At 45.6% G+C, this 72,089-nt stretch overlaps 1 protein-coding gene and 1 long non-coding RNA gene across 3 annotated transcripts; one reads left to right on the top strand and one right to left on the bottom strand.

Moving 5' to 3' along the window:
• Positions 1-28,896: 28,896 nt before the first annotated feature.
• Positions 28,897-32,211, top strand: LOC125540338. Its single transcript, XR_007297278.1, has 2 exons — positions 28,897-29,428; positions 32,043-32,211. It is a non-coding gene; the product is annotated as an uncharacterized LOC125540338 (long non-coding RNA).
• Positions 29,870-35,408, bottom strand: LOC125540337. 2 transcript variants are annotated; one of them, XM_048703947.1, is made up of 6 exons: positions 32,280-35,408; positions 31,881-31,971; positions 30,704-31,808; positions 30,475-30,544; positions 30,176-30,358; positions 29,870-30,100 (listed from the first exon to the last, which is right to left on the bottom strand). In XM_048703947.1, exons 2-5 carry the CDS (start codon positions 31,940-31,942, stop codon positions 30,183-30,185), a joined length of 1,413 nt encoding a protein of 470 aa, XP_048559904.1. In that variant the 5' UTR covers positions 31,943-31,971; positions 32,280-35,408; the 3' UTR covers positions 29,870-30,100; positions 30,176-30,182. The 2 variants fall into 2 exon arrangements, with proteins under 2 accessions (XP_048559904.1, XP_048559905.1); XM_048703948.1 differs by having other exon boundaries at positions 34,942-35,403.
• Positions 35,409-72,089: the final 36,681 nt, after the last annotated feature.

Here is a 72,089-nt window from a genome sequence, read left to right as displayed (position 1 = left end):
GCAGTTATGTGGTTGAACAAGTTTGCTTTTGTAATGCTGAACAAGTTAGCTTTTGTTATGTTGAACAAGTTTGCTTTTGTAATGATGAACAAGTTTGCTTTTGTTATGTAGTTATGTGATTGTTATGATGCTGGTGCAGAACACTTATGGTTGTGATGTGATGCAAAATCCTTCAACTTTTGGTGATCATTTAGTTCAAGTTTTGGTCAGATCATACAGAATGTTGCCTAGAAGTTTTTGTGATCATTTAGTAGTTTTTTTATACAGAAGCCTTTCACTATAACTGAAAAAGCTGAAGTTCTCAGCATGAAGAATCACACAACACAGCACCTACATTATGATGATACACTATCAACTGCAGACCTGAATGCATCCAATTCGGCCTTTCCCAAGCAGTGATGGTAACTGAAAGTATAACAACTAAAAACGCAGCTCTACTGTATGTGTCCAATAGTGCCATCATAACAGAACTTTGAAAAGTCCTATATTATACAGTAGCAAGCATCACAAGTTTCAGATGGTTTTCTAGCAAGTATTTTCCAGAAAAGTGGATTGGTGGCACAAAATTGCTACACTCAGTCGATCTACCTAGCATTATCAGCATGGATACCATTGAGACGTGAACAGAAACTGGGGTACCTGCACTGTCCTGTGGTGGTTGAGGAGATGGATCTGGCCGATCCCGTTCGGGGGGCGCGGGGGCGGCGGGGGTGGAGTCACCGACGGCGTGCAGGGGCGGCGGACAGAGGGGGACGAGTGGGGGATCTGGCGATGGAGGGAGGGAGGCCACAATGCGAGGGGAATAGGTGGAGTGGGGGGAGGGTTCTAATGGCCTACTTCGGATGGGCCTAATTCGGATGGGCCGTCTCGTTGTCTGCGCCTGAGGCATGCATGCATGGGAATGGCGGCGACGTGGGTTTGCATGCGCGGGTGGCAGACGTGAACTTTATCTATCCGAAATATGTTATGATTTCTACCCGAAAACAAGCTCGCGTGCGACGCTCTCCCGTGCGACGCACGCCTCTCGCGTGATACGCGATTCCGATGCGACTACGTGCCAAGTTTTATAGATGGAAACTTCTTTAGACACAATGCCATCTCAAAAACAACTCAGAAACAACTGTATGATTGATCATAAAACACATGCATTGTTGTTCAAAGAACAATCTCATGAATAAATTGTACCATAATTGCGAACATAGTGTGAAACAAAAAACAAAATGTTTGTTTGCAACTAAATAATCCTGGTTTGAAGCTTAAACTGGCTGAAAAACAATTGAGCCTACTCCATATTGTCTTCTGCACTGCCAAAATCAAGTGACCTCTTGCGTTGCGTCGTTGGAGATTGCGTCGGGCTTGGCGACGACCCATGTGCTTCAATCTTTTTCTCTTTAACATCAATGTAACCATACAACTTAAGTTGTTCTTGGTCTTTCTCTGCCAACTCTCTAGCAAGACCCTCCATTTCTTGGATTCTCACTTCCTGTAGAAAACCATAGGAATTGTATTAGGAAGAACTCAAAAAAGACGTAGCCATAAACTAGATGCATGTAACATGTAAAATTTGAACCTCGGAATCAATGTCATCCTCGGGAAAACAACCCGTAGTTCTATTGTACACAATGTACAGGTGACATGTCTTGCTGCCATTCAGATCAGAAAGCATTTTTTGTACATCATCTGGTCCTGCAATCAAGAACATTCCTTCTGGCAGCTTCCACGCAGACCCGGGTAAGAAGTAGTACAGTTCTGCTCCCAGTTTGCAACCAAAAGTATCTCTCATTTCACTCATAATGAGATCGTAGGTCAATTTGGCAGGTTCAAAAATTCTGACTTCTACCGGGTGTTCATCAAAGTATCCTCTCGGGACATGTGACATCTCATCATCCCTACTAACAAAAAATTCCATGACCAGCACCTAGTATCTCACATCAGAGTTAATACATTCAATGAGTAAAGGGGCAAACATAATTTTTTATGTGCATAGCAACATTGCGGCGTTGTTACCTGCTTTTGTGGAATGTATCCTTCATGTGGAGTGGCTGGGGATTGTGCCATCTCAAACCTTCTCACCTTATTATGTGGAATGTATCCTTCATGTGGTGTGACTGGGGACTCTGCCATCACAGGTTTCTTATCCTGCGTATGAAACGTCGATAGTGGGTTTACACACAAGTTATGAAAGGTCATACCATATCTTGGGTATGCATCGTTGCGAGGTACTTACAAGGGGAGAATTGACGATATGTTGTTGGGGTGGACTGATGTGGCATTGAACGGGTGACTCTATTGCAATGTCTCGAGTGAATGGCGACTGTGCCGTCTCATGATGCTTAGCCTACATACAATCGCCGACATAAGGTTGCGACAAATTGAAGATGTTTGTATCATAGAATACGTAGGTCCTTAATATATAGAATCGGTGCGAGATACTTACAGGGGGAGAATAATTGAAGACATGTTGTCGGGGTGGCCGTGAGATCGCACGGTCTTCTAACATATGTCCTTCCAAGCAGACCTTCTCCAGCATGGCCTTATAATCCATGTCCGACCGCTCCTGTAGCTGAAAGTGCGTTATATCGACTAGAGGGGGGGTGAATAGGCGATTTTTATGAAAGTCTTCAAAACATGAGAGTTATGAAGACAAACAGTGAAGATTATGCCTATTACTATGCAGCGGAAGTTAGATTACACTAGGCCAGCCATGGTCATGTATTCAATAGAGTGAAAGCGCAATGACAAACAACTTCAGTGTAATAAGGATCAGGTAGGAAGAAGTTATGAAGCCAAACAGATCATACATTCATGTTGTGAAGACAAAAGATAAAGCAAGCATGCAATGGCTTCACAATGAATAACTGTAAGTGAAAGGGAGTGAAGATGAAACCAGTGACACGTTGAAGACAATGATTTGTTGGACCAGTTCCAGTTGCTGTGACAACTGTACGTCTGGTTGGAGCGGCTAGGTATTTAAACCAAAGGACACACAGTCCCGGACACCCAGTCAAGGACACTTAGTCCAAGACACCCAGTCCTCACCGTTTTCTCCTTGAGCTAAGGTCACACAGACCTCGCCCAATCACTCAGGTAAGTCTTCAAGGTAGACTCCCAACCCTTCACAGACTTCGTTCACTGGCAATCCACAATTTCTCTTGGATGCTCAGAACGCGATGCCTAACCGTCCTCAAGTGTAATAAGTCTTCAGATCACACAGACACGAAGACTTAAGTGATGCCTAATTTACTCTGGCTCTGGGTGGTTAGGGCTTTTCTCCTCACTGGGAATTTTTCTTTCCAAGGCTTCGAGGTGGGTTGCTCTCAAACGACAAAAGCCGTGCACTGAAATCTGAGCAGCCAACCGTTTATGGTTGTGGGGGGTGGACTATTTATAGCCACTTGGCAACCCGACCTGATATGTCCAAAATGACCCTGGGTCACTAAGGAACTGACACGTGTACCAACGGTCGAATTTTGAACTCACACGGCAACTTTACTTGGGCTACAAGTAAAGCTGACTTGTCTGACTCTGGACAAGATTTTCTCTCAAAGTCTTCGCTCGAAGACATAGGATTTGAATTAGGCATCACTTCAGTCATTCTGACTGGTTCTCTTGGACCCCACTTAACAGTACGGTGATTCCTATGACACAACATAAATGAAATAAAACTATGAAGGTTCTAAGTCTTCGAGTTCCATAAGCTTCATAGGGAGTCTTCTCATGTCATTGTCTTCAATATGAATATCTTCATAAACCACCATTGTCTTCAGTGTCTTCGTACATTTTTAGGGGTCATCTCTGGTAATAAAACCGAATCAATGAGGGACTTCTACCTGTGTTTTCCTGCAATTCTCACAAACACATTAGTCCCGCAACTAGGTTTGTCGTCAATACTCCAAAACCAACTAGGGGTGGCACTAGATGCACTTACAATCTCCTCCTTTTTGGTGATTGATGACAAACTAGTTGAAGTTTTCAAAGGGAAACATAATTTGTGAAATTGTAAAAGAATTGTCTTCATAAGTTGTAAGGGCTCCCCCTGAAGATGTGCATACAAGTAATTTGCTTCTTGAATGCAAATGCACATGGCAGGTTGTACTTGTGGAGATCCACTTCAACTTATGATGACAATCCACTATGCATGTGAAAGTATATGAAGATAATGACATGCATAATGGAAAATGGACGTCTGCAGTAAGAGATGAGTGCGAATTTATCGTCGCACATGCGGAATTTATCTTCGCATGACGGAGTGACTAAGCAGGTAGCAGACGGCCATCAGGGCTAAGTGTTACAACTCAAAGAAGCAAATGTAGCAAAAACGGGAGTTGTAAGCACGAAGCAAAATGTAGCAAAAATATGAAGGCACCCGCCCAAGTGACCCGCTTGAAGACTACAACCATCATATGCTTCTCCCCCTTTTGTCAGTGAGGACCAAAAAGGTTTGAAGACATAGAGGTTTCTACGCGTTCCCAGGCGCGGCAGGGTCGGTGGAGTTGTTTGGCGGTGGTGCAGATGAGCTTGGTGCAGATTCGACGCGCGTTGAAGCAGGTGGAGATGATGTCGCGTCGTCTTCTTCTTCAATAATCCGGGCAGACACGGTGGCAGCAGAAGAAGAGAACTCTGACTCTTCAAGTGATGGTGTGCTGCGCATCACCGCTCTTCTTGGAGGCGTGGAGTCAAATTTGAAGTGCTCTGTGAAGCCATCCTCATGCAGTTCAGCTTCAGGGCACATCATGGTGAGGCCCTTCCAAGTGCGGCGACAGGTCTCGTGTGTGACAAATGCATTCTTGGTTGCCAGATTTCTGATGCGATTGACTTCTTGCATGATACTTCTCATCTGCCTCTTGAGCCAGTCGTGATGCCTATCTTGCTTTTGGTGAAGAGCCACAAGAAGCTCTCTGTCATTGAGTGTACGAGTGCGCTTCTTGGGTCTCTTTGCAGCTGTGCTGTTGGTGGCTTCAGTTGATGCAGGGGCACGTGTGGTGCCAGCCATTGGATACACTCGGGAGAGAGCTTCAACACCTTCAATATTTTGAGTGAAGCTCTGGTGTTCTGCATTCTGAAGACTTAGTGGTTGCTTGGCCGGCTCTGGATATATTGCTTCAGCAGATGTGTCCACATCTGGCAAAAATATCCTATGATTGCGGCCTGAGGGTTGATAGGAGATTGCAGAGTGAAGCTTGATCAGCCTCATAACCCAAGGAGCGTAAAATTTTAATCCAAACAGTTCTGAAGCAGACGCTGCAAATTGACGGATGAAGAGATCCTGTGTATTGAAGCATTTGCCGTGAAGAATGCAAAAGATGAGAGTCTTCATTGCACCATCAATCGTTGCATATCGAGAGTGTCCCTTGACTGGCCAGAGAGTCCGCCTTATGATGTGATATATTGTTCTGGGCAGGTACTCTAAGTCTTCAACGAAGAACTTTGTTGGATAGGGTGCATTGGGAGGAAATGGCTTCATCATTGAGAGCATCTGACTCATATCTGGCTCAGGACGCTGAAATATGCTCTCAATTGCTTCAGCATGGAGTTGGCACCCTTCTTCAAAGAATTCGCCAGGAGTGGGAAGGCCGGTAAGCTCAATTAGGTCAAAAGCATTGGCTTCATGATGGATATTGCCTGTCATCCACTCCAGGATCCATGTCTTCGGGTCTCTGTTATAGCCTTTGATATGCAAAGTGGCATAGAACTGGAGCAGAAGCTCTTCGTTCCAGTGCTCTTCGTCGGTGATAAATGGCAGCAAACCCACTTGCTTGAAGCAATCCAGTGCTTCTTCCAGACCAGGCAGACCTGCAACAGCTTCAACCTCAAGGCGCTTGTGAGGAAAGATGCGGCCTTGGTTGTAGAGGATGCAAGAATAATAGCTGCGCTGTTGATGGCTCCAGAACCTATCTGATACAATCCATTCCCTTGAATAAGGGTTCTTGGAGCGGTTGAAAAACGTGTTATCTGCCCTGAAGTCGTTGATGTTGAAGGAACCAGGAGCTGATGCAGGACCTGGGAACCTTGGTAGTCGTGGGATCGGCTTCTGGACCTGGGGCCTGTGCGCAATATGATAGTTGAATTGTGGTCCTGCAGCAGACCCAGGCACAGAATGTTCAGGAGCAGTAGCTTCGGTGTCTTCTGAAGCTGTTGTTGGGGAGGGCTCCACATCTGCTTCGGCGTTGTTTGTGGCAGCCTCAACATTTTCAGCTTCAGGCACGTTCTTCTTGAGAACTACTTCTTGTTGGTGCGGGGGAGTTGGAGCTTGTGGTATTTCAGCTTGCTCTTCGGCTGGTGCAGCCGGAATGTCTTCAGCAGCCTGAGCCCTTGGCCCTCTGCGAAGCCTATGGAGTGTAGGCGCTGGTGGAGTTGCAGTGGGTTGGGGCTCATCTTCCTCCTGTGGGCGATCTGCCCACGACGCATTTTGTGTGATTGGCGTCAATGGACGACCAATACTGATCTGTTCGCTTATCTCAAGCTGAGGAAGGGCTGCATCACCTTGCACATTGTCTTGGGGACCAATGTCTTCAGCAGCATTGGGGTTGGCTGCTGGAATGTCTTCAGCGTGCGGAGCCTCTATGTAAGCAGGCTCATGCACTGTCAACTGACGATCTGCGTCAGGATAGCGTACGCAGAGTGGTTCAACTATCAGGGGCTCTGTGGGAGCAGCCCGAGATCTCTTGGTCTTGCGCTTCTTGATGATGGGTTCAGAAGGAGAGGCTTCAGAATGTTTTCTCTTCTTAGCTTTAGCCTCTGCAGTCCGTGTCTTCTTGTGCTGTGAGGCGGTTGATCGACTCTTTGGCTTCGAGCCAGTCGTTGCAGCGGGGAAGACAATCGGAGCATCAGGTTCTGACCTTGGCGCTTCAGGTTCGGGCACAACCGCCTTCTTTTTCTTCTTCGCGGCCATCCTGGGGTCAATGCCGGGACGCCCAAGCGCCTTGCGCTTTTCTGCCTCATTGTAGGCTTGCACGCAGCGATCAGCCAAAGTCTTCATGCGTTCTCGCGAGCCTTGAGCTTCGGCACGTGTCTTCAGGAAGTTTTCTTTCAGCTCGTGCAACATGATCTTAAAGTTTTTCACTTCTTGCACACTGAGCTTGGCCACGTGCTTCTTGAACTGAGCCTTTTCATGATCAATTTTCTGCTTCAGTTCTACAATTCGCTGGGCTATTGCAAGTTCTGAAGCGATTGCACCTTGAAAGGCAACGCTGAGGCCTATGGGTAGCTGCAGATCATTGAAGCTTATGTCTGGTGTGTCAAACCATTCATCGATGAAGTTGTGGATGATGGCGACATCAAACAGAGGCAGATTGTTGAAGATTTCAGCCTCCTCCTTGCTCTTGATGAGCTACTCAAGAGCATCATCTCCAAGATCTTCATCGCTTGAGAGATCAATGGCTTCGCAGCGCAGAATGTCAGCAGCTATGAGCTCTTTGCCTGTGAGTGGCTGAGGCTTCTTGGCTTCTTGGGGCTTGGACACTCGTGATAAGCCTTCTGACTGCACACTGGCTTCAGGAGGTGCAGTTGCTAAAGGCTTCACTCTTGCGATCTTGGGAGAAGCGGCTGGCTTTGAAGCTTTTGGAGCTTTTGGCTTCTTCTGCTTTGGCTTCAGAGCAGCAGGGGCGTCATCTGACTCAGTATCTGCTGGAGGGTCATTCACAGCAGTCCCTTGGACTAGGATGCGAGTGATGAGGCCTGCAAGATTGGCATACGGCCCGATGATATTGGGATCGGCGTTGCGTGTGCCATCTGCCCTTGGTGAGGAGGGACCAGGGTTGAAGTCAAGCCCAAATTTCTTCTTGTTTATCTTCGCTGACTGTTGTGCAAACTTAAAGTTGCGCTTGAAGAGATTATCATCGCGGCACCAGAGAAGTGATGACGGATGTGCCTCAGCTGGCTGTGGTCCTCTCACCATGCATGGATAGAAGCCTTGAGCAATGGCTTCGTCTCTGGACCTGGGTACGAGATTTTTGTATAATACATCTCCCCACGGTCTCTTGATGGCGCACTTCTCCGCATATTCCTGAGTGACGAAGCGGTAGTGGAACCATTGCTCTGCCCAATATCTTCGAATCCATTGGATTCGTGTCTTGCGCTGACCATAGCTTTCTTCAGGATCAGTTTTGTACATCTCTGCCAATTCATCAGGCAGATCTTTGGATGTTTCACCACGTCGCTGTCTGCCTCCCTTCCTTGCTGCTGTTTCTGAAGCCATGAATAACTTGGAAGGCTTCAAGATGTTCAAAGGCTTCAAAGGCTTCCTTTTGCAAGAACTGGCTTCAGGCGAGTTGATGTGATGCTGCAAGTACTCTGCAAATGAATGCAGACTATGAGAACCAAAGGATTCTCCCACGGACATGTACCTGTGACAGCATTAAGGTGCGAGGGAAGGGGAAGAGGTCATATGCATTCTCAGGAGATTTTGAAGATAAATCGGTTTAGAAGACATTGACCTCATTATGCGAAGACATTCACTTGTAGATAAGAAGTTGGTTCCAGATTTGTACGAACCCATAGATCAGTACAAGTGAGGAATCTAACTACTTTATGAAGTACAAGTGAATATACTAGGCATGTTATGAGATGCAGCGAGAGATTTAACTGGTGTGAAGAGAAACTTCTTATGGCAGAAAGTGACTGAACTGTAGGATCAAAAGAAGCAGTAAAAAGAGGTTTTATTTACCACACTTGGAACTGCTAGACGAAGTGAGATTTGAGGCCGAGCAGTTCGATCCTCCATGCCCTAACTTGGCGACGGAAGACACCTACGGCGACGGCGGAGAGAGCGATGTCCGCTGTCGGCGTGAAAACGGCGTCGGAGAGGTTGCGGCAGTGAAGCGCTTCGTCGCCGACGTCGTCGAGTGCTAGCGGTGGCGCTAGGGTTCGTGCGAGGGTGGAAGAAGGAGATAATGACCGCAGTGAATCGTACATTTATAGGGATAGAGGCGGCACTGCGCTATTACGCAGGTGCCCCTGGCGGTTCACATTTGGGGCACGCGTGGCCAGTTAGAGGAAGGTTGGGATTTGTTCCACGTCCCACGCACGCCTAAATTGTCGGACGGTCGTTCCTGCTTCTCCGGATCTTATGTGGAGGAATGAGCATTAAAAACGGACTTTTATGGTTGTCTCAATGTCTTCGGCTGACAAGGACACAGTGAAGACATTCGACAGATTCAACAGAATGCATATGACTTGGAGAGATAGAGTTTGAGATAGAAAGCATGGAGAGGTTAGGGTCCGATCACATTCACTTAGTTCAAAAAGATTCAACCAAGAAGACATAGCTATAAGTGAATGTTGTAGAGGACAGAACATCAGTACATATGTATCCATATAATCAACGCGGTGAAGATAATCATGAAGACATATTGAGAATGAAGCCAAACCAAATGTGAAGACATTGCGTGGTAACGCCATGAGTGAAATACTTCAAAATAGAACGTTTGGTGGTGGCGTTACCCACCGTATAGGAAGTATTAGACCCAGACACGGCGCACAATTATCGTGGCGCTCCGAAGTCAAATTCCACATTAATGTATTCACACTTAGAATGTATGTCTTCATTGATTGAAGATATATGCTACTTCGTGTGTTGCACATCTAAGTCATTAATATGCATAAGTGTTAGGATGTGTGCCTGATCACAGGACATTTGAGGATTCCAAGATATTTAGCTCACACCGTAACTTGCAAAATCTCTTCTCATCCAAGGGATTTGTGAAGATATCTGCCAATTGCTCTTCAGTGTTGACGTGTATGATATCAATGTCTTCCTTCACAACATGATCTCTGAGAAAGTGATGACGGATTTCAATGTGCTTTGTCTTCGAGTGCTGAACTGGGTTGTTGGCAATCTTGATGGCGCTTTCATTGTCGCAGTAAAGTGGCACTTGCTTCAGATGAATGCCATAATCCTTGAGTGTTTGCTTCATCCACAGAAGCTGAGCGCAGCAAGATCCAGCAGCAATGTATTCAGATTCAGCAGTGGAGAGTGATACACAGTTCTGCTTCTTTGAAGACCAACATACAGGTGATCGTCCCAGAAAGTGACATGTGCCTGATGTAGATTTGTGATCAACTTTGTCACCAGCATAATCAGCATCCGAAAATCCAACCAAATCAAACTCTGAGCCCTTTGGATACCATAATCCTAGAGTTGGGGTGTGAGCCAAATATCGAAGAATTCGCTTGACAGCTAAGTGATGCGACTCCTTTGGTGCCGCTTGAAATCGAGCACACATGCAAACACTAAGCATGATATCTGGCCTAGATGCACATAAATAAAGCAAAGACCCAATCATGGAGCGGTATACCTTTTGATCGAACTCTTTACCATTGTCGTCAGAACCCAGATGATGCTTGGCTGGCATTGGTGTTGTGAAGCCTTTGCAGTCTTGCATAGCGAACTTCTTCAGGCACTCTTTAAGATATTTCTCTTGTGATATGAAGATGCCGTTGCGTTGTTGCCGTATTTGAAGACCGAGGAAGAACTTCAGCTCACCCATCATGGACATCTGATATTGCTCTTGCATCATATATCCAAACTCTTCACTATACTTCTGATTGGTGCAGCCGAAGATAATGTCATCCACATATATTTGGCACACAAACAGTTCACCATCATATGTCTTCGTGAAAAGAGTGGGATCCAGGGAACTAGGTATGAAGCCTTTGCTCTTCAGAAAGTACTTGAGTGTATCATACCAGGCCCTGGGGGCTTGTTTGAGGCCATACAGTGCCTTGTTGAGCTTGTATACCATATCAGGATGTTTTGGATTTTCAAAGCCAGGTGGTTGTGCAACATACACTTCTTCTTCAATCTTGCCATTGAGAAAGGCACTTTTCACATCCATTTGATATAGAAGTATGTTATGATGATTTGCATAGGCCAGCAGTATGCGTATGGCTTCAAGCCTAGCCACAGGAGCAAATGTTTCATCGAAGTCAATGCCCTCCACTTGAGTATATCCTTGAGCAACTAAACGAGCTTTGTTTCTGACAACTTGACCATGCTCATCTTGCTTGTTGCGGTATATCCATTTGGTGCCTATTATGTTGTGCTTCCGTGGATCAGGACGCTTAACCAGTTCCCATACATTATTCAGCTCAAACTGGTGAAGCTCTTCTTGCATAGCTTGAATCCATTCAGGTTCCATGAAGGCTTCTTCAACTTTCTTGGGTTCTGATATTGAGACGAATGCGAAATGCCCACAGAAGTTTGTTAGCTGAGTTGCCCTTGAACGAGTGAGTGGACCAGGTGCATTGATGCTGTCCAGTATTTTGTCAATTTGTACTTCATTTGCAACACGAGGGTGTGTGGGGCGAAGACTTTGCTCTTGCTGATCTATGTGGTCATTTGAAGGTATATCTTCAGGCTGAGCATTGTCTTCATGTGGATCAGGTGCTGAGATGATAAGTTCTTCTTCAGGTTGAGCTTCAGAAGGTACAATTTCTCCAGTTCCCATAAGCTTGATTGATTCATTTGCTGGAACTTCATCTAGCACATTTGGCAATTGCTCTCTTTGTGATCCATTGGTTTCATCAAACCGCACATCCACTGTTTCAACCACTTTGTAGTGGAAGAGATTGAAGACTCTGTAGGAGTGCGAATCCTTTCCATATCCAAGCATGAAGCCCTCATGTGCTTTTGGTGCAAACTTTGAGGTGTGGTGTGGGTCCTTGATCCAGCATTTTGCGCTAAATACTCTGAAGTAACTGACATTTGGCTTCTTGCCAGTTAGGAGTTCATAAGATGTCTTGTTCAGGAGCTTGTGAAGATAAACACGATTGATTGTATGGCATGCAGTATCAATGGCTTCAGTCCAGAATTTTCTTGGAGTCTTGTATTCATCTAGCATTGTTCTGGCCATCTCAATGAGTGTTCTGTTCTTGCGTTCGACGACGCCATTCTGCTGTGGCGTGTATGGAGCTGAGAATTCAAGTGTGATGCCCAAGGTGTCCAGATATGTATCAAGACCAGTGTTCTTGAATTCAGTGCCATTGTCACTTCTGATGTGCTTTATCTTGGCGCCAAAATTGTTCATAGCTCGATTTGCGAAGCGTCTGAAGACATCCTGCACTTCAGTTTTGTAAAGGATTATGTGCACCCAAGTATATCTAGAATAATCATCAACGATTACGAAGCCATAGAGGCATGCACAAGTAGTAAAAGTTGAGTAGTGGGTGGGACCGAAAAGATCCATGTGAAGCAGTTCGAAGGGTTGAGTAGTGGTCATGATTGTCTTCGAAGGATGTTTTGCCCTTGTCATCTTCCCTGCTTCACAGGCACCGCATAAGTGATCTTTCTTGAACTTGACGCCTTCGATGCCTATGACGTGCTTTTTCTTCGCAAGGGTGTGGAGGTTCCTCATGCCAGCATGCCCAAGCCTTCGATGCCAAAGCCAGCATTCTGAAGCTTTTGCAAGAAGACATACTGCAAGTTGTGGTCCTGCTGAGAAATCTACCACATACAAATCACCTTTCCTATACCCTTCAAACACTAGAGATTTGTCAGATTCCATTAGCACCAGGCAGCGATATTTGCCAAACATTACAATCATATTCAAATCGCAAAGCATTGAGACAGACATTAAGTTGAAGCCAAGGGATTCAACAAGCATGACTTTATTCATGTGTTGATCCTTTGAGATTGCAACTCTACCTAGACCCAATACCTTACTTTTACCAGTGTCAGCGAATGTAATGTGGCTCTTGTCGGATGGACGTAAAGTTGAGTCCATAAGAAGGCTTCTTCTGCCAGTCATGTGATTTGTACACCCACTGTCAATAATCCATTCTGAAGACTTTGAAGTCGCTGGTATCGTACCCTACAGTGCAGTTAGGGGGATAGGCTTCACGAAGAGTGTTGTGAAGCATAAACATTTGACGAACCAGTGGGTTATGAAAACTTAGATCCAGATTAGGACTAATGGGGAGAGTAGCATGCGATTCAGGAACGAAGTACATAATGATGCCATTTGGGCAGTTTATCTTGCGCCCCACAAGATGTTTATGGTCCCCAGCAATAGCATCAGAAGATTTTGTTTTTGTGCTGGAGACCTTTCCCTGCAAAGGAGAGTTAAGCCTTCTTAACCACCCACATCTTCAAGGGTGGCTTAGAAGCTACAAGTCTAAGTGCAGCATCTGAGAATTTTGGCTTTGAAGCCTTATCAAACAGTCTAGCAGGTGGACAATAATACTCATAGGAATAAGCAGTATAATTTTTGGTCATATGAACATGACAGTTCGATGAACCACTCTCATATTCATATGTCTGAGTATGGTTCCCCTGCAAAACATTTGTGTTAGTGCGACTCAGGTGAGTCCTCTGTCTGTATGAAGCCTTTGGACCGAGGTTTGTCTTCTTCAAGTGAGGTGTCATGAAGACATTCACAGGAAGATTTTCCAGACATGTTTTCGGAACCCAGATCTTCTTCATAGGCGGTCCATTCCTGCAGTTAGTACCAATGTACCTGGCAAACACTTCATCATTCTGATTTTTAAACAGTTTATAGTTTGCATCAAAGGATTCATCAATGATAATTGGGTTAGCACAAGTGAAGCCAGACAGATTGGATGGATCTACTGAGGATTCCTTTGCAGCAACCCATATGGTTTTGGGGTACTGCTCAGGTTTCCAGTAAGAGCCATCTGCATTAATTCTCCTCTCGAACCCAACACCCTCTTTCCTAGGGTTTCGGTTCAGAATCTGCTTCTTAAGGACATCACATAATGTTTGATGCCCTTTCAGACTTTTGTACATCCCTGTTTCAAGCAATGTCTTCAACCTAGCATTCTCATCAGCAATAGCAGTGGTATCCTCAGCAGAGGGGTTAGTTACCACATCAACAGTTGAAGATATTGAAACAGTAGTAGCAGTGGAACATTCAGCAACAAAAGCAGCATTATCACGCTCAATGCATTTAAGACATGGTGGTTCAAATCCTTCCTGAGCGGGACTGATCTGTTCAGCGCGAAGTGACTCATTTTCCTTTTGAAGATCTTCATGAGCCACCCTCAATTTCTCAAGTTCTTGCTTCCTTTGAAGATAATCATAGGAAAGCTTTTCATGAGTTGTTGAGAGAGTATCATGACGATCTTCAAGTTCCTGATACTTAACGTGAAGGTTTTTATGTCTTCAATTAAGGATTCAGATCGAGTCATTTCAGCACCCAACAGATCATCGCTTCTGTCTAACAATTTTTGAATATGTTCCATAGCTTTCTATTGTTCAGTTGCAATTTTAGCAAGTGTTTTGTAGCTAGGTTTTGAATCACATTCAGAGTCATCGTCACTAGATGTTTCATAGCGAGTTGTGCGTGTGTTTACCTTGGCACCGCGTGCCATGAAGCAGTAGGTAGGAGTGGAGTCGTTCTTGTCATTTGCGTCGGTGTCGGTGATGCAGTCATTGTCTTCAGTATTGAAGATGGACTTGGCGACGTATGCTATAGCCAGACTCGCAATGCCAGAATCGGACTCCTCCTCAGACTCCACCTCTGCCTCCTCAAATGTGGACTCCTCCTCTGAATCCATCTCCTTTCCAACAAACGCACGTGCCTTGCCAGATGAGCTCTTCTTGTGTGATGAAGACCTTGATGAAGTTTTGGAAGAAGACTTTGAGTATTTCTTCTTCTTCTTGTCGTCAGAATCATATTCCTTGCTCTTCTTCTTCCTTCTGTTCTCATTGTCCCACTGTGGACACTCAGAGATGAAGTGTCCAGTTTTCTTGCACTTGTGACATGTTTTCTTCTTGTAGTCATGAGCAGAAGCTTCATCATTCCTTGAGCTTGATCGTGAAGATTTTCTGAAGCCTTTCTTCTTGGTGAATTTTTGAAACTTCTTCACTAGCATTGCAAGTTCTCTTCCAATGTCTTCAGGATCATCAGAACTGCAATCAGATTCTTCTTCAGATGAGGAGACAGCTTTTGCCTTCAAGGCACGAGTTCGCCCATAGTTTGGACCGTAGATATCTCTTTTCTCAGAAAGCTGAAACTCATGTGTGTTGAGCCTCTCAAGTATGTCAGACGGATCGAGTGTCTTGAAATCAGGACGTTCTTGAATCATCAGGGCCAGAATGTCAAACGAACTATCAAGTGATCTCAGCAGCGTCTTGACGATTTCATGTTTGGTGATCTCAGTAGCGCCGAGGGCTTGAAGCTCATTTGTGATGTCAATGAGCCGATCAAAGGTGTGCTGGACATTCTCATTGTCATTTCGTTTGAAGCAGTTGAAGAGATTGTGAAGGACACTGATTCTTTGATCTCTCTGGGTTGATATGCCTTCATTAACTTTGGAGAGCCAATCCCAGACCAGTTTGGATGTCTTCAAGGCACTCACACGGCCATACTGTCCTTTGGTCAGATGACCACAGATGATATTCTTGGCAGTAAAGTCCAGTTGAACGAACTTCTTGACATCAGCAGCAGTGACACCTTCTCCAGCCTTGGGAACGCCGTTTTCGACGACATACCATAGGTCGACGTCAATGGCTTCAAGATGCATGCGCATCTTATTCTTCCAGTAGGGATATTCAGTTCCATCGAAGACGGGACAAGCAGCGGAGACTTTGATTATCCCTGCAGTCGACATAGCTAAAACTCCAGGTGGTTAAACCGAATCACACAGAACAAGGGAGCACCTTGCTCTGATACCAATTGAAAGTGCGTTATATCGACTAGAGGGGGGGTGAATAGGCGATTTTTATGAAAGTCTTCAAAACGTGAGAGTTATGAAGACAAACAGTGAAGATTATGCCTATTACTATGCAGCGGAAGTTAGATTACACTAGGCCAGCCATGGTCATGTATTCAATAGAGTGAAAGCGCAATGACAAACAGCTTCAGTGTAATAAGGATCAGGTAGGAAGAAGTTATGAAGTCAAACAGATCATACATTCATGTTGTGAAGACAAAAGATAAAGCAAGCATGCAATGGCTTCACAATGAATAACTGTAAGTGAAAGGGAGTGAAGATGAAACCAGTGACACGTTAAAGACAATGATTTGTTGGACCAGTTCCAGTTGCTGTGACAACTGTACGTCTGGTTGGAGCGGCTAGGTATTTAAACCAAAGGACACACAGTCCCGGACACCCAGTCAAGGACACTTAGTCCAAGACACCCAGTCCTCACCGTTTTCTCCTTGAGCTAAGGTCACACAGACCTCGCCCAATCACTCAGGTAAGTCTTCAAGGTAGACTCCCAACCCTTCACAGACTTCGTTCACTGGCAATCCACAATTTCTCTTGGATGCTCAGAACGCGACGCCTAACCGTCTGGAGGATGCACAGTCCTCAGGTGTAATAAGTCTTCAGATCACACAGACACAAAGACTTAAGTGATGCCCAATTTACTCTGGCTCTGGGTGGTTAGGGATTTTCTCCTCACTGGGAATTTTTCTTTCCAAGGCTTCGAGGTGGGTTGCTCTCAAACGACAAAAGCCGTGCACTGAAATCTGAGCAGCCAACCGTTTATGGCTGTGGGGGGTGGACTATTTATAGCCACTTGGCAACCCGACCTGATATGTCCAAAATGACCCTGGGTCACTAAGGAACTGACACGTGTACCAACGGTCGAATTTTGAACTCACACGGCAACTTTACTTGGGCTGCAAGTAAAGCTGACTTGTCTGACTCTGGACAAGATTTTCTCTCAAAGTCTTCGCTCGAAGACATAGGATTTGAATTAGGCATCACTTCAGTCATTCTGACTGGTTCTCTTGGACCCCACTTAACAGTACGGTGATTCCTATGACACAACATAAATGAAATAAAACTACGAAGGTTCTAAGTCTTCGAGTTCCATAAGCTTCATAGGGAGTCTTCTCATGTCATTGTCTTCAATATGAATATCTTCATAAACCACCATTGTCTTCAATGTCTTCGTACATTTTTAGGGGTCATCTCTGGTAATAAAACCGAATCAATGAGGGACTTCTACCTGTGTTTTCCTGCAATTCTCACAAACACATTAGTCCCTCAACTAGGTTTGTCGTCAATACTCCAAAACCAACAAGGGGTGGCACTAGATGCACTTACAGTAGCAGCTTACTGTCCATATCCGCACGTGCTTGCAACACATAGGCATCCATCCTGACTCGCTCTGTCTGTATAATACTGTCCACAAGCTTCTGGTCCTTCTGCAACGTTTGATGCATTTCCTTGTAGCCTAAGATAAACTTTTTTTCCATGTACTCACAGTCCCTCTTATACTTTTCTTCAATCTCAAGACGCATCTTGGCCATCTTACGAGAAAACTCCTCACGCTCCTCCTTTATCATCATGTCCACGTATGAATGTTCTTTTTTCAGTTTCTTATCTACCTCAGCGCGATCCTTTTGCACCTTCAAGTCGATCTCCCGACGTGCTTCATGCAAAGACTTGTCGTACTCCGCACGGTTGTTATGCGCCTCTGAGACCATGGTCCCTACATTAACACATATACCCATAGTATGAAAACTGTATCCACACCCTCATCCAACTAATTCTAAACAATACGACCATGAAAGAATATTCATAATCAGTTCGTACGATCAACTAGTACAAACTATCAATCAAAAAGCTCTTGCATGACATCTTGTACTCGAATCACACCAGAACTACTCAACTATGGCAAAAGCTGGACTTTCTAATCTCTTCGGAAATTACTTGTTGGTCGAATCAATGGAAAAAATAATCAGCACTGCAATCGAAGATGAGAGAAGCCGTGGAAGAGACCTTTTTAATCCGGCGTCGGCGTGGTCGCTTGAGAAGCAATGGCGCGATCCCGGCGATGGCTATGTGAGGAGAAACAAGGTAGATGGGGGTGGTTAGGATAGGGTAAATATGCAGTAGAATGGGAAGGTATATATCCGTGATTGTAGGGTTAATTAGTTATTTTGAAGTAATGCGCTTCGATGCAAGTTTTTTTTTAACGAGCGCGATCTTTTCGGGGCTTTGAAAACATGTGCACTGACCGCGGGTCGAACCACATATCACACAAGCCCGAGCCATCGCCGTGCCCGTGCCAACCCGCCGCCCACCATTCTAACTTATTGTTCTCTAAAAAAGGAAGAGCAATAAATTCAGTCCAAGAATTTCCAGATATAATTATCAACCCATTTTCGTTCATAATTACGAGATATGTTTGGCCCAATTAGTGGCTAACTGGGTTCTCTTTTTTTGAGGAATAGTGGCAACTTGGTTTGATACATGCCAAATGTTACGTTCAGATTAGTTGCATTATTTCGTTCATTTTTTACCAAAAAAAATCTATACAAAGTGTTAATTGGACAATGTGAACAATGTGGCACGAAGGTTGTCGGCCCAGCCAGTGGATGGAACGGATGGTACATGTACACGCAAGTACGATCTTTGACACGCGCATTTCGGGTCCCTGTACATGTACATGTAAACCCACCCAACATTGATCCGGTTCAGTGGATGCATGCATGCTCTATGTGGCACGAAGTATGTCGGTCGAGCCAGTCGACGGACCAGATCGATGTTACAGGAGGGACTCCATTGTAGACCAACGCTCCATCAATGTCCGGTGTGTGTGCTACGTCCACCGTAAGACAAACATAGTTCCGTCAACCCTAAATCCCTAAAACCCTTAAACCCTAAACCCTGATAACCCTAAACCCCCCCCCCACTAAACCGTAAAAACATTCAAATTTTTGCCCCACATGGAAACCATTATGCATGCATTCTCTATGGGGTCATGGGATGCCATGAAAAAAGTTTGGGATTATACATGCAAGTACGATCTCTGACACGCGCATTTCCGGCCTAGCATGTCAACACCCCGAAAGCACTAGCTGCTTTCCTCACCTGTATGAAACCAACCCAACATTGATCCGGTCCAGTGGATGGATGCATGCTCTATGTGGCACGAAGTTTGTCGGCCGAGCCAGTCAACGGATCGGATCGATGCTACCAGAGGGAATCCATTGTAGACCAACGCTCCACCAATGTCCGGTGTGTGTGCTACGTCCACCGTAAGACAAACATAGTTCCGTCAACCCTAAAACCCTTAAACACTAAACCCTGATAACCCTAAACCCCCCCACCCCTCCCACTAAACCGTAAAAACATTCAAATTTTTGCCCCACATGGAAACCATTATGCATGCATTCTCTATGTGGTCATGGGATGCCATGAAAGATTTTTGGGATTATACACGCAAGTACGATCTTTGACACGCGCATTTCCGGCCTAGCATGTCAACACCCCGAAAGCACTAGCTGGGTTCCTCACCTGTATGAAACCAACCAAACATCGATCCGGTCCAGTGGATGGATGCATGCTCTATGTGGCACGAAGTTTGTCGGCCGAGCCCGTCAACGGACCGGATCGATGGTACCGGAGGGAATTCATTGTAGACCAACGCTCCATCAATGTCCGGTGTGTGTGCTACGTCCACCGTAAGACAAACATAGTTCCGTCAACCCTAAAACCCTTAAACCCTAAACCCTGATAACCCTAACGCCCCCCCCCCACTAAACCATAAAAACATTCAAATTTTTGCCCCACATGGAAACCATTATGCATGCATTCTCTATGGGGTCATGGGATGCCATGAAAAAAGTTTGGGATTATACATGCAAGTACGATCTCTGACAGGCGCATTTCCGGCCTAGCATGTCAACACCCCGAAAGCACTAGCTGCTTCCCTCACCTGTATGAAACCAACCCAACATTGATCCGGTCCAGTGGATGGATGCATGCTCTATGTGGCACGAAGTTTGTCGGCCGAGCCATTCAACGGATCGGATCGATGCTACCAGAGGGAATCCATTGTAGACCAACGCTCCACCAATGTCCGGTGTGTGTGCTACGTCCACCGTAAGACAAACATAGTTCCGTCAACCCTAAAACCCTTAAACCCTAAACCCTGATAACCCTAACCCCCCCCACTAAACCGTAAAAACATTCAAAATTTTGCCCAACATGGAAACCATTATGAATTCATTCTCTATGTGGTCATGGGATGCCATTAAGAAAGTTTGGGATCATTAGTACATATACATGCAAGTACGTTCTCTGACACACGCATTTCCGGGCTTGCATGTAAACACTCAACCCTAACCCCTGATAACCCTAACCCCTGATAACCCTAAACCCCTAAACCCCTAAACCCTAATAACCCTAAACCCCTAAACCCTAAACCCCATAAACCCCACACCGAGTTCACAAGATTTTCTTATTTCTTTATATCATCTATCCAAATCTCACATAACTCACGCGGCCCACCCCTCCCTAAATCCCGCGATTACAGCTCCGCAGTACATGTTGTCATGGAACAGGGATGAAATGACCGATATTTTGAACCAGGTAATTGAATGCCTAATTTAAATTTGTACTTTGTTTAGCTTGAAAGCTATGCTGACGTCAGTGTCGGTTATCCAATATAGGCAAGGATAGATATTTTCAGGTGGAAAATATGTATAGCCTTACTGCATTCAAATTGCAATGCGCTTCGTCTCGAATCATATAAGTTCCCCATAACGGTTAGCGCTACATGAAGAATATATCATTTATTTCCTAACTCTCATGATTAGAACTAACGCAGCACTCTCTCTTATATAGAAGGAGGTGTACGATGCCCAGCAAGCAGTTCTACCTGATGCTTTAGAAGAGGACGTACAATTAGTCAACAATCCCGATGGTTCCAACGAACCTGACACATCCAACTCCCAGAAGGATACCGGTGCACCCAACTCCCCCAAGAATGGTGCACCCAACTCCCCCAAAAGGAAGAGAGCACGTGGACGCCCGAGAAAGCTAGTCGATCCTGAGCAAGCAGCAAAAACAAAGAGTCTTAAAGAACTGAAACTTAAATTTGACAACAAGACCATAGCCAACCAAGTGTCTTCGTTACCATCACGGTCACGCAGAGAGCATAAACCAGCACCAGCTTTATTGAGCCCATTCAAACACAAATAGGTAGCATCAATTGATACATGCTCATGCTCATGCTCTACTTCTAGCATCATTTGATACACGTTTAGTTCTTATCAGAAAGTGGAAATAGGTACTTTTGGCAATCATGAGCATCCTCTACTTATTGCAATATCTAATGCATTGCTACATGCTCATGCTCATGCTCTACTTTTAGCATCATTTGATACACATTTAGTTCTTATCAGAAAGTGGAAATAGGTACTTTTGGCAATCATGAGCATCCTCTACTTATTGCAATATCTAATGCATCATCAGTACAAAGCTTGATTTGGCAATAGGTGGAATCGGCAATCATTTGCATGCTTTCATTTTGTCAAAAATTAATGCATAGTTCAGTTGTAATTGCTCATAGATATGGTAGGAACATGCTGAGTTATACACTAAACATAGTCATGCCAACCTATAACTACCATAGTCATATTATGACAGTTCCTAGCATGCATCACCGTACGACAGAATAACACAGCAACCATAACATAGACCACCGTACGATACTTGAGTTGCTAAGGCCTTGTACAATGCAAGGTGCTTAGGGGAGTTGCTTATAGAAATAAACCAGGCTTTTCTTAAGCACATGTGCTTATTTGTACAGGGTAGACGCATAACTAGGCGTCTCTCCTGTAGAAATAGGCACTGGTGCTTCAGAAATACCCTGTTTATTTTTCTAAGCACCACCCTAAGCATCTAGCATTGTACAAGGCTTAAACATGCATCACCAAAATAGTATTAACAACTAGGAACACTAAACCAGAGTAGCAGAAAACTCTTAACATAAACGGCAGATCAACCACCGCTCAGCATAGGTTCAGACACACCATAGGACATCAGTTTTACACTCCAACAACAAACAAACATACATAACATAACAGGACACGGCGGTCCTAGGGCAGCAGCAGCACTCTAGCAGCACATCACTTCTCTCCCTTCTTCAATGCATGTTGTAGGGCTCATTGACTTTGACAATCTCGAGGAAGCGTGCGTAGGCAGCATGTTTAGCCAGAGTACTGGCTTTATGCTTCTTACCATGTCCATTGCCAGTGTTGAAGGCATGCTGGATCATGCCATCTATGCCGCCACCGATCACCTTGCAACAAAAAGGGCACCCAATCTTGCCAAAGAAACGGTACTTGATCTTCCCAGCAATCAGATGCCTCAGGGTGTACCGGCTCTTGCTGTGCCTGCTGTCCATGCTGTAGTCCACGTCGTCGTCATCCTCCTGTGAATTAGTACACATAGAAGAACTCAGCTAATCTATTATGGTACATTGACTTTAATTACAATGTTTTGAAAGTACACACGTATAACATGGCAACTATCTATTTGCTAGAAACAAGGCGTATGTGCACATACATAATTGAGCCAAAGAAACTGACATGCATAAATATGGACGGTGGAATAGTTGCATTTATAGATTAGTGCACAAGTAGTACATAATTAACACATGAAAGACTTCATGAAGTGGCTTGGTTTAATGATATTTGATACTTGTTACAGGTGTAATTCTTATTGGAATCAGAAAAATGGCTTCATTATACTCCTCCATGTTTCACACAAGGGGGGTTTGTTCTATCTACTGGAATGAAGAAACCATTATTCTTTCTGACAGCGGCAATACTGCTTCTCCAACATTGTTAGACCCTGATAAGTTTCAGAAGGAAATTGGTAAAGGAGCTATGGGGTGTCTCACTGCTCATATTGATGAGAGATGTGGCTGTGATCATCTAGATAACATACTGTGGAAAATTGGCTAGATGAAATGTTTTGATTTTTTGGTATCCAGTGGATATGTACTGTCAGCCCATAATTATTAAGGGAGCGATCACTTCCTTTGCAAAATGGAAAGCTGTATAGAATTTGCAAATGGATCATCTATGAACATGTGTGCAAACTAATCATATATGAACATGTGTGCAAATTAATTCATCTACATAAACTAAAATGAATCAGGAACTGCAGCATTTTGTCACTGTCCTTGGGAAGCCAATGGAGAATCCTGCCATATATCCATTGTTTAACCCACTTTTTCATTAATGTATCCCTGCCATGAACATTTTCTTGTATTTGGGTTCATTACCCCACTTCTTTCATTAATGTATCTCTTGTGAAACTTATGCTCATCTAGTTAACAAGACAAACCCCAATGCCATGAAAAAAACCAGAGTATCTGCTGGAATCAGAATGTGAATCAGATTTAAAAATCCACATCCAACATGAAGATCTATGCTAGATCCCTACAATCCTACATACGTAGAACTAGCACGCCCAAGTGAAATTGATGCTCATCTAGTTTACAAGAAAAACCCCAATGTCATGAAAAAAACAGAGCAAAAAACAGAGTACTACCTCAGATAGCTCGTCGATGGCACCCTCGTCAAAGTCGCTGCCCTTCCTGCTATCTAGGTCGAACTCCTTTATGGCGTTCTCCTCCATGAGCTCTTCGATTTCGTCATGCACCTTGCGCTTACGCCTTCTCATCTCCTCCTCCTCCAGATCTTCCCCGACCTTGTGCTCGCCGACGGGTGCCTCGACGGCTGCGATGGCAGCGGGAGCAGGCACAACGGTCGCTGCACCGCCAGCTTCCGCCGCTACGGCGGACTCAGCCGCTGCACCCACGGCTACAGCCACGGCAGCAGACTGCTGTGCTCCGATGGTTGCCTCCGGCTCGTCCGCCGCATCTTCACGCCCGCGCTTCATCGTCGGTTGAAGATAGGAGGAGGGAGGCATAGGAAGGGAGGAGGGTGGTGAGGAAGGAGGAGAGGGTGGTGAGGTGGTGAGGAAGGAAGAGAGGGTGGGGAGAGGACGAGGGTTTTCTACCCGATTTGGGGAAGAAATGCACTGCTCCTGCCTCTTGGAGTTACCGAGAAGCCGCGGGTGCCGATTTGACTTGACACAACCACCCGGCCGTCCCCATTCCACGTGGGGACGTGGCGGTCGTGCACGCGGTCCTGCACCTCATGCGGTTTGCCATCAATTGCTATCGGTCTCACAAGTGGGTCCCCTTGTCATCCACACAACCGAGCCACCACATGTACCACATTTTTCTTTCTCCCCGTCTCGACCACTCCACATCTTTCTTTCTCCCCTTCTCGACCAGCGCCACCGCCGTCGCCGCCATCTCTCGACGACCCCTCTCTTCGCTGCCGGTGCGCGGCCGCCGCCAACTCCGGCAAGTACGTGAGATCTCCCCTCTTCTTCCCTTCCCCAACCGCGTCTCCCTACGGAGGCGGATTTGAGCCGATTGGTTTGGACTGAAACTTAGTTTTTGGATTGGATCTTGATTTGGTTTCTATGGTTTGAGACCAAATCAATCAATTAGTTTGAGCCACCACTACCACCTACTACTGCTTCAAATCCAAGAGCCGTTGTTGCTGGCCGGAGCTCGTCGCCTCTCTCGAGCTTTGACGCCATGTCTGATCTAGATTCATGACGTGCCCTCGCGTATGGCTTTGTCCACGATTTGAACCTTTGGATTCAATCCAAAAGTTGAAAACGGTTTGGACTGGGTTGGATGACGAGCATGTATAGTTCGGTTTGGTCTGGATTCTAAATGAAAATATCTGGATTGGTTTGGTTTTGATGTGTGCTGTGGATTGGACTGGTTTTAGTTTGGATGCCGAACTATTCTCAGGTTTAGATGAGACGGGCATTGCCATTGTCATTGGCATTGCTTTATTACGTAGATGATAGTAAATAGATTGATTGGCCATTGCCAGTATAGGTTATCACTATGATTTATTATATGTATGATCTTTGTATTGTACTATGTACAATTCAACTTAGAGTTCAACACGTTCTGTGTAGAATGGAGGAAGCACAATGTGGACGCTGCAACTCACGGTGCCGGACCAGCCTTTCTACTGCCACGCTGTTCGGCATCTACTTCCAGCCTTCTTTTGTTTTTGCAGCGGTAACAATTTATATGAACCTTCTGACAGTACATTCTTTTTGTTTTTTTTTGCTATTTCCACTAATGTATTGTGTCTGTTATTTGTTTTTATCTTACTTAGATCGTACCATGCAATGTGAGATTGGCATTCAATGAGCTCGTCGCAGACACCATGACCTTCGATGCTCTTGGGGGCCCATACACTATGCAAGTCGAGAAGGGGCGAAAGATAACCCAGATAGGAGGAGATGATTGGGATCGTTTCATCGCCCGCATGCGTCTTAGTGGGGGTGAATTGATCAGCTTCTCCTTCAGAAAAGATAGGCCCAGGATTTCTGTTATCTATCTAAATTTGATTCCGGATAGTGAGGATGAAGTTCATGAGGAGGAAGATGGTGCTGATTCAGATGATGACGATTCTGATGATGATGAGAATCCACTTGTTGAATACCTGTATGCCCAAGGACTCAGACTAGGCGACGAGGAAATCGGCAACCTCTGGGACATGCTTCCGCTACGTGAAGACTACCTAGGGAAGCCATTCGTGACCCGCCTCACAAGGACGAATGTTAAACGGCATATCATGGTATGTTACTTAGTGTGGTAATTACATGATATACATGCTTAGTTAGTGTAGTAGTTCATATGATATGCATCTTGTAGTACTGTGATGAGAGGCCTAGTTTAGAATTCATTTAGTGAAGAATTTTATGACATGCATGTAGTGTAGTAATATGCGATGATATGCTTAGTGTACGCAGTAATCTAATGATATGCCTAATTACTGTAGTAATTTGATGCTTGGCGTATAGTGTACTGATGTGATGATATATATGCTCAGTGTTGAATCCAATGATATATGTGTCTTGAAGTGTATGCTTTGTTGATAATTGCACGTGACATGATCATATATCATGTCAACTGTTTTGCTATTTCCACTAATGTATATGATCATGTCAACTGTTTTGAAAAATTACCTAAGAGGTTACTTGATAGCTGTGGCATCGACCCGGACGAAGAAGGCATGGCTGCTGGACTACGCCTTACTAGAACGGGCTCCATCACCAGCTGTGCCTATGCAGTGGACACGGACGGTCGCACTGTCTTGAGTAGGGCGGGGTGGAAGAAGTTCCTTCGCGCCAAGAATCTTCGGGTAGGACAGGCCATCCTACTCACTGTTGCGAACACCCGTCGCCATGACTTGAGGATGATGATCACCATCCACCTCATTTAGAACTGCGGTGGGCCATGTATCAATTTGAAATGAACTTGTTATGTTAGCTCTTATTTGCGAGTACTTGTCGTGTATTACCGTACCTATATCTACTATCTAGGTACTATTGCTTGTGATGGATTGCAACTATTATTAACTGGTACCTAATGCTGTACTAGCTATGATTATTCCACTGTGTGATGTTTTATAGGCTGTAGTGTGACATGGTAACTGTTATATATGGTAGAGGCTTGTCACTAAGACCTTGTACAATGCAAGGTGCTTAGGGATGTGCTTCCACTGTGTGATGTTTTGTACGTGCCAGGTTGTAGTATGAAATGCTAACTGTTCTATATGGTAGTGGCTGGTCTCTAATTGGACTGACATGTTGAACTAGTATCAATGGTAGAGGCGTTTCGTTATGCGCCACATCCAACAGTTCACATAATTAATTATCCAAAGATTAAGGTATGAAACCCTTGGTCATACATAGCAACATTTCGTTCCTAAAAATTAAGGTACTTCCACATTCAAACTAACTAATACTACAAATTCGAAGGAACTACTTAATACATTAACAGCACATAGGGAAGTAGCCCTGGTCCAATGGCTTGAGAAATGACGAACAAAAACTGAAAGAATAAGGATCAGCCAGTAGCAGCACCATCAGCCTCCCAGCCTTACAACTTCAGCCAGCCTGGTGAACTCCAGGTTTTTTCCTGCAAAACACACATGTGATGTTGGAGGCAAGAAAATAAATATGCCAGGGGTCTTGTCATGGCACATCTAATCGCACGGAATGCTAGTACAAATGATGGAGAACAAAACATCCAACATGAGCAAATTCATAGGAGTTCTAGATCCATGGATACCATCAAGAAAAAATGCTCAGTTTTAATTCAGACACAAGACTAGGTGAAAACATGCATATTTCATATCAGCAACATTGATATGGCATCTTTGCAAGCTTGGGTCAGTGACTTGTCTTGTGTTTCATGGCATGACAATAATTTTAACAATAAATAGACATGAAATTGACCCAAACTCATGTACAAAGTTAGGCCATATGATGCATCGATTAATTCACACATAAATGACAAAATGCCAACTTTGTATAGAATTTGCAGTACTGAAATATTTCAGTGTGTACCGGTGTGTACTGAAACTGCAGTAGTGAAATAATTCAGTGTGCATCGGTGTGTACTGAAATTGTAGTAATGAAATATTTCAGTGCCTACCGGTGTGTACCGAAATATTTCAGTGTCTACCACTACAACATTACAAATTTTGCCTAGGGCAGTACCGAAATATTTCAATGCCTACCGGTCTGTATCGAAATATTTCAGTGTCCACCACTACAACATTACAAATTTTGCCTAGGGCAGTTCCGAAATATTTCAGTGCCTACCGGTGTGTACCGAAATATTTCAGTATCTACCACTACAACATTACTAATTTTTCCTAGGGTTCATATGATGCCTAGGGTTCACATACATCATAATCCATCCTCCAAATCCATGTACTCAAATGTTCATGCAATTCATTGAGATTAAAATGCCATCTAGCATTCCCTCTCTGAACTATTATGATCAGTATCACCACGATGTAAGCACGAGCAGTAGAAAGATGAGGAGTGGGGAAGCTTACTCTAAACATAGCTACCGCCGCCGTTCAGACGAGGAGAGCAGCGAGGGAAGCATGGAGAACGGCGGGGAAGCGAGGTCGCGACCATTGTCCTCCTCATCTTGCGCTTCGAAGTCTCCGGTGACTCGGTTGGAGGCTGCACAATCTGCAACAGCACCTCGTGCACGGTGGGTTCCTGATCCAGTGGATGCTCTACCCTGGATCTGAACGCCCACCACCTCCGCCTGGTCCACTCGCTGGACGAATTGGCCTGCTCCATCGCCCAGAGGAGGATCTCGATCTTCTGAACGGTTGCGCGGGCTGGGGGAAAAGCTTTGCCCTCTCCTTCTTCGTCAAATTCTTGAGAGTGGCCATTGCCGTCCAGCTCATCTGCCTTGTGTTGTCAAACCAAGAACGGATCTCCCTCAACCTGGCCAACTTGACCTGGTCGCCGCCGGCGATCTGCACGAAGTCGGTGTTCTCGCCGCCGGCCATCAGCTCGATCTGCCGTGGAAGAGGGGGTGGGGGTGGGTGGGGGGGGTTGCCTGAGTGGAGCGAAGTTGCAGCAGCAAGAAGGAGGAGATGACTGCGGTGGACATGGAGGAGAGGGAGGAGATGGCCGCCGATGAGTAATTATGGAATGTGTAGCACCATGGCGGCGGTTATTCATTCGACGAGAGGGGCGGCGCGTGCAAATTTTCCTAGGACTAAACTACCCCTAAATTAAAACGCGTCCCCACCTTGTCACGAGTACCGGCCCCAATCGTTTTAGTACTTTCGCGTACTTTCATCGGAGTACTACCCAGTACTTCATATTTGTCTGCCGTTAGATCGACATCAACGAATGGTTCTAAAAAAGCCCAACCACTCTAAAACTTGTAATATATAATAGTACCTATTCAACCTATACGCAGCCGACTCGGCCACAACTACAAGTCCATGCCGGACTCGATTTCCTAATCGTGATTATCTCTAACAGAGAATTGGGCTACAATAATTGGGCTACATGAGCAGACCCTCGATCTGCTCTTGGACGAGGCACACAAATTGGCCTACCTGATCCAAGTCTTTGAGGAAAGAATTCAGTGTCACCATCCCCTTGGAGAAGACTCAGCTAGATTCACGTTCCTTGTCTCAAAAAAAAAAGAAGCTAGATTCACGTAACCAGTGTCCTTTTTTTCTTGTAAAAACGAAAGAGTACGTCACTCATTCAAATATACTACTCCCTCCGTCCCTAAAACCGGAGGGGAATTTGAGGATTTGCCACGCCTTTAATTATATTTTGAGAATTTGCCCCCGTTTACCCTGTAACTGAGGATTTACCACACATTTGCTGTAATCTTGAGGATTTGCCCTCTGTACACGGTTTGGATCATTTGGCAGATTATAGTATAAATTATGTGACCAAAATGCCCCTGGTCCAAATCAGGATGATTAATCCCAATTGGACATGTACCTTATCTCTTCTTCCTTTTGCCTGTACTCTGTTCGTCTGGATGGCCGCCCTGCAACCTCGCCGTACGTCGTGCGACCTCGCAGCGGCTATACCGGCAAGGGCGTCCTCCCCTGAGCTGCTGCTGTGTGGTGTTGTGCCTCCTTGAGCTTGCGACGCCCTCACTGTGCGCAACCTTCCACGAGCTGCCGCTGCATGCTGCTGTGCGTCCGTGAGATGCAGCGAGGTCTCGCTGTGTGGAACCTTCCCCGAGCTGCTGCTTCCTCCTGCTGACCCTCGCCGAGCTTGCTGCTGCCGCAATGGGCTCTGCCTTCCCCGAGCTGCTGCACAGGTTCGTGCTCTCCCAAATCTAAGGAACTTCAGACTTGTGGTTCTGTGTACTTTCTGAAGTTGTGAGCTTCAGATTTGTCATTCTGGGTACTTCTTAATATTCTAATTTCTGCTCCGCCAAATGATCTCAAATTCTCCCAAAAATTCACGGTTTTCAGTAATTGTTTCAATGTTTCCTGCATAATTTCAATTTTAGGCCAAATTTGACCCAAAAATAGGCTGGAAATGATCTGTTTTTAAGTTTATCTATTTCTGTTTGGCCAAGTGAGCTCAAATTTTCCCAGAATGCTCAATTTAAAACTCTTTATTTTCTGGAATTGTTTCAACCTTTTCTGGGTAGTTTGATTTTTTGGCCAAAAAATTTGTGCATCATCAGGCTACCACTTGGACAGCATTTCTTCACAAATCATGGCAAGTGCAAACATTTGGTTACAATAATAGATAGTCTGACTCTGACATCCATACATAAGAATCAACAAACATAGTTCGACACAAAAGGACACGACATAGCATGTTCAGCCCCCAAAAATGACATGGCATAGCATCTAGTTCACCACATAAGCACGTCACAATCTACGTTCTTTTTCTCTTAGGGGTCAACTTTCTCACACGCGAGGTTGAAGGCATCTCTGTTGGCTCTGATGATTCATCATCTAAGGCCATAGCCAGCATCCTATAAAGAGTGGAATAGTAAACATGAGAGATCAACTTTGGACTGCAATGAAATAATCATTTTACTGTATATTACCTTCTTGTCACTGGCCTAAGACTATCATGGAGACTGGCAGGAATAGTAAGCATTTGCCTATTGGGTGTGCCAAGAGGAGCACCACCAATTTGCCTGTTGGGTGTGCCAATAGGAGCACCACCAATTTGAGGTCCTGGCTCATCATCTTCAGCAGGATATGTTCTTGCTCTCTGTTTTCTCTTCCTGCAACATGATACAAAATGCATATAACTGGAAACAATTCATAACATGATATAGTTCTTTACATCCTATGGTAGGATCATTCTGGAGTATACTCATTGCCTTGGCTTCAACCCAACCTTGTGTTGCCATGGTGGTTTTTACTCTGCTACTCGAAGAACACTTGTGTTTCTTACTCATCTTAGTGACCTGCATCCATACAAAACAAATGGCCTATGAGAAATAGCTTCAATAAAAGAAAATTAATCACTACCTCCGATCCATATTACTCATACTTAAGTTGCGACAAGTAATATGAATTGGAGTACTAGAAACAAAAGTTATTGTTAGCAAGAAAGTTCTTAGTACCCTTATTGTTTTCGCATCAGCCCTTAAACGAGCAGTTATTCTCCATGGACACTTGATGCCTCTGCATAGTCCAAGATATCTTTTTTTGTCTGTTTTATATCCCCATATGTCAATTTCATTGTTAATGGCATATTGTTTTATTGCCATCCTGAACTCTTCCATTGAAGGAAACAAGGCACCTACATACATACGAGGGTTCTCTTTGTCATATGCAATCTCCTCCTCTTGAGCTATCTTGTCATCAACAGGAATAGCAGCCTCAGTTAATAGTTGTTGGTCCTCCTCATCAGTGAGATACGCATCTTCACTAGGTGGCGAAGAAGGTGCTTCATGTGTCTCATCCTCCTCGATACCTAGAAAATCACACATATTCTCCTCTGTAACTGGAACATCCACTTCATCTTCATTTGGAGGAGCAATCTCAATTAGGCTCCAATCAATTGGTGGTTCTATGTCCAACACCACCGAAGACCCGCATTGCTCATTGCTTTCAGCAATGTCAGAAATTGATGGCATATTGGGTTGAACAACATCACATGTTGCAAAGTTAATATCATTGTCAACAAAAGCACTTGTTTGACTCGCCATTGGTTGAACAACCTCAAGTGCTTCCTCATTCGCATTGTCCACAACCACAGATGATGTAGCACTGCATAGTACATCATCCATAGCTGATTTTAGGATTTTAGGTGCCTTCTCAACAGGTGCCTTCTTAGGTTTCTTAGCAGCTGGTTCCTTAGTAGGCTTGTTAGCTCTCTTCGCGGCAGATTTCTTAGCAGGTTTTGTATGCACCTCAACTAGCATCTTCACCTTTTCTTCCTCTCCCCACATATGGTCAAGCAAATGGCTTCTCAATTGCTTGGTGCTAAACAGTCTGCATTCCTCATCAGAATCCTTATCATAGCCAAAGAGATGCACCTCCTGCCATGGGCCCCATGGTATGTATTGGCTCAAGTCGTATGCAAATTTGTTTAAAGTGAGCCCCTTCCATCTAATCTGCATTTCAATATCCTGCCGCTCCATTTGTTCCTCGGCGCCATCAGCAAGCATGGCCCGATATGGAAGAACTCTAACTTTAATGTTAACATGAACAGGCTGCTTCACCCTACAGTGAAATATTCGAAGTTTACGGTTAGGTTGTTCATTGACGGAAATGCGGATATAGTATCATTCTCACCTTTGTGTCTTCAGAGCAATATCCTCAGCACCCATATTAGGGCCATCATCCATAGCATCCATCCTCCACAGATCAACCGTACATGCATGCTCTGCAACAAACTTGTTATTCTCTTTACATGTTTATTCAACAGGTGCCTAATGGCTTTTATTTTATCTTCAGGTTTCTTAACATTAACAATCAAGTGGAAACTAATGGCAGGACTCTGAATTTGCAAAAAATCTGGAGATGATTTTTTTGGAGTTTGTTGATCAACTATGTTTTAGGGATAAATCTGGGAGTTGGTTCAGACTCATACTAAGGCAAAAGGTGGACGTATTGATATGTTGCACTAGAGGAACAACGACCTTGGGGGAGCAGGTGACGGTCGAAGGAATGGCATATAGTGGCACATCTTACCAGGTTGCAGCCGCCGGCGCGGCCGCCGCTGCCGTCGTCGCCGCCGCCATCGTGGTGGAGATCGAGGTCGCCTTCGCCGCACCCACCCAAATCGTATCAGACGAGCGTGATATCTGGGACAGAACGATCGGGGTTGGCTGCCTCTCACGTAGATCAACACGAGGGCTTGTTGGTCATTTTGCTGTGGCCCGTCTCATCGGGGGCAAATCCTCAAGATTACAGCAAATGCGTGGCAAATCCTCAGTTTCAGGGTAAACGGGGGCAAATCCTCAAAGTGTAATTAAAGGCGTGGCAAATCCTCAAATTCCCCAAAACCGGAGGGGCTTTGCGGGCGTTTGAATCACTACCACGCATGCCTCTAACACCTCGGTCTCACCCGCCCTAAGCGGTTGTGGCGGATTCATTTCGCCCAGCGCAACTCAAAATTGGACGTGACTTCACGGTATTAATGCCGGCCAGATCTACGCGACCGGACAAGCAGGTGGGATGCTTCAATGCAGATGGGAGAATCCTACTCCGGCCACTATGCTGCATTGAAGTCGGCTTCCCGTAGCTTCTTGGACTTTCGCCTGGCATGATCGCTCATATTTAAGCCATGCCCTGAAGCCATCCACCCACACGTCCACTGGAAGCCGCCGCTCAGTATCTCTGAAGTCCTCCTGCTCTTCCCTTCCACACCATGCCCAAGTCGTGCTTCTCCGTGCCGGCAGGCAGCGACGGCTCTTGATCTTGTGCCGCCGCCCAGGGCCTTCGGGCTCCATGGCCACCGGATCCTCTGACAAAGACAAGATCGTCAACTCCCCCTGCGACGAGGACAAGGCGCCGCCCCGGCCACAGACGATGAGTTCCTTGGTCAGATCGTCGAGCTGCTGACGGAGCAGTCGCTCCGAAAACGTGATGCGGCGCCCCTTGCCGTCGTGTGCCATCATGAAGGAGGTGTTGCACTCCTTGCCGCGCTACCGCGTCAAGCAGGAGCCAGCGTCATCTCTCCACCGCGTTCAGGTCGAGCCGGCATTGCCTCTCTCCCCTCTCCCTCCCACATGAAACCATGGCGTCCAAATTGGGCGCCGTGTGAAGGAAGAGCTGGCGTCGCGGTCACGCCGCAGTGGACAAAAGCAGGTCGTCAAAGAGGAGCTGCTGTCCGCGATCACATAGGCACGCGGGCGCATTCTCCACTACCTTGATGCCGCGGCAGCGGCAGTGGTTCCTGGTCATTGCGACCCATTTTTTCGGCAGAAGCGAGGTAGGCGCGCCACTCCGCATTCGCCAAGTCGGACAAGACACCAGCCTGGGTCCACAATGACCCCGACCTGGTTGCCTAGGCTCTCGACCAGTCCGTCACCACAGCAGAGACGGCCGCGCGGCGCCACCACCACCTCGACGTGGAGCGGTGGAGGTCACCAAGATTGGCGAGAAATGGTCGCCACACGACACCTTCGTCAATGATGGCAGGAGCAAGGTCGCCCTGATGGCACCACGGTCTGGCTGTGCAACTGCAAGCATAGGAAGCAGAAGGAGGGAAAGGTAAAGGCGTGGACAGCAGCAGGAAACATTCACTACTTCTCACGTCGTAAGGTGTTTCACAAAAGGGCACCACTAGGCGCCGGTCAGCCTCCAGCCGCTCGATTAGCTGCGTCCCACCGTTGGATTTGGATCCCCTCGTGTCGTCTTCTTCCTTCCTCCTCATCTTCTTTAATCCCCCGCGCCGGCGGCCGTCGGCCACGTACGACGCCGCGCTCGCCAGCCACCTCGGCGCCGCCTTGCTCGTCCTCGGCCCCGTCCTTGCCCGGTCACCTGGCGTTGTCGCCGTCGGCCGCCATCACCGCTGCATCTCCTCACCATCCCCTGCTCTTTCTACTCCTCACCACCGCATCTCCTCCTGTCCCGAACACCGCTGTCCTCGCCATCAATCTCCCTTCTCGTTTGACCCCCGGCAGCACCCACCATTGACGGGTCCGAGGTCAGCCATGGCTGCCTGCAGCCCCATCCATTGACAGTGGTAGCTCCGCCATCGCCAATTCTTGCCGTTGTAGCAAAAAATCTCATCGGATGTAACTTTTACGATCGCCGGTGCCAGCAAAAAATAGCACTGGTTCCAGCAAATCATATAAACAGTAGTAGCAAAATTGCAAAAATTGTGTTCTATTTCAGCAAACCAGAAACTCTGGTGGTAGCAAAAAATGAAGCTGGTTCCAGCAAAACTATGGTTTTAAATAGCCCGCTATAGTTCCGCTATAGCACGCTATAGCGTTTAGTAAAGGTCCCGCGCTAAGAGTCTTTTGTTCAAACACTTGAACAAACATTTTAAATACCTTGGCTATAGCACGCTATAGCATTTAGAAGAGGTCCGCCGCTAAGAGGCTTAGCGCGCTATTTAAAACTTTGAGCAAAACAGAACGCTATTTAAAACTTTGAGCAAAACAGAACGCCGGTGGAAGCAAAAATTACAAAATTTACCTTGGCTCCAAATTTCAAACAAACCCAAAACACCGGTGGTAGCAAATAATGATGATGGTTCCAGCAAACTAAAATATGGTGGTAGCAAAAGAGAAAATTGGATTGTTGGTTGCATCAAACCAAACCGTCGGTAGTAGCACAATTGAGTGCTGGTCCCAACATCTCGCAACGCGGTTGTAGCACTCGTCGTCGTGTAGCCGCTCACCGTCGCGTGCCCCTTGTAGCTCCTTTGTCCGCTGCCTGTAGCTCCTCCGGCCGTCGGTTGCAGCTCCCGGCGTTGCCGGTTGCAGATCCTCCGTCCTCCGGCTGCAGCTTCCGACGTGGCCAGTTGCAGCTCCCAGTGTGGGCGGTGGAGCTGCTCCACCGTCCGCCGTCTGTGGTCGATCCCTGGGAGAGAGGGGTCATGGGGAGGAAGGAAGTGGAGGCTGACTCATGGAGCTACGAGGAAAAAATAGGGAATAGGCTTGTTGGAGAGGGGGAAAGAGTAGCAAGGGGGATTCGTCGGAGTGGTGGGCTCGCCGGAGCTAGGATACGGCGGCGCAAGCGAGAGGGAAGGAGGCGAGGCGGGCGAGGCACGAGCGAGATGACGAGACCTGTGTGGATGGGTGGTGCTGGGGATAAGAACGTGATGTGGTGCGTGTGGGATAATGGATGGGGACACGTGGTGTGCGTGCGGCTGTTGCGCGTGTGCACGAGAAGAGCGGCCGGCCTGCCGGCTCCAAACGTTTTCCTTCACAAAAGCCCACGAAACAAACAACTAAGGGCATGTACAATGGTGCTATTTTAAGAGTGCCACGTAGGATAAATGATGAGGTGGAGGAGAGAGAACTCGTAAGAAAAGGCTTGTCTTCTCTTATTTAAGATAAGACAAGAGATGATCTCTTAGCACAATTTGTCTCATCATGTTTTAAGAAATTGCTAGTTATTGAAGATAAGGCTAAGATATAACCCATTGTAGACATACTTTTTTGTCATCTCTAAATTATATGCAAGATTTAAGATAAGATTGTCTTATCAACCATTGTACATGCCCTAAGCACTGATGAGTCCGTGCATTTTTTCATGCAGAGGCATCCACTCAAAAAGGTATCTTCCCTCCTCACGTCGTAAGGTGTTTCAGATTCCATCTCAAAAAAAAAGGTGTTTCAGATTAAGAATGCAAATGGCAGATGTCATGGATTGAGATTAATAAGTTCAATCGAGTGTAAGATTAGTGCTCGTTTCTTTGACAAAGTAAAATAAGGCGAAAGAGCAGTACATGTGATCAGTTACTTGGTGGGACACATCACGTCAAACAATGATGAAGCATAAGAGCATGGATGGGCCTAGCAGGTAATTCCAAGAAGAAGCACCTCCCTCCCACGATCTCTGCCTTCTCTAAAAACCACCTGTAGTGCACCTCACCGCATCAACCAAGACAGAGACACAATGCAATGGACGAGTTAACACATAACACCACGTACATAATAATGAGGAATATGTTCTCTTGGACTGGATGATATAGTATCACCTCAGATTTGCACATGTGCGTCCGGTTCAGTGGAAGGAGATAAATTCCCAGGTCCCTAACGTATGGCAGCACCAGCGCTGCCGCTGTGAACGCGGAGAGCCCTTCATAGCCTCTTCTCATGCCGAAACAGCTGCGGCGCCGACCACTACCACCAGCGTGCTGCCCTCCCTGGAGCCTGCCCGCGCAAGAGCAATTCTCAGTAGCAGCCACAGCTTGGCTGCTGCGCCTCCACCTGCAAGCTCAGGGACGTAAACCCCCACTGCACCGGAGGAGCCCTCGAGCGCTGCCATATCAGTGGGGACGGGCAAGCCGTGCAAGTGTTGCGTGTTGCTAACTGAGAGGCACATCAAGTAACTTGTGGCACTCATCAGTCAGCGCACAAGATGAAGTCGTTATTGTAGCCTAATAAATTTTATTGGTCAACATTGATTAATAAATGATTCAACTATTATAAAGGATGTGAAGCTTGTCAAAAGGTGGTGATATTCAATTAGCTCATGCTACTATGCTAGTACATCATATCATCAAGCTTGTAGTTCAAGGCTGAGGATTGGATTTCATTGGTCAGATTCATTTCCTTTTCTACAAAAACGAATCATTTTGTGGTACGGGATCTCCAACGCCGACCCTCAAACCACCCGTATCCGTCCGGACCCCGGAAGCCATTTAATGCGGTCATGTATCGGTTCGCTGTGCAGTCTGGACAATGATTTTCCAGCAAACCGGAACCAAACGTGGGAAGTTTTGCAGGAGTCCGGACATGAGAAACATCGGACTTTGACCCCCCGCCCCCACCCTCGGCTCACCCAAAAGGAAGGCGGAGCTCGGGATTTTTGTAGCAACCCGCACTATTTTCACGCCAAAGTTCCCCACTCTCTTCTTATATTTCGGTGACAAGCTGCTAGAAACATTTTATTAACTCTAAACTTTATAATTTGCATATACATGTTAAAACCGCTATGAGGATATTATTGAAACTAGACGTTTTAGAGAACTCTACAAAGATATTTAATGATGCACACAAACATATATAACATGATATATTCATGAGAATACAACAAATTAATTCATCATGGCATGAAATTTTTTATTTTCTTATTTTCTTACATATATGGTTAATGTGTTTTGAATATCTCTGCGAGACATTATCTCGGTAATGTGTTTTGAATATCTCTTGTGACAAAAAACTAATTTATTTTCTGTTACAAAGATGGTTGAAATTAAGCAAAGAGCATACAAATTTTCAAGGACCGACATTACAATTGCGTTAACATTATCATCTCGTTGATTATTACAAATAAATTCATTAAAAATGTAATCTATAATTAAGATTTGGTAAAAAAAAATAGTTATAAATAAATGTAAAAATTTACTATAAAGTTGGTTTGTAAAATTGAAATGACTAGAGAAAAGTAATTTGTAGTTTCTGATAAAAAGATATATAAATTTTTGACATTTAAATTATTTATTTTGAAATTACTTAATAAGTAGTATATGCTGCATTTAAGAAAATTATTAAAAAGTTTACATATAGTTGTCAAATAACTTATTGATTAAATTTAGAGTCAGAATCGTAAAGATCAGTCAAGAACCTATCTTTCATAATGGTGTCAAGATCTCCACACATTTCATCCTTTGAAAGGTAAATCCCATGATGTTTCGATGACTTTTGCTCGGATCAAATTGGGAATGATTATGTGCATGACCATGTTGACAAAGACCACATCTGAAGAGAATGACATGTAATTTTCACTATTGTCTAAGATTTGACAATGAGTTTGTGCAAAATTTTCTTGCACTCAAAAGGTTTTAAGAGTGTTCTTAATTGAAATGTTTTTATACTTTATCTCGTCTTCAGTTTTATTTTGCAACGATTTCAAAAATGATGTGAGTAGCTAACTGTGTAGTCAATTTCATTTGTACTAACTATTTGATTATTTTGTTTACCTCATAATAATTTTCTTGATTGCTTTTATTGTTACTTCAAATAAGAGAGAGGATAGCTGATACATGCACCAAAAAAGCCATGTTGATGTTATTCTATGAATATATGAACTAAATAGGTAACATAAATGGATTTTCCCCATCTCTTTATTTTTTCTTTCATAATCAACCGTCCTGGTGTAAGTAGAAACATTGTGAAATGTTTCGTAAAAGGAAATTGTTCCACACACGACAGAGTGTGGGCGATCCATGCATGACCAACTATCCAGTTGATGTTGCACGGCTCTGGATGAGATTCCCTGGCTGGATTTCATCTTCGTGCACCGGTTGTCCATATTTTGTCGTTTGCATAGCACTGCTATTCCTAAAACACTAAATATTTGGCACACTTTTGAACAACATTTACTTAGATGTAGACTCCCATTTTGCTATGTAGAGAAAACAATTACACATTTTGATTCATGCATAGTGCAAGTGCAGATGAACTCAATAATGATGCATATTATGCTTCCTTTTGTTGTTCCATACCACTCCCGCCATCTCAAAATAAGTGTCGTTGAGTATAAAGTCATACTAGATCAACGATAGTTATTTTGGCACAGAGAGAGTATTAGCTAACCTTGATTTCGGGCCACTGATGTTCTTCATGTATGGTTACTCAACTTCGTAATTGGCTTAGCAAATGGCTTTTAAGCTCTTGACTGAGGATGGTGTATGAAAAAATCTCTTGTGCAATAAGTATCTTGGCTTCAAAGCTTTCTCCCATATATATTGCAAACCTGGGGACTCTCACTTATGGGAATGTCTGATAGCGTCAAATACAACACTTCTTTCGCTTACTATGTTTTGCAGCTAGGAATGGCTCACAGATTCATTTCTAGGAGGACAAATGGATTGGCAACACCATGTGTTTGTAACGATATCAATACATGTATCACATTACTTCCGACGAAAGTGATACAATTTCATAAGCCATGAGCAAACCACCTCCTAATGTATGGCCATATGGGAATGTATCAGGCCTTGTGTAATGGCCTTCTCTTTTGGGTGCTCGATCGATCCAATTGACACAAGGTTAGGTTGAATATTGTTGGAGCTAACTTAGATTGGTAGTTTCTTGGTTGACTCGATGTACCGGGCATTAACCCACTCTGAGGTACCAATAGACAATAACAAAATAATTTGGATATCAAAACCACCATTGAAAATCAAAATCTTCTTGGGGTACGTTCACCAATGTGTGATCCTGATAAAGAACAACCTCACTCGATGCAATTGACTTGAAAGTAAATAGTGTTGTGTTTGTCAGAATAATGTGACAATAAAACATATTTTCTTCGATGCAGTTTTGCACGCCATTCAAGTTGCATCTAACTCGTATCCACCATGCAGTGTCATCAACATGTTTGGTCACTAGCTTGATGGTACTCCCGCAAGTTTAACATGCTCATCGGGGTGGGAATGTCAGCCTTAATTTGGTCACCATGGCTATATATAAATTATATGTTTTTAATGTTAAAAACACCTTTACATATGATCTACCAGCTAGTGTACGCATGAGCTCTATTCATGGTCTATTCTTCAACGCCAGGAAGGCCGACAATTATTTACGGCGATGTGTGTGGTTGGAGCAGATGACCAAGGATGCTTTTACCTTGCATGGTTGGCGGCATAGTCTACGGATATACCCTCCCCCCACTCCGCCTTTGGTATCATTTGGGTCTTGTATGACTTTGATAATTTCCAACACGAACTCTTTGGTATGTGTGCGTTTGGTTTTGGATGTGTGAATTTTAGTCCCGCGGAGGCCTGGTGTGCGTTTGTTATACTTGTAACCACCTGATGAGACATTATGAGTCAATGAAAAGCGCATTTACTGAAAAAAAATGGTTAATCAGCTTCCGCGCATCTTGTCTCATCGTCTGACCTGAACATTGGTTTGTCATCATTAGTTGGTTCCTGCTTGTCCTAAGTAACCATGCCATGCCAATTATAGAGTGCAATCTCAATCTCACTCTCATTAGTATCATGGAAAACCTGATGAACCTATAGAAGCTCTACTTTTCACTGTAAGTTGGAACCTGATGTTGCCATCTGCCAAAAGCTGGGACACCACTAAGCGTTGTTATGATCCTATACAGTTCATGTTATCGTAACTACAGTATAGTGCTATCTTGAATTGCTGATCCAGTGAACCGACAGGGCATGCAGCAGCAAGGAATGGATGGACTAGTTTGATGTACAGAGATACCCCTGAAGAGCAGAGCAGAACACAACACAAACAGGGACTTGACCATGAGGAAAAAGATACATTTGGCCAAGGAAAAGGGTGTGCAAGTGATCAGTGGGAGTGATGCATGCATGTCGACCCTGGCGAGCATAATTGCAGATGGAGCACGACATGCCATCACATGCGTTCGAGTGCGTTGTCTCTGACTGAATGAATCATCCTCATTGGTCCTCCATGATCATGATCCGTCACAGCTGAGCCGGACCACCCCCACAGATACGCATGCATGGATGGTGATGGATCGTTTCTTTCTATCATAAATATATCCACGTGGCACTCTCATTGGTCACTGGATAATGCAGCTATATACGGCATGTTCAGAGACAGTTAGGAAGTCGTGCAGTGTGGTGTTATCGGAGTCAAGAGCATAGGCTTGCAGATGCCCGGTTTGAACATGAACAAAGTAAGCAGGAGGCAGGCCGTGTGTCTAAAGCTTGTGCTTCACGCGATGCGTATTGCATCGTGTACCAGCATTAGTGGCACAATGCATATAGTATTGATGTATTTGCGTAATCGATGGAGCGATGCTTTGCTCCTTTTGAGATGGGCGACAGCACGAATACTCCTACCTCGTGCTTCATCCATCCTCTCGTGTATTATTACTACTGAATTGCACGCACTGAAATCCACAGCAGATACAAGTTAAATAGTTAATTAACTGCCAGTGCCATTCGTATGTACTGTATAGTTTGTTTCCTTCAAACAAAGCAAAGAAAGCAAGGAATCCAATCCATCCAGCCAAAGAGCAAAGGGCCTGCATGCATGCATAGGAAGGAGGGAGAGGGAAAGGTAAAGGCGCGCACAGCAGCACGAAGAAAGGTAAAGAAACCCCGTGAAACACAACCCAGCACTGATGAGTGCGTGCATTTTACTGTGGAGGCCTCTATTCGAAAGTAAGGCATCTTCGTCCCTGCAGATTAAGAATACAAAAAGCTTATCACGTGGATGGAGATCCAGCTCCCTCCTCGCTGGCCTGCCAGCCATCAACAAGTTAAATCGATCGTAGGATTAGTGTTGGTGTTTCTGGCAAAATAAGATTCAGCTAATAGCAGTAAATGTGATGAGAATGAAGCAGAGTGTGTTCGGGAAAAAAAAAAGGATGAAGCAGGTTATTCCAATTTCCAAGAGGAAACACCTCCCACAACCATGGCCATAGGCCGATAGGTAGGGAGTATCATTCGCTCTCTGCCATTATCTCTTTTATCCTTGACAGATCATCCGTGGACATTGTACCAGTCAGCCGATCAACCCATTGTCCTTTTTTTCAGATAAATAAAGAGTCGGCCACTCATCCAACGGTTCAACGGAGCATCATACCTGTGTCGTCGCTGTCCTCTCCTCCCAACAAAACCCAGACGGACGGTAGCAACAAAAGTGAACCGATGAATTTAAACTTCACCCTGCTGCTGTTGCGCTGACTACTCTGCATGCTAGTAGCCAAGGGAAGTTGGAATGTGGAGTCGTCACCATCCATGGATGAGTTAGCACTTAGCACCACGTACAAAAATCATGAGGAATATGTTCTCTTGGACTGGATGATCACAGTATCTTCTGCAGATTTAAACAGTATCTTCTGCAGATCATGAGAGATGTGCCTCCGGTTCAGAGCCATGGTCGCTAATTTAAACAGAAATACCAGCAGCTTGCTCGTGGGCTGTTCCATTCTTTAACCAACTGCGAGGAGATGAATTCCCAGGCCCCAAACGTACGGACCCAGTAAACAATTTTCAAGGACCAAACCTGTTTTAGTTCAGATTTCTAAACATGATTATGAAACAATGCCATGCTACAGGCCAGTCATCTTAGGAGTTAGGATTAAGCATGATTATATAGTACTACCTCTACTCTTAAATACTCCCTCCGTACCTGGAGGGAGCATAAGACATTTTTGCAGTTCAACTACAAAAACATTGCATATTTAGGAGCAGAGGTAGTATGACACAGTGCCATGCTAGGTATAGTACCAAGCCGCTGCTAATCCACACATGTAAGAACGAGTAATTATAAGTTGGATCATTAAGTTAGGTTAATTCACTCACCGTCCCCTAGCTGGCTTGATGGGACTGCCACCGATTTATGTACTCGTCTATAGTTATTGGACCCCGATAACGAACTGACGTTTGATATGGGGAGGTGTCATCCCGAACGAATCGTTCGACCCCAACCAGCTGCAATCGAACAAATACCGTGGGCGTGGTCGTTAGCGCTACCGCGTGTTCCGCCCGAACGGACAGCCAGCTGGGCTCGGTAAGCATGTGTCTTCCGAGCTGGGCCTTCCTGGTAAACCTGCAAAAAGTAAACAACAAATACCAGCAGTAAAAATTGCCATGATAAACTACAGAAGATGGTAAAATACCTACAGGAAAAAGCCATGTTGTAGAAAAACGAAATAAAAATACATAAAAATGGACAAAGTATGCCATAAGTGAATCTAAAAACAATCCAACAGGATATTGCCATGTTGAATTACAGAAAAGAAGATCGTGCAGAGCAAAAAAATGTGCATAGTAATTTTTTTTCCATGGTCATCTAAAAATGAAAACGCTGCATGCCAAAAGTTGCATAGTAAGCTAAGAAGAAAATAACTACAAGGAAAAGGTAATGGACACGGTTATAGATGTTGTACAAAATTAAGTACCATGGTCAAACAAAAATTTGCCTGTTGTTACAATTGAAATTTGAAATTGGTCCAAAAATATGTAAATTGTCGTGGTAAAAAATAAAAATTTCCACCTTTTCAATAATTTCCCCCATGATCTATAAACTAAACTTGCTATGCTCCAATAACTTAATTCGACATGACAGTGTAGTTACTTCCACTTTTGTTTGGTACGTTCTAGGTAGGATCTATCATACCGGAGTATATGTACGCATAGTATATAGTATGTACGAATGTTTAGGTAGTATATATGCTATTTTTAGGTACTATGTACTATATTTTGAGCATACTCTTTTTTACGTACAAATATATACGTATTTCACAGATATAACAAAAACTATGGGTTCACACGCAATTATTTCGCATAACTCGTTTTGGAGTATTAAAAATGATAACGTTGTAGAAAATGGTTGTGTACTCCTAAGAGTATGTACTCCCCCTCCTCATATACCACATAGATGAATTTTTTATACCTCGTTATTACTTTTAATATACTTCATTAATAATAATAGATACCCCAAAATGAGTTTCATGAAAAAAAATCATATGTGCCTCATATTTTCGAAGGTTTACATATATACTTATTTGTTTGTACGTGAAAAAGGTATATTAGAAAAAATATGTTGAAAATGATATTTTTTCAACAAAACTCGCGTTGGGGTATCTTAGAATATTTAATGAAGTATATTGAGAATGATAAAGAGATATAATCAATGTGTATATGAGGTATATTGGAGAGCGTATCGTGTACTCCCGAGGATGGAGTACTCCAGCTGCTCCCTGCACAGCACAACCCTTGGATGAAATATGTAGGTACAGGATCTAACCAAAACGCCCTCATCGGTGCAATTTGCATAAGGATCCCCATATAAGGAAATAATAAGCAGTTCCATGACCTAGCGTCCCTCCAAAAGATGTGTTGCCCCCAGTTTTGGAACAGAAACACCACGCACATCATGTACCTATGGTGGCTGGTCGTTTCCTGATGCCTTCAGTTTTCATGTAAACACATATAAAGATGACAAGAGATCTCCGGTACAGATTACCGCAAAAACAAAAAAAATCTATCATATAGACATATCATTTATTTTTCCAGATAATATACAAAAACAAAAATATACTCCATAGGAAGTGCACAACACAAACATTAAGCAAGCTGATTTTACAAGGTAAAAAAAAGCAAGCTGATTTTACAAGGTAAAGCTAACTGAAAGAAAATCCAGAATTGGTAAGTCCATGAACCAAGATACGGATTGATCAAATTTGCACCAGAAATGCAACGTCGGGTGTATTAACCACCTTTGTCCAATTAGAAGGCAATGCATGAACGACAATTGAAATACTTGAAACTTAAATAGGAAAACAGTAGTATTACTTTACACACTTTATGTACAAAATATCATCAATGCTTTGTCAACAGTACTCACGACAACACTTTCAGATCTACCAGGATGCACATAACTAGAGTGCAACCCCAATATTATTTACAACCCAAGGTATAGCAGATACACATATTGCAGCAACAAATTTAGCTTGGTGTACAAGCTATATTAGAAGAATGTAGCTAGGTTGAACCACATGAACAAAGACATCTTTGATCTTTAATCCATTATTTGACACAAAGTATGGTACGGACAAATGTCCACTCCCCTGGATTATGCTGCAAAATATGAAACAAATTCAAGTCAGAGCTGCACCAAATATTCAATATGTTTTAATCGACGAGGAGTACAATGCCACATTTGACTTGGTCAGTATAACAATGTAGTGATCCTAGACCTTTTTGGAAGTTACTTGCTCTGCAAACAACAAGAGATTGAATTACAAAAACCTAAAAACAACACATACTATTTTTAAATTAAGTTTATTTACCCTTTTAGTTTTCTTCATTGCCTCCTCTGAACCCCTCATCAATCTCTTATCACTACCCTTTGTGTTTGCAACATTGTGTGGATAAATTTTGATTACCCAGAGTACAAGAACATACATTTGCCATGTCATCATGGCATTATGTCGTGGACACATAGCACTAAAATGCTAAATCTGTAGGAATGTAATACCACTTTTTTTTACAACTGAATGAGGAAGACCAAAGAGTTAATACAGTTATCTGAACATCTCAGCCATTGGCGGGAATTTCGCCCGCATCCGATCCCCAATTCTTGTTCACCCTTGATGATCATCTTGGGTAAATTGTGACCTCGTACAATCGTATCGGATGAGAAACAGTCGCTTCATCACAGTACTGAGTACTGACTTATGGGCTAACAGGTCACACTTTGGCCAAGTATCCTACAAAGAGACTCTCGAGAGCCATAAGTATTAAAGGAATGGCCATAGCAATGGGCGCATCATAACATCGTAATCTGTCTCGCCCGAAGGAATTAGTTGGTACTCGAAATGTCAGATATAGTATAATTCACTATAAACCAAAATTATTGCGATTTTAGTTCCACGCAAATACTGAACGAATATATAGGGAAGTATCAGAAATTAGTGAAATGGCTCACATTGTATAGGTAGATGAATATTGGTCTTCTACCAACATACACTACATGTTCAGGTGCTTGAACAGGCATTCGTCTCAGTACCAAGCCATGAGTAGCTAAAATCTTACAATCGCTAATTGCTAGAACATCTAGTCAAAGTAGAATATAGCAAGTCTTTTAGGTGAGTAATTTTCCTTGCGCCCGATAAACAGAGAAATCACCACATTTTACCCAAAATATAACAAGATACATCTCAGGAGATCAGCATAAAAGGAACGATGGAATTGCAACCAAAACGCACGATAATATCACAAGGTCGTAAGATGGAGGGGATTTCCATCATGAAGGATAGAATCCAGCACAACATACCTGAAGACTTGAGTTCTCTACTCCGGCTGATGGTGGAGAATGGAAGAGCGGAGATGGGGCTACTGGGCTTCTGGGCGTAGGAGCAGAGTATGTTAGTACCGTCGCAGGCTTAGCCGCCTGATGTGGCAGCGCAACACACAGTGAGGTCCGCCGCCGGAGCCTGACCTAGTCTGGCCGTTCTTATCCAAATTGGGGCACATCTGGAGGTAAGTGATCGGGAGATCACACTTATTTTGTACCAACACAGCGTGCTTTTTGCATATTTTGAATGGTGGATCATTCGAGTTGTATCCTGTGCGTACGTTATTGATCTAATCGTTGTGCTATGCATGGTGCAGCCGGAGTACTCAATTAGCTGGAGCACAGGATATTTTCCCAGGTATATTGAACATGAGAGTACACCCAGGATTATAGAAAATTAGTCATATATTGGTCCCATATTAAAAGAAATTTTGCCATGGTCCAATATCGGTCCAAAAAGGTGTAAATATCTTGCTAAATATAAAAATTGTCATCTTTTCAATAATTTGTCCATGATTCAGAAATAAAAAAATTGTCACTGTCCATATACTAAATTTTCCATGCTCCATTAATTAAATTTGACATGATATGTAGACTAAATTTGCCATGGTCCCATATTTAAAGAAATGTTGCCTTTTTGCGAAAAAAAGAAATTTGTCATAGTCCAGATACGAAATTGGCCATGCCCCATCAACTAAATTTTCCATGATATATGGACTAAATTTTCCATAGTCCAATATTTAAAGAAATGTTGCCATCTTGCAGAAAAAATTGCCATGGTCCGGAAACTAAATTTTCCATGCTCCATTAACTAAATTTTCCATGGTCCAATATTTAAAGAAATTTTGGCATGTTGCAAAAAAATGCCAATATAAATTATATTGACATGTATGTAATAGAAAGTAAAATTTCCATTGCAAATAAAAATAAAAAATTGTAGCAAAAGAAAAGCTAAAAATATGGCCAGGGCGTTACAGGTAAAATTGCCTTGTTAGTAACAGGTAAAATTGCAATGGAAAATTTGAAACTCAAATATTTCATAACAAAAAAAAGGTAAAAATAATTTGCCAATGTGTTATAGGTAAATTGGCCATGGCAAAAAAGTTATGTTTAGAAAATGTCATGACAAAGAAATACAATGAATAGAATGAACATTGCACAAACTGAATTTAGCCCCCTATGTTAAAGCAAATTTGCCATGGCAATGCGAAGTAAAATTGACATGGAAATTATGCCATGGCAATACAAAGAAAATTTATCATGGCAATACAAAGTAAAATTCACATGGCAATACAGAAAATTTTGCCATGGCTTCTAAAAGATAATTTTGCTAAGATAAAAAGTAGATATTTGTGCATCTTCATTGGATCATAATATGACCTGCTACAAAACTAAAAATTCCCATGCTAAAGTACAATTAACATGGTACCATGAGAGCAAACAAAATGCCATGAAAAAGATGAAAGGAAAAAATGCCATCATGGTCTAATTTGGTTCATAAATAAACACATTATTCATAGATTCGGTATTACTCGCATTTTAAATATGGACCAGGCTAGGAGAATTGTTTATGTCAAGAATTTGCTACAGCCATTAACGCAAAATTACTCAATTCGTCTCCAAATTATGCTCAAGTCGATAGATAAGTTGAGTCTAGAAAAAGATGAAAGAAGATTGAAGATAACCCAAGGAGATGGCATAACGGATTCTCCAAGGCTTTATGGGCACATAGAAATTCAAGGCATGGTGCTAGAAAGTTAAATCCATATGAGTTCGTGTATGGACAAGAAGCAGTTTCGCTTGTAGAGGTAAATCTGGATGCTTTAAGATTTTTCGAGCCAAATTATTAATCGGCAGTGCCATTTTGCAATTTGATGGTGCATAATCTTGATGAAGTAAGTGAAAAATATTTCGTTGCTTTGTAAGGCATAGAGAGACATAAGTTGAGGGTAGCGAGATCCTCTCTTGGACAAATGCTCTACAAGTTGTATTGAAGGCCATCTTGGCTCAAGTGATTCTACTTTTCTACCAATTACAGTCACATATATGTACAATGGATTATTGATCCGTTATAACATCTGATACACATTTGACACAAAAATAGAAGGATAACGAGTAGCATGCTTATAATTTTGTGACAAGCTCCTAGAAAGAATTTATGAACTCTAAACTTTTTAAATTTGCATGTACCTAATCTTTAACTAGAAACCACGACGGGGATATTATTGAGACAAGACGTTCTAGAAAACTTAAAAAATGTATTTAATGATGCACACAAACAAATATATAACACACTATATTCATGAAAGTATTACAAATTAATTCATGATAGCATGGCATTTTTATTTTCTTACGCATATGGGGATTTGTTGGAATATCTTTGCAAAATGCATTGTGCAAAAAAAACTAATTTCACTTGTATTAAAACATGGTTCCTATTAAACAGAGTGCATACACATTTTTCAATGATGAACAGTACAATTGTACCATAATGATATAACTTATATTTAACAACATTATCATTTTATTAACTATCACCAAAATATAGTTTATAATTAATATTTTATCAAATGAGTTATAAATAAATATAAAAGTTTAGTATAAATGTTGATTTTTAAACCAAAATGACTAGAGGATAGTTTTCCGCAGGTCCTCATAAAAAGATGGACAAATTTGACATTTAAAATATTTACTTTGAAATTTCTCCTGAGGAAATAAATGTTGGTTGTAAAACTTAAGTAAAAAAATTTCGCATAAAGTGGTGATTTTTTTATAAATACCTTATTGATTAATTTAGAATAAAAATAACAAAGTCGAGTGGAGTTCCTAATAAATTTGATAAATTGTCTGAAGGTCACCACGCGTGCACTAAAAAATTTATGTGGATGTTATGGATGAATATATGAACTAATAGGAAACATAAGTGTATCCCCTACCTATTTATTATTTGGTTTCATAATCAATTGTATTTGTTTTAGTGGGACACTATGAATTGATTCTTAAAAACTCTGTTACTTTCAGGACTCTCATTTTTTCATGTAGAGAAAACAGTTACACATTTTAATTCATGCATAGTACAAGTGCAGATGAGCTTAATAGTGTTGCATATTTCGTTGCCTTTTTTCTTTCATAATATCTAATCTTGATTTTAGGTCACTGATGCTCTACACGTATGATTTCTCAGCTTCGTAATTGGCTTAGAAATACTCCATCCATCCCACAATATAAGATGTTTTTCCAAGTTCCTTTAGCTTGCAAAGATGTCTTATATCATGGGGTGGAGGGGGTATATTTTAAGCTCTTAATTGAGGTTGGTGTTTGCAAAATTCTCTTGTGTAATAAGTATATTTTCTTCAAAGCTTTCTCCCATATATATTGGAAAACTAGGAACTCTCACTTATGGGAATGCCTAATGGCACCAAATAGAACTTCTTTCGCTTAGGATCATATGAAATTAGGAATGGCTCATAGATTTGTTTTTCTAGGAGGACAAATACTTGGGCAACACCATGATCTGGGAATGATATCCATGTATGTATCACATTGCTTCCAACCAAAGTGATATCATTCCGTAAGTCATGAGCAAACCACCTCCTAATGTATCGTTCAGGTGGCATTGTGTTGGGACTCACCATGTGTAATGGCATGCCCTTTTGGGGCGGTTGGGATCAATCTAATTGACACAAGGCTAGGATGAATTTAGCGGGGACGTAACTTAGACTATTTGTTTCTTGGTTGATTAGATGTACCGGGCACTCACCACTCTGAGTTACCAATAGACAGTAACAAAATAATTTGGAAATCAAAACCACCATTGAAAATCAAAATGTTCTTGGGGTACATTACCAAAGGTGTGATACTGAGAAAAGACAACCTCGCTCGATGCAATTGACTTGAAAGCAAATAGTATTGTGTTTGTCACAATTATGAGACAATAAAATATCTTTTCCTCGATGCAGTTTTGCACGTGATTCAAATTGCATCAAACTATCAACCACGCAGTGTTGCCAACATGTTTGGTCATTGGATTGATGGTATTCCCGCAGGTTTAGGATGCTCATGAAGGAAATATGCCCTAGAGGCAATAATAAAGTTATTATTTATTTCCTTATATCATGATAAATGTTTATTATTCATGCTAGAATTGTATTAACCGGAAACATAATACATGTGTGAATACATAGACAAACTTAGTGTCACTAGTATGCCTCTACTTGACTAGCTCGTTAATCAAAGATGGTTATGTTTCCTAACCATGAACAAAGAGTTGTTATTTGATTAACAGGATCACATCATTAGGTGAATTATCTGATTGACATGACCCATTCCATTAGCTTAGCACCCGATCGTTTAGTATGTTGCTATTGCTTTCTTCATGACTTATACATGTTCCTATGACTATGAGATTATGCAAATCCCGTTTGCCGGAGGAACACTTTGTGTGCTACCAAACGTCACAACGTAACTTGGGTGATTATAAAGGAGCTCTACAGGTGTCTCCAAAGGTAGATGTTGGGTTGGCGTATTTCGAGATTAGGATTTGTCACTCCGATTGTCGGAGAGGTATCTCTGGGCCCTCTCGGTAATGCACATCACATAAGCCTTGCAAGCATTGCAACTAATGAGTTAGTTGCGAGATGATGTATTACGGAACGAGTAAAGAGACTTGCCGGTAACGAGATTGAACTAGGTATTGGATACCGACGATCGAATCTCGGGCAAGTAACATACCGATGACAAAGGGAACAACGTATGTTGTTATGCAGTCTGACCGATAAAGATCTTCGTAGAATATGTAGGAGCCAATATGGGCATCCAGGTCCCGCTATTGGTTATTGACCGGAGATATGTCTCAGTCATGTCTACATTGTTCTCGAACCGTAGGGTCCGCACGCTTAACGTTACGATGACAGTTATTATGAGTTTATGCATTTTGATGTACTGAAGTTAGTTCGGAGTCCCGGATGTGATCACGGACATGACGAGGAGTCTTGAAATGGTCGAGACATAAAGATTGATATATTGGATGACTATATTCGGACACCGGAAGCGTCCCGGAGAAGTATCGGATAAAACCGGAGCACCGGGGGGTTACCTGAACCCCCCGGGGGGTTAATGGGCCTCATGGGCCTAATGTGGAGAAGAGGAAGGGGCTGCCAGGGCAGGCCGTGTGCCCCCTCTCCCCCTAGTCCAAATTGGACAAGGAGGGAGGGGCGGCGCCCCCCCCCTTTCCTATTCTCCCTCCACCTCTCCTAGTTGGACAAGGAACGGGAGGGGAGTCCTACTCCCAGTAGGAGTAGGACTCCTCCTGCGCGCCTCCATAGGGCCGGCCGCACCCCCCCTTGGATCCTTTATATACGGGGGCAGGGGGCACCCCTAGACACATAAGTTGATCCACGTGATCGTTCCTTAGCCGTGTGCGGTGCCCCCTGCCACCATATTCCACCTCGATCATATCGTTGTAGTGCTTAGGCGAAGCCCTGCGTCGGTAGAACATCATTATCGTCACCACGCCGTTGTGCTGACGGAACTCATCCCCGAAGCTTTGCTGGATCGGAGCCCGGGGAGCGTCATCGAGCTGTACGTGTGCTAAGAACTCAGAGGTGCCGGAGTAACGGTGCTTGGGTCGGTCGGATCGGGAAGACGTACGACTACTTCCTCTACGTTGCGTCAACGCTTCCGTTGCGGTCTACGAGGGTACGTAGACAACACTCTCCCCTCTCGTTGCTATGCATCACCATGATCTTGCGTGTGCGTAGGAAATTTTTTGAAATTACTGCGTTCCCCAACAGTGGTATCAGAGCCAGGTTTTATGGTTTGATGTTATATGCACGAGTAGAACACAAGTGAGTTGTGGGTGATATAAGTCATACTGCCTACCAGCATGTCATACTTTGGTTCGGCGGTATTGTTGGATGAAGCGGCCCGGACCGACATTACGCGTACGCTTACGCGAGACCGGTTCTCCCGACGTGCTTTGCACATAGGTGGCTTGCGGGTGACTGTTTCTCCAACTTTAGTTGAACCGAGTGTGGCTACGCCCAGTCCTTGCGAAGGTTAAAACGGCATCAACTTGACAAACTATCGTTGTGGTTTTGATGCGTAGGTGAGATTGGTTCTTGCTTAAGCCCGTAGCAGTCACGTAAAACTTGCAACAACAAAGTAGAGGACGTCTAACTTCTTTTTGCAGGGCATGTTGTGATGTGATATGGTCAAGACATGATGCTAAATTTTATTGTATGAGATGATTATGTTTTGTAACCGAGTTATCGGCAAGTGGCAGGAGCCATATGGTTGTCGCTTTATTGTATGCAATGCAATCGTGATGTAATGCTTTACTTTATCACTAAGCGGTAGCGATAGTCGTGGAAGCATGAGATTGGCGAGACGACAACAATGCTACGATGGAGATCAAGGTGTCACGCCGGTGACGATGGTGATCATGACGGTGCTTCGGAGATGGAGATCACAGGCACAAGATGATGATGGCCATATCATATAACTTATATTGTTTGCATGTGATGTTTATCTTTTATGCATCTTATCTTGCTTTGATTGACGGTAGCATTATAAGATGATCTCTCACTAATTATCAAGAAGTGTTCTCCCTGAGTATGCACCGTTGCGAAAGTTCTTCGTGCTGAGACACCACGTGATGATCGGGTGTGATAGGCTCTACGTTCAAATACAACGGGTGCAAAACAGTTGCACACGCGGAATACTCAGGTTATACTTGACGAGCCAAGCATATACAGATATGGCCTCGGAACACGGAGGCCGAAAGGTCGAGCGTGAATCATATAGTAGATATGATCAACATAGTGATGTTCACCAATGAAACTACTCGATCTCACGTGATGATCGGACATGGTTTAGTTGATTTGGATCACGTGATAACTTAGAGGATTAGAGGGATGTCTATCTAAGTGGGAGTTCTTAAGTAATTTGATTAATTGAACTTAAACTTATCATGAACTTAGTACCTGATAAGTATCTTGCTTGTTTATGTTTGATTGTAGATAGATGGCTCGTGCTGTTGTTCCGTTGAATTTTAATGCGTTCCTTGAGAAAGCAAAGTTGAAAGATGATGGTAGCAATTACACGGACTGGGTCCGTAACTTGAGGATTATCCTCATTGCTGCTCAGAAGAATTACGTCCTGGAAGCACCGCTGGGTGCCAGGCCTGCTGCTGGAGCAACACCAGATGTTATGAACGTCTGGCAGAGCAAAGCTGATGACTACTCGATAGTTCAATGTGTCATGCTATACGGCTTAGAATCGGGACTTCAACGACGTTTTGAACGTCATGGAGCATATGAGATGTTCCAGGAGTTGAAGTTAATATTTCAAGAAAATGCCCGGATTGAGAGATATGAAGTCTCCAATAAGTTCTATAGCTGCAAGATGGAGGAGAACAGTTCTGTCAGTGAGCATATACTCAAAATGTCTGGGTATAATAATCACTTGATTCAGATGGGAGTTAATCTTCCAGATGATTGCGTCATTGACAGAATTCTCCAATCACTGCCACCAAGCTACAAGAGCTTCGTGATGAACTATAATATGCAAGGGATGAACAAGACTATTCCCGAGCTCTTCGCAATGCTGAAAGCTGCGGAGGTAGAAATCAAGAAGGAGCATCAAGTGTTGATGGTCAACAAGACCACTAGTTTCAAGAAAAAGGGCAAAGGGAAGAAGAAGGGGAACTTCAAGAAGAACGGCAAGCCAGTTGCTGCTCAAGAGAAGAAAGCCAAGTCTAGACCTAAGCCTGAAACTGAGTGCTTCTACTGCAAGCAGACTGGTCACTGGAAGCGGAACTGCCCCAAGTATTTGGCGGATAAGAAGGATGGCAAGGTGAACAAAACTATATGTGATATACATGTTATTGATGTGTACCTTACTAATGCTCGTAGTAGCACCTGGGTATTTGATACTGGTTCTGTTGCTAATATTTGCAACTCGAAACAGGGACTACGGATTAAGCGAAGATTGGCTAAGGACGAGGTGACGATGCGCGTGGGAAACGGTTCCAAAGTCGATGTGATCGCGGTCGGCACGCTACCTCTACATCTACCTTCGGGATTAGTATTAGACCTAAATAATTGTTATTTGGTGCCAGCATTGAGCATGAACATTATATCTGGATCTTGTTTAATGCGAGACGGTTATTCATTTAAATCAGAGAATAATGGTTGTTCTATTTATATGAGTAATATCTTTTATGGTCATGCACCCTTGAAGAGTGGTCTATTCTTATTGAATCTCGATAGTAGTGATACACATATTCATAATGTTGAAGCCAAAAGATGCAGAGTTGATAATGATAGTGTAACTTATTTGTGGCACTGCCGTTTAGGTCATATCGGTGTAAAGCGCATGAAGAAACTCCATACTGATGGACTTTTGGAACCGCTTGATCATGAATCACTTGGTACTTGCGAACCGTGCCTCATGGGCAAGATGACTAAAACACCATTCTCCGGTACTATGGAGAGAGCAACAGATTTGTTGGAAATCATACATACGGATGTATGTGGTCCGATGAATATTGAGGCTCGTGGCGGATATCGTTATTTTCTCACCTTCACAGATGACTTAAGCAGATATGGGTATATCTACTTAATGAAACATAAGTCTGAAACATTTGAAAAGTTCAAAGAATTTCAGAGTGAAGTTGAAAATCATCGTAACAAGAAAATAAAGTTTCTACGATCTGATCGTGGAGGAGAATATTTGAGTTACGAGTTTGGTGTATATTTGAAAAATTGTGGAATAGTTTCGCAACTCACGTCACCCGGAACACCACAGCGTAATGGTGTGTTCGAACGTCGTAATCGTACTTTACTAGATATGGTGCGATCTATGATGTCTCTTACTAATTTACCGCTATCGTTTTGGGGATACGCTCTAGAGACAGCCGCATTCACGTTAAATAGGGCACCATCAAAATCCATTGAGACGACGCCTTATGAACTGTGGTTTGGCAAGAAACCAAAGTTGTCGTTTCTGAAAGTTTGGGGCTGCGATGCTTATGTGACAAAGCTTCAACCTGATAAGCTCGAACCCAAATCGGAGAAATGTGTCTTCATAGGATATCCAAAGGAAACTATTGGATACACCTTCTATCACAGATCCGAAGGCAAGACTTTTGTTGCTAAATTCGGAAACTTTCTGGAGAAGGAGTTTCTCTCGAAAGAAGTGAGTGGGAGGAAAGTAGAACTTGACGAGGTAACTGTACCTGCTCCCTTATTGGAAAGTAGTACATCACAGAAAACTGTTTCTGCGACACCTACACCAATGAGTGAGGAAGTTAATGATAATGATCATGAAACTTCAGAACAAGATACTACTGAACCTCGTAGATCAACCAGAGTGAGATCCGCGCCAGAGTGGTACGGTAATCCAGTTCTGGAAGTCATGCTACTGGATCATGATGAACATACAAACTATGAAGAAGCGATGGTGAGCCCAGATTCCGCAAAATGGCTTGAATCCAGATTTCACAAGAGAACCAAGCACATCAAGAGACGCTTCAATTCCATCCGGGATCTAGTCCAGGTGGGAGACATAGAGATTTGCAAGATACATACGGATCTGAATGTTGCAGACCCATTGACTAAGCCTCTTCCACGAGCAAAACATGATCAGCACCAAGACTCCATGGGTGTTAGAATCATTACTATGTAATCTAGATTATTGACTCTAGTGCAAGTGGGAGACTGAAAGAAATATGCCCTAGAGGCAATAATAAAGTTATTATTTATTTCCTTATATCATGATAAATGTTTATTATTCATGCTAGAATTGTATTAACCGGAAACATAATACATGTGTGAATACATAGACAAACTTAGTGTCACTAGTATGCCTTTACTTGACTAGCTCGTTAATCAAAGATGGTTATGTTTCCTAACCATGAACAAAGAGTTGTTATTTGATTAACGGGATCACATCATTAGGTGAATGATCTGATTGACATGACCCATTCCATTAGCTTAGCACCCGATCGTTTAGTATGTTGCTATTGCTTTCTTCATGACTTATACATGTTCCTATGACTATGAGATTATGCAAATCCCGTTTGCCGGAGGAACACTTTGTGTGCTACCAAACGTCACAACGTAACTGGGTGATTATAAAGGAGCTCTACAGGTGTCTCCAAAGGTAGATGTTGGGTTGGCGTATTTCGAGAATAGGATTTGTCACTCCGATTGTCGGAGAGGTATCTCTGGGACCTCTCGGTAATGCGCATCACATAAGCCTTGCATGCATTGCAACTAATGAGTTAGTTGCGAGATGATGTATTACGGAACGAGTAAAGAGACTTGCCGGTAACGAGATTGAACTAGGTATTGGATACCGACGATCGAATCTCGGGCAAGTAACATACCGATGACAAAGGGAACAACGTATGTTGTTATGCAGTCTGACCGATAAAGATCTTCGTAGAATATGTAGGAGCCAATATGGGCATCCAGGTCCCGCTATTGGTTATTGACCGGAGATATGTCTCAGTCATGTCTACATTGTTCTCGAACCGTAGGGTCCGCACGCTTAACGTTACGATGACAGTTATTATGAGTTTATGCATTTTGATGTACCGAAGTTAGTTCGGAGTCCCGGATGTGATCACGGACATGACGAGGAGTCTCGAAATGGTCGATACATAAAGATTGATATATTGGATGACTATATTCGGACACCGGAAGCGTTCCGGAGAAGTATCGGATAAAACCGGAGCACCGGGGGGTTACCGGAACCCCCCGGGGGGGTTAATGGGCCTCATGGGCCTAATGTGGAGAAGAGGAAGGGGCTGCCAGGGCAGGCCGCGCGCCCCCTCTCCCCCTAGTCCGAATTGGACAAGGAGGGAGGGGCGGCGCCCCCCCTTTCCTATTCTCCCCTCCACCTCTCCTAGTTGGACAAGGAACGGGAGGGGAGTCCTACTCCCGGTAGGAGTAGGACTCCTCCTGCGCGCCTCCATAGGGCCGGCCGCACCCCCCCTTGGATCCTTTATATACGGGGGCAGGGGGAACCCCTAGACACACAAGTTGATCCACGTGATCGTTCCTTAGCCGTGTGCGGTGCCCCCTGCCACCATATTCCACCTCGATCATATCGTTGTAGTGCTTAGGCGAAGCCCTGCGTCGGTAGAACATCATTATCGTCACCACGCCGTTGTGCTGACGGAACTCATCCCCGAAGCTTTGCTGGATCGGAGCCCGGGGAGCGTCATCGAGCTGTACGTGTGCTAAGAACTCGGAGGTGCCGGAGTAACGGTGCTTGGATCGGTCGGATCGGGAAGACGTACGACTACTTCCTCTACGTTGCGTCAATGCTTCTGTTGCGGTCTACGAGGGTACGTAGACAACACTCTCCCCTCTTGTTGCTATGCATCACCATGATCTTGCGTGTGCGTAGGAATTTTTTTGAAATTACTGCGTTCCCCAACAGCTCATAAGTGTGGGAATGTCAGCCTTTATTTGGTAGCAAGGGTTGTATATACATGATATGTTTTTAATGTTAAAGCCACTACAAGTTATCTACTAGTGTACTAGGAACAGAAACAGCCATTTATAGCAATGCATATGCGGTTGGAACAGATGGCCAATGATGCTTTTACTCTGCGCATGGTTGGCGGCATAGTCTGCGGATATACCCTCCCCCTACTCCGTTTTTGGCATCATTTGGGTCTTATAGTATGACTATGCTATTTACCGACATGAAATCTTTGCATGTTTGCGTTTGGTTTGAATAGATGTGTGCATTTTAGTCCCGCAGAGGCCGGATATGTGTTTCTGATGCTTGTAGCCACCTGATGTGACATGAGTCAGTGAAAAGCGCCATTACAAAAAAATGGTTAATCAGCTTTTGCGCATCTGGTCTCATCGTCTGACCAGAACATTGGTTTGTCATCATTAGTTGGTACCTGCTTGTTCTAAGTAACCAAGCCATGTCAATTATGAAGTGCAATCTCGATCTCACTCGCATTAGTATGATACTACATATCATGGAAAACCTGATGCGCCTAGAGAAGCTCTGCTTCTCCCTTAAGCGGCAACATGGTGTTGTCATTTGCCAAAAGCAGGGACACCTGTCCTGTTCATGTTATCGCAAGTACGGTAGTACTATGGCGAATTGCTCATCCAGTGAACCGACATGCCAGGGCATGCTGCGGCAAGGAAGGCAAATTTAACAATTTTGACCTCGGGACGAAATCAATTCACAGAATGAACTGCCCGTGAAACTATTTCACGGCATTGACCCTTTTGTGTAGCGCCCGCCACGCAGGCGCCACACCCTACGGTGTAACGTCTAGCTCGGGGCGTTGCACGCCAGTCCACCGTGGCGGCCCTGGACCCCGCATCCAGCAGTGCAGCGCCTCCGAGCTAGGCGCCACACACGTAATGTGCAGCGCCTAGCGCTCGGGCACTGCACTGTGACTTAGATCCCGCCGCGGCGGCCCTCTCCTCCCCCACCCACCCTATTGCCAGTTACAGAACAGAACAGCCGCGGCGGCGGCCCTCTCCACTCCCCCTCTCAATCCCCTCTCCCAAATCCATCAGATCTGACGATTTGGTCCGTGGATTCCTTCACCAATCCATCCAAGAAGGTACCCTCCTCCGATCCCCTTCTTTCTATCCATATAATGTATGTTATTTTGAAGATTTTGAGAAACCTTGTTTGATTAGATTAGATTTGAATGTTGCATGTATTATAATATTGCATGTACCTAATTTAGCAACCCTAGTTTAGTATATTTTATTGAAAAGATATGGTTTGGATACAAAGGTTGACATGTTTTTTATATGGAAAAGAGATTTGTATTAAATCTTGCATGAAGTAGGCCTAGCTTAGTTTATTTGTGTTGAAATTATATTTGTGTATTTGTATTGACAAGAATTCTTTGGATACATATGCTTTGAATTATGTATGTACTAGGCGTACTTTAGTTTATTTGTATTCAAAAGATAATCGTGTTGACAAGAAAGCTTTCTTTCAAAATTGTTAGGATGGTTTGGCTTCTTGATGATCACTGGGACAAACAACACCGGTTGTACGCTATGGCGGTGGAGCAGCGGGTAATAATGAAAGTGGCATGTTTTATGAATTTCGTATTTATTTCAAACACAAATGCCCCATATATAATGTTATGAATTGTTTGTTTGTAGGAGCTTGCACCTTTGAAGCTTCGTTCTCACGGGGTCACCCTTGGGTGGATGCGCTATGATGAGCGATACACACCGTATGTAAGGGAGACAGGACTTCTCCCTTTCATTCATATGGTCAGACGGTCGACGCCACCCAACAATGCTCCAGCACTCACCGCGCTTATTGATCATTGGCGGCTGGAGACACATAGTTTCCATCTACGGACCGGGGAGATGCAGTGACGCTCCAGGATATTTCTATGATCACCGGTCTTCCTATCGATGGGAATTCTCTATGTATGAGCACCGATTCCGATGGGTGGCGCGCGCAGATGCATGCCCTTATCGGTATGGCTCCTCCGGAGCCTCCGGAACCAGCAGCAGAAAACAAGAAGAAGGAAAGAGTCGCAGCCGGTGCTACTTTCACGTGGATTACTGAGCACTTTGGTACTTGCCCACTCCCAGTTTTCATTGTTCTCCGCCTCAACCAAAGCAAATGCCAATGGCAACACCTGGTTATTGGCATCACTTGCTATCGCAACCAACAAGGTGCCCTTATATTGTCCGGTCAAGAACGTGCCATCAATGGCGATGACCGGCCTACAGTGTTCGAAAGCCCTCACGCATTGCTCGAACGCCCAAAATGCACGGCCAAATACTCGGACTTTCTTTCCTTCATAAACCGTTGTTTGGTGCCCATGAGGCTCGACAACATGAACCATGCCCAGGTTTGTGGCGGCCATGGCTAACAACAACCTAGGGATTCGGTTGTATGCTTCCTCCCAAGTACCATACAACATCTTAAATGTGGCTTGCTTCGCCTTCCATGCCTTGCCGTACTTCACCTTGTAATGAAAGATGGCTTTCACAAGGTCAATGACATGTTGGACGCTCATTGTTGGAAGTGTGGATATTGAGTTGGAGAGCCTGTAAGCGATGAACTCGGACGTGAGTTGTCTGTGGTCTTGGGACACAATCTTGCCATCCACCCTTTTGCCTCGGCACATGTGAGTTGGCACACAACTCACTACGTGCCAAGCGGGACCTCCTTTCCATGGTCTTGCACGCACAATCCACGGACATATTTCATCTTCACATGCACATGCAACCCTGTAGCGCACATTGACGTCCGAATGCACCACCTTGTGTGGACGATAATGCGTAACCGAGTAGTTGTCGAGCCACATCTTCAATTCCAAGAAGGTTTCGAACTTACACCCTTTAGCAATCCGGTTCTTGTCGTCTCCCAAATCACGGTGAGAACTTGGCCTAACCCCAAGAGATATAGATTTGCCACCATCCACAACGGCTTCATCCGCGAGACTAACATCCTTGAACAATGGTGTCTTGTGATCCCGACCGAATACCTTCTCGAAAGCTTCGGCCTCCTTCACCGTGAACCCCTCCTCATCAACTTGTTCATCGGGACCTTCGTCATCCGAATCCGATGCATATGCACGGGAAAAAGGGATGGAATGGTCCATTGTCTCTTGCAAATGATATTTGTCAAGATCACCCACATTGTTGTCATGGAGATCAACTTCATTGTCATCGTCTGCATACTCATCATTGTCCTCTTGCAAAGCTTCATCTTGGTTGTTTGTAAACGGGCTCAATGTTGGCCTCACTTCTTGGGTCAAAAGAGGTTCAACAATTTCATCTCGCTTCAAGGGTGGGGGCTACTAGCAACCAAAGGGGAGGGTTTCCGGTTCAAGTCCAAATGCAAATTTGAATCAACCTTCTTCGTTGCAAATAACTCAAGAGCCTTGTCAAGTGAATCGGCCACCGTTTCCTTGTATGCAACCCAACGTTGCTCCGAGTTGATACGCATTGTCTTCCAACGGATGTGCATTCCAAAACCTACATTATGCCTTCCCTCCAACTCAACGATATCACTAGGGTCCATCCAATTCAAATCTTTCCTCACTTGTTGCAAGAGCTCCGCATAGCTAGGACTACTATCAAACACCATATCTAGCTCATCCGGATCCGGTTCAATATTGCCTTTCAAGAAGGCGTCATTGTCCCCATGATGAACAAACACACATGTTCTTCCCATCCCTATAAGCATTGAAAAAACACAACGTAACATTGCTTCCATGAGTACTAATTTAAGGATTAACACGGAATACAAACCCTAATATATATATATATATATCAAACAACAACCCTAACCCTAACCATAACCCTAACCCTAACCATAACCCTAACCCTAACCATAACCCTAACAATAACCCTAACCCTAACCATAACCCTAGCACCAACATAAGAACACCCATAAGAATAACCCTAACATACTAACAAAGCCTAATTATAGGAAATTGGCAAACAAAGATCTCACATCTCCATGCAAATCTCTAGATCCAAACAAAACTAGGGTTTCCCAAACTAGCATTACTTGGATCAAAACAAGGGGATCGGAGAAGATTACCTTGAGGGAGGGTATGACTTCGAAATCCACGGACAAATTCTTCAAATTTGCAAGTTTTGGGAGAGGATTTGAGAGGGGGAGAGAGTGGGAGAGGGGGCAAAGCTCGGGTTGGGGTGTGTGGGGTGGGGGGAGTGGGGGAGGGGGGCCCAGCCGCTGGATAAGTCACAGTGCAGCGCCTACGGGCCGGGCGCTGCACATTACATGTGTGGCGCCTAGCTCGGAGGCGCTGCACTACTGGGTGCGGGCCCAAGGGCTGCCATGGTGGACACGTGTGCAACGCCCCAGAGCTGGGCGTTGCACCGTAGGGTGTGGCGCCTGCGTGGCGGGCGCTACACAAAAGGGTCAGTGCTGTGAAATAGTTTTACGGGCAGTTCATTCCGTGAATTGATTTCGTCCCAAGGTCAAAATTGTCAAATTTGCCAGCAAGGAATGGATGGAATACTGTGACGAGGCGAGTGGGAGATCCGACTGATACGACTGAAGAAGGGAACGAAAGACAACAAAAACAGGGACTTGGCCAGGAAAAAGGATACATCCGGCCAAGAAAGGACAATTATTTTATTTTATTTTTCTGAAGGACAAGGGAGATAGAAACTCGCAAGGTGGTCTGCAAGTGATCATTGAGAGTGATGGATGCATGCATGCATGATTGCGGGTGGATCACGACATGCCATCACATGCGTTCGAGTGCGCTGTCTCTGACTGAATGCATCATCCCCATTCCTCCCTGCATGACCATGATGCATCACAGCTGAGTCGGACCAACCCCACATGGAGAATATGCATATGCATGGATGTTCGATTGATCGTTTTTTCTCTCCATAGATATATCCACGTGGCACTCTCACTGGTCACTGGACATTGCAGCTATATATGGCATGAGCTTGTTATTGGGGTCAAGAATGCCGTGCAGTGCAGTGCAGCACGGTGTAGGCAGTTGGCGCCTCGATCAAGAGCTTCTTATTGGGGGCAAGAACATAGGCTTGCAGATGGCGACATGCATGCATGGTTTGAACTTGAACAAAGTAAGCAGGAGCCACGAGACCATGCGTAGTGTACCAGCAGTAGTGGCACAATGCATATAGTATTTGCTGGGCTCTCTGCATTTGCGTGATCGATCAATCAAGAGTGATCCTTTTGAGATGGGTGACAACAAGAATACATCTTGCTTTCAACAAAACAAACTAGTGAATTGCACGCACTGAAATCCTAAACAAATGCAGGTTAGTTAACTGCAAGTGCCATTACTGTAGCTTGTTTTGCTCAACGAAAGCGTAAAGTGAGGAATCCAATCGCTCCAACCAATGCGCGCAGGAAGGAGGAAGAGGGAAAGATAAAGGCGTGCACAAAAACTTCACCAGTTGCCCCGGCCAGGAAGAAGGTAAGAGCAACTCCACTCGTGCGGCCCCGGCGCAGCGGCCGACGCTATTTCGGGCCTTCGCCCGGCGCTTTTTAGGTCTTGGGGAAGATCTAGGTCCCAGCCATGCCCCCAGATGCCGCCCTCAAGGCGTCGTAAATTCAAACTTGTCAATTCCCACTACCCAAAAACCGCCACAAGTCCGGCGATCTCCGCCACAAATCCAGCGACCGGCGATCACCTTGCCACAGTTCCGTGATGAATAGAAAATTCGGCGTTCAAAAGAAAGGGCGCGTAGGTAATGCATCAAACGGTGGCATCGACCTCCGGCGTCGGACTGGCGGGAGTCGACGTGCGCGGGCAAGTCGGCGTCTGCGTTGCTTCTGTGCTGGGCGTCGTGGAGGCATCATCGCTCGGGCTTGGCGGCGGCGTTGGGGTTGGCGTGGGAGTTGGCGCCGCCGTCGACGGCATCTGGTTCAGGATGAGGCCACTCTCCGCCAGGTACCACGCCTTGACCTGCTCGTCCATCGTCGACATGTCCGCCCCCCACCCCATCAGGAATGCCAGGTCGGTGTTCCTCTTCTTCGCGGCGACGTTGGTCCGGAGCAGGTCGAACTTGACGACGCTATTCATCATCAACGCCGACCATCGCGCCTTGGTTTTCTCTTCCCTCTGGGCGGCGCTGCTCTTGGCGTCGGCGATGCAATGCTCGATGGACTCTTGCAAACGCGCGGTAGCCGGCGTGGCGTCCTTCGCCAACTTGGCTCGCTTGTTGCCGTCCGCGCGCCAGGCGTCGGCGCGTCCGGCTTGTACGTCTCCTTGGCCTTGGCGAGGGTGCGCCGGACTTCTGCCCACTTCTCGCACTTCTCGATCTGGGAGAACACGTGGAGGTACTTGAAATCTTGGTCGGTGCTGATGTCCTAGTGATACATGGTGAACATCCGGACAATCTGCGCCGAGGAACAAGTGTCGGCGACGCACATGGCGAAAAAGCTAGCGACAGACCGGCGCCATACCTGACCCTCGATGTTGGGCCGCTCTCCGGGCGTGCCGCGATCTCCTCGACGATCCTATACCATTTGTTGCACGCCGTTTGGTGTAGCGCCCAATGATTCTCCATGGCCTTCGAGCCGCGCTGCATGTGGACGCCGGCGAAGTAGGGGTTGACCAGCTTGCGCTCATCGAACTCCGACTTGATGCGCTCCCAATACGTGTCGACGCGCTGGTTCGTAGCGGTGATCGGGTCGAGGCAGATGATCTTCCATGCTTCGGCGAGGCACTCGTCTTCTTTGGATGCCCACTTAACGCGCAGCTCGCCGGTCCTGGACGCTCGCTTCTTCTTTTTCCCTTTCCTTGCTGGGGCAGGCGCCGACTCCTCCTCCTCCTCCTCCTCCGGCTCCTCCTCGCCGTAGGCGAGCTTGCCGTCCATGTCGTCGTTGAGGTCCATTGTATCTTCTTGGGCATTGAACCCGGGGGAGGCGGCGGCGGCCGAGCCGGTCGTGATGATGTCGTCCATGTCGTCCTCCGTCGCGTCGGGGTTGCCGAGATGCGATGACGAGGCTTGTGAGAAGAGCAGCGCGCCACGGCGCGGAGGTGGCGTCGGGGAGGATGCATAAGCCGGCGGCGAGTAGGTGTACGGGGGGTACTGGACACCGGAGAACGCGGGTGAGGGCATGCGCTGGGCGGTGTGGCCATGTGAAAAGGTAATGTTGGGATTGAACCCACCGTGCGCGTCACCGTCGGCATAGCCGGGCAAGGGCGTGCACCCCCAGGGGTGTGCCGACGGCGAGAAGCCAGCCGGCGACCCGACGCTTTGTTGGCTCCAGGGAGCGTACGGGCCGTGGCCGCCGGGAGGATACATCATCCCCGAGCGAGACGCCTCTGCTTGTTCCGCCGCGTGATTTGCCTGCTCCGCCACCGCCGTTGCCGCCTTGTCCCAGGCCTTCTTGGCGTTGGCCCTGTTTCGCCGGTCGGCGGTGACAGCCTCCCGGCGCTGAACCTCCGCCTTCCAGTCGGTGTTTGACATGCCCAGGGGCTTGGACGGCGGCGCCCTCTGCTTCCTTTGCCTCGGCTGGGCGGCGTTGGCATCGGTAGCGGCGCAAGGGGCCATGTACTTCTTCGGCGGCATGACGGCTGGATGAAGGGGAGAGGGAGGAGAATGGCGGGAGAAAGGGGGAATGGAGGGAAACAGAGGAGGGAAAAGCAGAGGGATCGGCGGGGAAAGGGTCTTCTCTCGCCGACAGAGCGGACCCACGCGCCTTTTCGCTTCGGCCGGCCCCCAGACGACCCCCGTGGGCTTGGGTTCGGGTCGGGTTTGCCGGCTGTTATTTCGACCCAAACCGGCGATAAACGAGATCCTGAAGGCGCAACTGGGCTGATTTTTGGGCGCCGGCGCTAAAAAATGACCTAGGGGGACGCGGCTAGAGTTGCTCTAAAGAGAGCCCATGAAACATAACTCATCACTGACGAGTGCGTGCCTTTTTGCTATAGACACCTCCACTCAAAAGTAAGCTTCCTGGCTTCCTGCGGATTTTAAGCTTCCTCGCTTGGCTGCCAGCCATTAACAAGTTAAATCGATCGTAGGATTAGTGTTGGTGTTTCTGGCAAAATAAGATTCAGCCAATAGCAGTACGTCGATAAAGTTACTAGGTGCCTCACATGGCATCGAGTGAGGATGAAGCAGAGCGTGTTCTGGGAAATAGAAAGGATAAAGCAGAGAAGCATGGATGGACGGGCCTAGCCGGTGATTCCAAGAAGAAACACCTCCGTGCCTGCTCCTCTGAATGCAAATAACGCACACACTGACCTGCCTCGTATCGCTTGCGCTCTGCTATTAGGCCAACTTTAACACCCGAGCTCAAACGGACGTTTGTTTTATTCGAATTTCATTCGTTTGGGTAGGACAATGGGGCGTCCTCCAGTCGTTTCACTGGATGTGCCGGCCGCGTACCCAACGCACGGACGCATCTCGTCTGGTTGCCTGAAACATTTATGCAAATGAAATAAACATCGCAGTTGTAGTTCATGCCAGCGGACATAGTTCATGCCGGCCAGAGCGCCAGCGGCCGGCATACATATGCCAGCCTATAGAATGATCAACCCCCCCCCCCCCCCCCCTCCTCCTTGAGTTTTCACGCCGGCAACAAAGCCAGCGGCCGGCACACTTGCCAGTCTTCAAAATGAACAACCCCCAAGTTTTTGCGCTGGCAACAAACCTAGTGGCCGACACACTTGTCAGCCTTCAGAAATAACAGCCACAGTCCACGGTCGGGTCCTCCCTAGTTTATGCCATCGCGGTCGAACATCTCCTTTTGTCGGCTCTCAAACCAACTTCTTCTTTTCGAGGACATGTTGGTCAACTCCACGCTCATGATTGCTAGTGCCACCTCTTTTGCCTGTGTGTCGGCATTGGTGGCTTCGATATCAAGCTTCCTCCTCTTGGCGGCCTCCTCCGTGTCAAGCTTTGTCATTTGGAGCTCCAAGTATTACTTCATTTGCTCCTCCTTTCCTTGGTGCTTCCTCTCATCCCTCAATTCCTTTTGAGTTATCATGTCGTGTAAAGTTTGTTGAAAGGCGATAGATGAAGCATCACGCTTCTTGTCAAGCTTCGAATTGGTCTTGCTACTCCGCCTCTTGAGCACATATTCATTCCCAGCCACGGCCGTCGGCCCTCTTTTCTTCTTTAGAGCGGCATATTGATCTTTGAAGTTCGGGCAATCTTTGATGAGCGACCAACAATGTGTGTGAGTGAACGGCTTCTTCTTATGTGAGGCCTTTGAAGGATTCCAATAATTGGAATGCCTACACAATCAAAGAAAAGACCACAATTGTAATAGTGAAGGACACAAGATGCAACAAACATGAACATGGCATAGCAATGAAATAGGAGAGGTCATATCAAGTCGCCCATGCCTAGGCCACTCATAGGACGTGATTCAACGCTCTCAAACACGGCACAATACTTGTTGCATTCTTGAATGAACCCCCATATCTTTTGGATTGAGTCGATGACACGGTTGCTCGCAAACTTGTAGGACGCAAACTTCCTCCGCTCATGAAACGTTGTACGAACTCTCGTCCAAAAAACCGATCTTTTTTGCTCGGCACCGGTCTTGGGATCTTGGCTTATCTCTGTCCAACTCTCGTAAATCAACGTGTTCTCTTCTTTGGTGTATGATCCTGTGTGAATGATTTGCTTCCTCCTTTGTATGTCGGCTCTTTGGGTGAGCTCATCGATAAGCAATGGCTCCCCCGCAATGTTGACATCTTCTTCCTCATCTTCGCAATACATGGCCTCATCTTCATGCAATGATATGCCATGGTCGTCGGCCTCTTCTACGTGGAAACCGTAGTGCTCGGCACCATCTTGTTCGCCGCCGTCCTGGCTTTGGGTCTCGTGAGGATCGACGCCTTGGCCTTGGCCGACGGGGTGGAAGGCCTGCCCACGGCCCTCTGAGATGACGTTCTCCATGAACACATTGTAGTCGGGGTCGTCGGCTGCTGGCGTCGAGATTGGCATTTCGTCGAACAAGTTGCGGGCGCCTGGAAGGGTGGCCGTCGGAATTGGCCGGGGCTGCTTCCTCTGCATCCCATCGGACGACTGGCGGCGCCACTGTACCCAGACGTGACACAGAGGTCGATGTCAGCCGGCTGGGGGGGGGGGGGGGGGCCGGGGGGGGGGGGGGGGGTGGCCAGCGCGATCACGCATCTGTTCGGCGACGTGGAGAGCCGGGTCTGAGCATGCTGCTGTGCCGGATGAAAACCGGCCATCTCCGGTGTTATGGAGGAGCTCGGCGATTGGCACTGCGGATGGAGAACGGCTGACGAGCCTGTGCTCGTTGTGGCAGAGAGAATTGGCGACCCCAAATGGATGACCTCGTTCTGGTCGACGGCGGCCTTGTGTTGCGCGGCCGCGGCCTCGGCGGTGAAGTCGGCAGTGGCTTTCTTCTCCGTTGCAACGGTCTGCTGGGCCCTCCCCTTAGTCGGTTCAATGTGGAGCTGTGCGCCCTCCGCCGGCGTGAGCTCTGACCGCGGTTTCTTCGGGCCCTTCTTCTTCATCGCCGAGCGCTCGGTGGTGGCGGCCGGGTCGTTGGTTTTCTTTGGGGCGCCGGCCATGAAGGAGGGGGGGAGGGGGAGCGCGGGAGGTTTTTGCGAAGGAGGGGGGTTTGTGTCCCCAAGGAGCGGGCTTGAGGAGGACAAGGACGTGCATCCCCTCCGTCTGGGCTGTCCGTTTCGAACAAAAGCGGCCCAAATTTGAGCCGAGAATGGATGCTCCCGCACGTTGCGCTGATTTGTGTCCATTTAGCTACAACCCGACGTGGCCGGACCATTTACGGTCGCGCGTGTGGCCTTATCTCCTTTATCCTTTGCAGACCCATGGACATGAATGATGCAGGGCGGCTGTAGCAAACTGCCATGGCCACTACCCTTGTCCTGCCCCTCACTAGTATACCACCACCGCTCCCACTGCACGCACAATCTATCTACCAGTCAGCCAATCAACCATTGTCCTTTTTTTCAGCTAAGTAAAGAGTCGGTCACTCACTCAGATACTAGTAGTACATTGGAGACAGTAGCATGTCTTTCCCTGCCAAGACCCCAAGATGCATGCCCGTCCAACTGAGCATCCTACCTGTGTCGTCGCTGTCCTCGCCTTACAACAAAATACATACGGAGGGTAACAACAAAACTGAAACCGATGAATTTGGACTTGACCCTGCTGCTGCTGCTGCTGCTCTGCATGCTAGTAGCCAGGGGAAGTTGGAATCTGGAGTCGTCACCATCCATGGATGAGTTAGCACCTAGCACCACGTACATAACATAAATCATGAGGAATATGTTCTCTTGGACTGGATGATCGTAGTCTCTTCTGCAGATTTGGAGCTGTGCATCCGGTTCAGAGCCATGGTCAGTAATTTAAACAGAGACACCAGCAGCAGCTTGCTCGTGGGTTGTTCCGTTCTTCAACTGCGAGGCTCAAGGGAGGAGATAAATTACCAGGCCCCAGAGGATGCAGATGCAGTAAACATGTTTCAAGCACCAAACCTGATTATTATGACGCAATGCCATGCTACAGACTAGTCTTCTTAGGATTAAACATGATTATGTAGTACTACCTCTGTTCCTAAATATAAAATGTTATTGTAGTTCAAATGCAAAAACATCTTCAAATCTTTCTATTTGGCTTTGATTAATTCTGGCCCAATCTCAAGGTCATTACACATCTAGAGGGTTAAGGTTCCTTTGCAGATTAAAATCTTTATGTGCTTTGTCCACAAGCAAGTGATACTCACAAAGGACAACTTAATTAAAAGGCGATGGGTAGGGAGTTCACGGTGCTGTTTTTGTGATCATGATGAAATAATACAACACTTATTTCTTGAATGCCCATTTGCCAAACTATTTTGGAGAACGATTCATATAGCTTTCAATATTAATCCTCCAGTTGATATTGCTCGTTGTTTGGGACGTGGTTAGCTGGGGTTGAACAGATTATTGCGGCTCGTATTCGGATTGGAATATGTGCGCTATTATGGGCTATATGGAACTGCAGGAATGATATGATTTTTAACAGACAATGTAGAGGAATAGGATGCAACTCTCAATGTATTGATAGGTGCATATGCACAGGTATATATAGTACATAGGGCAAGTCATATCCTCAACTATACACAAGGAGGAGACTTGGAGTACAAGAATACATGTGCTAAATACATATCTCAACACCCCCCCGCAGTCGAAGCGACACCATTGCTGACGCAGAGACTGGACCGGAATTCCTCGAAAGACGTCGTAGGCAAGCCTTTGGTCATGATGTCAGCAAATTGTTGGGAGGTGGGAACGTGTAGAACACGAACATGGCCAAGAGCCACCTGATCCCGAACAAAATGGATATCAAGCTCAATGTGCTTGGTGCGACGATGATGAACCGGGTTGGCGGAGAGGTAGACGGCGGAGACGTTGTCGCAGTAGACGACGGTGGCCTTCTCAACAGGACACGAGAGCTCGTGAAGAAGCTGACGAAGCCAGGAACACTCAGCAACAACGTTGGCCACAGCGCGGTACTTAGCCTCGGCGCTAGACCGCGAAACAGTGGGCTGCCGCTTGGACGACCACGACACCAGGGATGGTCCAAGGAAGATGCAGTAACCCGAAGTAGATCGACGGGTATCCGGGCAGCCAGCCCAGTCGGCGTCAGAATAGGCGACCAGATCAGTGGCAGTAGAGGCGCGCAGAGTAAGACCAAGATCCATAGCACCGCGGATGTAGCGGAGAATCCGCTTAACGGCAGTCCAGTGAACGTCTCGAGGGGCATGCATATGGAGGCAGACCTGCTGAACCGCGTACTGAAGCTCTGGCCGAGTAAGAGTGAGGTACTGAAGAGCACCAACAATGGACCGGTAGAAGCCAGCATCTGGAGCAGGAGTACCATCAGTAGCAGAGAGCTTGGCCTTCGTGTCGACAGGAGTGGCGGCCGGTTTGCAGTTAAGCATGCTAGCACGGTCGAGAAGCTCATGAGCGTACTTCCGTTGATGAAGAAAGAAGCCGTCAGGACGACGCACCACCTCAACACCGAGGAAGTAGTGCAGCGGACCCAAGTCCTTAATAGCAAACTCTGCACGGAGACGATCAGTAAGCCGGCGAAGGAGCTCAGAAGTGCATGCTGTCAGGATGATGTCGTCAACATAGAGCAGCAAATACGCCGTGTCTGTGCCCTAGTGATAAACAAACAGCGAAGCATCGGAGCGTGTGGAGCGGAAGCCAAGTTGGTGAAGGAACGCTGCGATGCGCTGGTACCAGGCACGAGGAGCCTGCTTGAGCCCATATAATGAGCGTGAGAGCAGACACACATGATCAGGACACGCCGGATCAACAAACCCCGTGGGCTGCTGACAGAAGACCTGCTCCTCAAGATGACCGTGGAGGAAGGCGTTGGAGACGTCCATATGATGAACCGGCCAGGCACGAGAGACCGCCAACTGTAAGACAGTGCGGATCGTCCCGGGCTTAACAACCGGAGCAAAAGTGTCGGTGAAGTCCACACCGGCGCGTTGCCGGAAACCACGAACAACCCAACGCGCCTTGTAACGATCAAGAGTGCCGTCGGGACGAAGCTTGTGTTTGAAGACCCACTTCCCGGTAATCACATTAGTGTGCCGGGGACGGGGAACAAGCTGCCAAGTCCGGTTCCACTGCAAAGCGTCAAACTCCTCCTGCACGGCGGCCATCCAAAGAGGGTCGGGGAGAGCGGCCCAAACCGAGGACGGTAGCGGGGAAGGAGCAGACGTCGAGGCGGTGCAGACGTAGTCATCCGCATAGCGGGAGCTCGGGCGAAAATCACCAGTGCGCGAGCGTGTGACGGGGCCGGCCGTCGGAGCAGCCGCGGGTGGCGACGAGACCGTGGCATCCACGGGAGAGGCAGTGGCCTCCACGGCGTCGACGGGAGAGGCGGGCCGGGCGGAAGACTCGGCCGCGGCGTTGGGAGAACCGGGCGACACCGGGGCCACGATCGCACCAGCAGGCGACCGAGACAGTCGGTGCGGGCGACCGAGGCGAGGGCGACGTGCCAGGGGAGGCCGCGCCAGTGCGGGCCGGTCCAGCTGGCGGCCCATCATGCGGCCCAGCATGCATGTTGGAGGACCGGGGCGACGTGGGCGACGTCGAGGCGGCTCCAGGCGACGAGGGCGCTGAGCCGGAGGAGGGGGCCGCAGAGGGCCCCGATCCGGAGGGGGGCGCCACGGGCGGGGTGGCCGGAGCACCCAGGGCCAGCAGCGGGCGACGGCGCGGAGGAGACCCCGCCGCGGGAGGGGAAGACGGCGCCACCTATTCCTGTGCAAAGGGAAAAACAAGCTCATCAAAGTACACGTGCCGGGAGGTGATGACACGGTGAGACACGGGGTCATAGCAGCGATAACCCTTAGTGTTGGCCGGGTAACCAAGGAAGACACATGGAACGGAACGAGTAGCAAGTTTATGAGGAGTGGTGGCGGTGGTGTTGGGGTAGCAACGGCAACCGAAAATTCGGAGACCGTCGTAGGAGGGAGGAGTGCCATATAAGAGATGGTGAGGCGCGTAGTTCCAGCGCGGACGGCATGGCCGAAGATTAAGGAGGAGGGTGGCGGTGGCGAGGGCATC

Source organism: Triticum urartu, chromosome 2 (genome assembly GCF_003073215.2).
Source record: "Triticum urartu cultivar G1812 chromosome 2, Tu2.1, whole genome shotgun sequence".
In the NCBI taxonomy this organism is placed as follows: Eukaryota; Viridiplantae; Streptophyta; class Magnoliopsida; order Poales; family Poaceae; genus Triticum; species Triticum urartu.
Note: the sequence above shows the minus strand (reverse complement) of the source record. Positions and strands in the feature narration are given on the sequence as shown.

Bases quoted from the DNA above. Each gene is read 5' to 3' on its own strand.
- LOC125540337 (XM_048703947.1), bottom strand. From the start codon at position 31,942: ATGGATGCTATGGATGATGGCCCTAATATGGGTGCTGAGGATATTGCT. The intron at 30,545-30,703 runs GTACTAAGAACT...GTATGGATGCAG, and splicing joins CTGATGCGAAAACAATAAGG to GTCACTAAGATGAGTAAGAA. The intron at 30,359-30,474 runs GTTGGGTTGAAG...ATCATGTTGCAG, and splicing joins AACCACCATGGCAACACAAG to GAAGAGAAAACAGAGAGCAA.